Source organism: Aethalodelphis obliquidens, unplaced genomic scaffold (genome assembly GCF_003676395.1).
Source record: "Aethalodelphis obliquidens isolate GAN/ISIS:26980383/991018 unplaced genomic scaffold, ASM367639v1 scaffold89, whole genome shotgun sequence".
NCBI lineage: Eukaryota > Metazoa > Chordata > Mammalia > Artiodactyla > Delphinidae > Aethalodelphis > Aethalodelphis obliquidens.
Genome location: NW_020838033.1, coordinates 2999688 through 3069974, shown reverse-complemented (window position 1 = coordinate 3069974; position 70287 = coordinate 2999688). Strand labels below are relative to the sequence as shown.

General features: G+C 48.4%; 2 protein-coding genes across 6 annotated transcripts; both read left to right on the top strand.

Moving 5' to 3' along the window:
* The first annotated feature begins 12926 nt into the window (after positions 1–12926).
* Positions 12927–38592, top strand: KPNB1 (karyopherin subunit beta 1). The gene is made up of 22 exons (XM_027094303.1): positions 12927–13288; positions 13393–13451; positions 15648–15830; positions 18289–18489; positions 19392–19544; positions 21234–21293; positions 22070–22159; positions 22507–22617; positions 23377–23478; positions 24725–24949; positions 26163–26354; positions 27154–27284; positions 28353–28500; positions 28847–28918; positions 30150–30294; positions 31866–31948; positions 32440–32547; positions 32933–33076; positions 33191–33296; positions 33960–34074; positions 34732–34893; positions 35561–38592. Coding segments are annotated over exons 1-22 (2631 nt in total). The 5' UTR covers positions 12927–13248; the 3' UTR covers positions 35562–38592.
* A 6995-nt stretch (positions 38593–45587) lies between these two features.
* TBKBP1 (TBK1 binding protein 1) lies at positions 45588–63026 on the top strand. 5 transcript variants are annotated; one of them, XM_027094308.1, is made up of 11 exons: positions 45588–45711; positions 47652–47911; positions 48321–48443; positions 48678–48782; positions 49804–49984; positions 50595–50767; positions 50962–51023; positions 53438–53573; positions 59425–59543; positions 59760–60496; positions 61549–63026. In XM_027094308.1, the coding sequence occupies exons 2-11, from the start codon at positions 47687–47689 to the stop codon at positions 61572–61574; spliced, it is 1887 nt and encodes a 628-aa protein (XP_026950109.1). In that variant the 5' UTR covers positions 45588–45711; positions 47652–47686; the 3' UTR covers positions 61575–63026. The 5 variants fall into 5 exon arrangements, with proteins under 5 accessions (XP_026950109.1, XP_026950107.1, XP_026950108.1 ...); XM_027094307.1 differs by lacking the exon at positions 45588–45711 and adding an exon at positions 45856–47249; XM_027094306.1 differs by lacking the exon at positions 45588–45711 and having other exon boundaries at positions 45853–47911; positions 48378–48443.
* The last annotated feature ends 7261 nt before the right edge of the window (positions 63027–70287 follow it).

Genomic DNA, 70287 nt, shown 5'->3' with positions numbered 1-70287 from the left:
TCAAATTCATAGACAGAAAGTAGAATGGTGGTTGCCAGGGGCAGGGGTGAGGGGAAAGTAGAGAGTTGTTCAATGGATATAAAGTTTCAGTTTTGCAAGATGAGTAAGTTCTAGAGATCTGTTACACAACCATGTGACTATACTTAACACTACTGAACTATACACTTAAAAATGGTTGATGGTAATTTTTTTTAACCAGTTTTTTAAAAAGTATTTTAATGTGTCACTGGGTGTCAGGAGACCTGAGTTCTGCTAGAGGCTCCAATGCTGACTTGTGCGACCTTCGGCAAGGCACTCTCTGGAACTCAGGTCGTCGTCTGCAAAATGGGACGGTAGAAGAGAGAATACTGAAAACACCAACCTCAGTATGGGGCAGACGGATGTGACAGTGTGTGTGAGCAACGGAAGGCTCTGCAAGTATTAGATGTGGTCATCAACTCAAACTGTGGTCTCTTGTGGTGACTTAAAATTAGATTAAAAAAAAAAAAAATCGAAGGTCTGTGTCAAGTGCCAGAACCTTACAGACAAGAGCCTGCCCTCAAACTGCTCACTAGTGGAAAAAAACTAGAAAAAAATTTACAATATAATGTGTCACACGTCAGCCTAACATATGCCAGATTCAAATACATAGCACTTAACTTCCCTATTTAATGGGATGAAGGCTGGGTATACACTACATGTTGTTTGGGTAAATCAAAAGTCTCAAATTAGTTAGAACACAAGTTTAAAGCTTGATAATTTTTTCAAGGTGTTTAGTCTAAAAAAGAAAAAAAATGTGTGTGTGTATTGCTTAGACTCATTTTTTACTGATATTTTAATTCAACAATTAACTTAATCTATTAATATATTAATTTACTAATTGAATTTAATTAACTTAACTCCCATTTAAAGAAAAGAAGCCCTGGGTAGTTGGAACAAAGAGCACTCCTGCTGGCTGGAATGCAGTCTACAAAGGAAAGCCCACAAGTGCTGGGGTTGGTGGAGATCAACATCCATACTCTGTTGACACAATTATGCCTCCATAACTATTATCCACAGCCAAGCTAGTCTACTATGATTAAGCTTTGTTTCTTTCTCAGTTTTTTAAAACATTTTTTTCCTGGAGTTAATCATTAATTCAAAACAAAAATTTTTTTTTTTGGCTTAGTTTTCCATGTCCCTATAATGAATTTATTCTCCACCACCACCAGAAGTGTAAATTTTTCCTCTATTCATTCCATCTGATTTCTTGGAGACGTCCCTTCTGTCCTCCTGCCCCAGTCCTGATTACTCTCAAAGGCCTGCAGCCAGGTTATGTCACCCTGGGATTTCCTTTCATCATCATCTTGAAGATTCTCTTCATTTTTCACCTCTGTTGAATATCCTGTTTCCAGGATCACGTCTTCCTGTTTCTTGATTTATTCTTGTTTTGGTGTACCACATCCTCCAGACATTTCCTAAGAAAGGGTACATGGGTAGGAAGTAAAATTTTTTAAGATTTCACGCATCTGAAAACATGCTTACTTTACTGAATTCACAATTTGGCTAATTCATAAAGTTAGAGGTCATAAATAATTCGAAAGCATTCCTCCACCATCTTCCAGCATGGCTGATGGGAAGCATGGTACCATTCTGACGGCTGTTCCTTTGAACGTTAACTTTTTCTCTCAGAATTTTTTAGTAACCTTCCTCTATTTACTCAATGACCTGAAATTTCTGATTTTTTTCCCGTCCATTATGTTGGGCACTCAGTGGGCTTCTCATTCTGGAGATGTAGGCCATTTAGTTTTGACTTGATTTCTTGAATTATTCCTTCAATGCTGCTTTCCCTCCACTTTTCTCTATTTTTCTGTAACTCCTCTTAGTTGAATGTTAATCCTCCTGGGCTACTTCTAGCTGTTAAAAATGTTTTCATGCCAATTTTCCAGGTTATTTTTTGGGGGAGGGTCAGGCTGCGCAGCCTGTGGAATCTTAGTTTCCCAACCAGGGATCGAACCCAGGCCCTTGGCAGTGAAAGTGCAGTCCTAACCACTGGACCGCCAGGGAATTCCCCAGCGTTTTTTTTAAAAACAGGATATTTTCTCAACTTTATCTTCCAACCCTTTGATTGAAGTTATTGGTTATCATATTAAGATCTGTTTTATTCTTTTAATATACATACCCTTCTGTTCTTATTTCTTGGATGTAACATCTCCATATCTAAGAATATTTATCATCCTTTTATAAATTTATTTTTATTTATTTACTTTGGCTGTGCTGGGTCTTCGCTGTGGCACATGGGCTTTTCATTATGGTGTGTGGGCTAAGTTGCGGTATCTGGGATCTTAGTTCCCCGACCAGGGATCGAACCCGGGCCCCCTGCATTGGGAATGTGGAGTCTTAGCCACTGGACCACCAGGGAAGTACCTATCTTTTTTTTTTTTTTTAATATTTATTTTTGGCTGCACCGGGTCTTAGTTGCAGCATGCAAACTCTTAGTTGTGGCATGCATGTGGGATCTAGTTCCCTGACCAGGGATTGAACCCGGGCCCCCTGCATTGGGAATGTGGAGTCTTAGCCACTGGACCACCAGGGAAGTCCCCTATCATTTTAAGTTATACTTTGTTTTGTTCTGGTCTCTGTGCTGTTTCTGTATCCTCTAAGTTCCTTTGTTCTTGTTTGTTTGTTTGGTCTTTGTCTTTCATGTTAGAGATTTTCTTCAACTACCTGGTAATCTCTGACAGTCCATTCATGTTTAAGACTGAAGCACTAAAGTTTTCTGGAAGCTCTGTGTTCTGAGACAGGGCTTTGCAGTTGGGCATTACTATAGTGAGTTGACTTTCACTTGGGACTCTCAGCTCTTAGTGGGTTGAATAGCGTCCCCCCCAAAAGATATATCCACATCCTAATCCCCATAATCTGTGAATGTGACCTTATTTGGAAAAAGGGTCTTTGCAAATGTAACTAAGTTAAGGATTTTGAGATAAGACCACCCTGGATTATCTGGGTGGGCCCCAAACCCAATAACAAGTGTCTATAAGAGATAACACAGAGGAGAGACAGAGAGAAGAGGAGAAAGTTATGTGAAGATGGAGGCAGATTGGAGTGATGCTGCTACATGCCAAGGAACACCTGGAGCCACCAGAAGCTAGAAAAGGCAAAGAAATGCTCCCTAGAGCCTCCAGAGGGGACGCGGCCCTGCTGACATGTTTTCAGACTTGATTGATTTCAGACTTTTGACTTCCAGAACTGAGAGAGAATAAATTTATTTTGTTTTAAGCTACCAAGATTTTGGTAATTTGTTATAACAGCCCTAGGAGACTAATACAGTGTCTATAGGTATTTCTTCTTGAGCTGGTCAGTTTTCCCAAAGGATCCTCCAATCTACTGACTGTAGGGTAATATCCTGGCTAGGAGAATCTTAGGGCCAAGTGTGACAAGGGGGCCAGGTCGCACCATCTGTTATGTAGGCTTGTTTCAGCTATGCTTAGCATCCCAGAGTTCAGATTCTTTCTAGATTAGATTAACCTTTCCTTCTTTTTTTTTTTAAATAAATTTATTTATTTCTGGCTACACTGGGTCTTCATTTATGCACGTGGGCTTTCTCTAGTTGTGGCGAGCAGGGGCTACTCTTTGTTGTGGTGCACGGGCTTCTCATTGCGGTGGCTTCTCTTGTTGTGGAGCACCGGCTCTAGGTATGAGGGCTTCAGTAGTTGTGGCACGCGGCCTCAGTAGTTGTGTTGCATGGGCTTAATTGCTCTGCGGCATGTGGGATCTTCCTGGACCAGGGCTCGAACCTGTGTCCTCTGCATTGGTGGATTCTTAACCACTGCGCCACCAGGGAAGTCCCTTATTAACCTTTCAACAAGGTGTATTAATCGTGTTTTAAAAAACTTTCTGTATTTGACATCTTGGGGCTTTGCTAGCCCTGGACAGACTGGCCCTCCCAACACTAGCCAATTCTTAGAGATAGTAAACCATTCTCCTGCCAGTGCACCTTTTATATATAAACAACCGATCCAAAACCCTTACTCCAACCACCTACTTTATCAGGCTCTCACAATTAGAGTCACTATTCCTCTGCCCTCATCACCCCAGGGCCAGATACCAGACAACTAGAGATAGTCCCTGTGCCCCAATGTCCACTGAAATTATTAAACTAGCCAATCCTAAGCCTGCTTACCCAGCTTCACCTGTTCCTTCCTGTGGAAACCAAAATAAAGGCTGTGGCCAAGTTGTATATCCATACAATGGAATACAACAAAAAGGAATGAACTATTGCTATGTGCAACAATGCTGATGAATCTCAAAAAATAAAAAAAAAACACTGAGCAAAAGAAGCTAGGCACAAAAGAGTATATGCTGCATGATTTATTTATAGAATTCTTTTTTTTTAAAATTTTTTGGCCACGCCAAGCGGCATGTGGGATCTTAGTTCCCTGACCAGGGATCAAACTTGTGCCCCCTGCGTTGGAAGCATGGAGTCTTAACTACTGGACCACCAGGGAAGTCCCTAGAATCCTTTAAAAATGCAAAAGAAAGATGGCAGAAAGCAGACTGTGGTTGTAAGATGGAGGGTTGACTGCAAAGGGGCATAAGCTGTGGTACTGGTAAACTGGTTCTAAAAAAAATTTTTTTTTTTTTTTTTTGTGGTACGCGGGCCTCTCACTGTTGTGGCCTCTCCCGTTGCGGAGCACAGGCTACGGACACGCAGGCTCAGCGGCCATGGCTCACAGGCCTAGCCGCTCCGCGGCATGTGGGATCTTCCCAGACCGGGGCACGAACCCATGTCCCCTGCATCGGCAGGCGGACTCTCAACCACTACGCCACCAGGGAAGCCCCCATACTAATTTTTAACACAACCTGACAGTGAGTTGAACCAATTTAAAATTCTTGAAAGTACATTTTGGGGGGGGGGGGGTGACAAAAATGTTACATAATAATACTTCAATTTTCATTTAAAATTGAACTACGTTGAGAAGTATGCCAATATTTCAGTGGTGGATATAATTTGGGATTACAGGTGATTTCTGCTTAACTCTTCATGCTTTTCAAACTTCTCCAGTGAGAAGCATGTATTACTTTGATAATTAGAAAAAGAACAAAGGAGGAAAATAAAGGAGGATTGAATAAATGAAAGGAGAAAACGGCTGAGTGTGTTTGGTCTGTCTCCAGACTCTGTGACAAACACAGAACCGGGCCGGGGTAAGACTAGACAATCTGCTCCACTTCCTTCACATCTCTTGGAGGCCCTCTTAACTCAGGATCCAGGAAGCTTTTATCTCTATATTCTTGCCTTTTTTCTTCTTCTTCTTCCTTCTCTCTATGTCCCCAGTACTGAGTCCCTTTCTGCTTTGGGGTGGGGGGGATACAATGTTTTAAAAAACCACCTATTGGGACTTCCCTGGCAGTCCGGTGGTTAAGACTCCGCGCTTCCAATGCAGGGGGCAAGGATTCGATCCCGTGTCGGGTAACTAAGATCCCACATACCATGCAGCATGCCCCCGGTACCCCAGCCAAAATAAAATCACCTATTTTCAGATAATGGTTTATAGTGGCTTGGTTGTGCCAGGTGCTGCAGGGCCCTTGCCCTTGAGCTTGCAAATCATTCTCCAGACTTTCTCCCTACCCCTTTCCCTTGATTTTTAAAAACTAATTTTTTAAATATATTTTTTGATCAAAAAAGTAATACTTGTTCGCTGAAGAAAACTTGGAACACACAGAGAAGAATAAAAAATGAATATAGGGCTTCCCTGGTGGCGCAGTGGTTGGGGGTCCGCCTGCCGGTGCGGCGGGTGCGGGTTCGTGCCCCGGTCCAGGGGGATCCCACGTGCCGTGGAGCAGCTGGGCCCGTGAGCCGTGGCCGCTGGGCCTGCGCGTCCGGAGCCTGTGCTCCGCGACAGGACGGGCCGCGGCAGCGAGAGGCCCGCGTACAGCAAAAAAAAAAAAAATAATAATAATATAAAAATCATCTGTAATCCTACCACCCAGAGACAGCCATTATTAACATTTGGTTTATACATTCCCAGTCTTTTCCCTATTCATGAATACACAGGTATAATACATGCTTCCCTTCTTTGAACCAAACAGGACATTTATGTGCAATCTGCAAAACTTTTTGAGGTATACCATACAGTCAGTGCAAAAAATGCATGACTCTTAGGTGTACCTCTTGATGAATTTTCCACATAAATACCTACAATATTTTAACTTATTTTCTGTACTTCACAATCTACTATGAACATCTCCCACACGATTAAATTATCTTCTACAGCATAATTTTTTTTTTTGCAGTACGCGGGCCTCTCACTGCTGTGGCCTCTCCTGCCGTGGAGCACAGGCTCCGGACGTACAGGCTTCAGCGGCCATGGCTCACGGGCCTAGCCGCTCCGCGGCATGTGGGATCTTCCCAAACCCGGGCACGAACCCATGTCCCCTGCATCGGCAGGCGGACTCTCAACCACTGCGCCACCAGGGAAGCCCTACTGCATAATTTTTAATGGCTAACTACAATTATAGTAGTCCATCATACTAATGTATTGTAACTTATTTAACCAATCCATCACTGTTAGGTATTTGGATTGTTTTCAGTTGTTAACCACTGCAGTAGTTTCCTGTCACTACTGTAACAAATTACTACAATCTTAGTGCTTTGAGCAACACAAATTTATTCTCTTACAGTTCTGAAAGAAGTCTAAAATGGGTCAGCAGAACTGTGTTCCTTCTGGAAGCCCTAAGGCAGAATCTGTTCCTTGCCTCTTCCAGCTTCCAGAGGCTGCCAACATTCCCTGGCTCATGGCTCCACATCACTCAGGCTTTTACCTCTTGTCATCACATCTCCTTTTCTGACTCTTATCCTCCTGTCTCCTTCTAAGGACCTTTGTGACTACACTGGATCCACCCAGACAATCCAGGATAATCTCCCCATCGCAAAATCCTTAATTTAACCACAGCTGCAAAGTCCCTTTTGCCAGGTAAAGTAACATATTCTTGGGTTCCAGGGATTAGCACATGGACATCTTTTGGGGAACATTATTCAGACCACCATAGCTATGAACAGTCCACTCTCCCACTTCTTTTTCTACCTCTGCTCTTCCTTCTTTTCTCCCTCTCACTTTTAGTGCCTACTAGTTTGTAACTCCATTTCCAGTTCCAAAATCTTTTCCTTTTCTTTCTCTCTTTATAGAATGTTAAGACATAATTTATCCTTGGGAGCTCAGTGACTGTTTCTGATCTATTGACTTCTAATTTCTTCTTTCCCAAGCACCAGCCTTTCTCCCAAATCCCAATCAAGAATGTACAGTTTCTGGGAATTCCCTGGTGGTCCACTGGTTAGGACCCAGAGCTTCCACTGCCGGGGGCCCGGGTTCAATCCCTGGTCAGGGAACTAAGATCCGTTAAGCTGGACGGCCCAGCCAAAAAAAAAAAAAAAAAAAGTACAGTTTCCCTTGATTGTCCCCTTATGACATGAAAGACTAAACGTTTCTAAAACTGGCACACGACCCCTCCCCTAACCTCTACCCCACCTTCCTGCACCAACTCAGCTCCTACACATGATCTTGTTTTTAAAATGATTACTCTCAAAAATACTCAAGGCTGGAGACCTAGGACTCACCTTTCATTCTTCTATCTCCTTTGTCTCTAATCAGCCAATAAATCCAATCAATTATTTTGTGACTTAGCATTCCTCTAATATTCACCTAATATCTTGGCTGTTGCTAGAGTGTGTAATCAGAGGATTTTCTCCCCATCCAAACCATACTGGTTGTATGGGGGTGGATTATCCTCTCCTCCAGGAAGCCCTCTTTGACTGCCCCTTCCTGGGATACCATCTCCCCCTTCTAGAGAAAAAACCCATAATTAAGTGTCCACTATGTGCTCAGCTTTTCAACCATCTTAAAATTTAATCTTTAAAGTATGGTTTTAATGTTTACAAATGAGGAAACTGAGAAGCTAAGTAACTTATGCAAAGTAACAGAGCTAGTAGATGGCAGAACTTGAACCCCAGCCTGACCAACTACAATGCCAAGCTTTTTGCCTCTATTCCACATGACCTCCCTGGAGTTAATGCCCATGGTTTAAAACTTGCCTGTTCATTAAAATCACCTGGCAGAGGGACTTCCCTGGCGGTCCAGTGGTTAAGACTTCACCTTCCAGTGCAGGGGGTGTGGGTTTGATCCCTGGTCGGAGAGCTAAGATCCCACGTGCCTTGTGACCAAAAACCCAAAACATAAAACAGAAGCAATATTGTAACAAATTCAATAAAGACTTTAAAAATGGTCCACATCAAAAAAAAAAAAAAACAAACCCTTAAATAAATAAATAAATAAAATCACCTGGGGGACTGATTCTGAAGCCCCACACCAGAGCTACTAAGATTCTCTGAAGGTGGAGCCCAAAAATCTATTTTTAAAAATTTCTATACTCATCATATGACATATTTTATTATTTATTACTAATTAGTATGCTTAAAATACATGCTTTATTCCACCAACTAGGGGAGGAAGTACTGTCCTATTCATCTTTGTGACCCATCCAGTGCCTTTATAGAACAGGCACTCAAAAATATCTGTTGGTTATTTAAATGCTAAATAAACTATGAGGTATACTGTGAGCTACACTGTAGTAAGAGTTCAGACGATAACAACAATAATAACAGCTAGCACTTACTGAATCCCCATCATATGCCAGGCCCTCACTGTTCTAAGAAATTTACATGTATTAACTTCTTAGGACTTTGCAATAATCCTACAAGGCAAGATCAGGACACAATTTGCAGGGCCCCTTGTTCAAAAATTATTAAGAATTTCAACATGGTGACAGCAGAGCATTAAACCAAGTGAGGGGCCAGCATTTCTAAGCACCTGTGTGACTGTATAGGTCTCACACCTATAAGCCAACCCTGGCTAAAACTATTATCTCCATTTTACAGATGAGGAAACTGAGACACAAAGATATCAAATAAGCATTCCCAGTATCACACTGTTAGTAAGAGAAGATATAAATGTGCACTACCTTAGTTGTAGAAGGCTTCATTGCAAACTCTATATTTACAAAGTTCTCCAGTCCTTCAAGGTTCAGCTCAAAACCCCCTTGTCTACTAAGTACTCTCACAAGTCAGGAAAAAAATCTCTCCTCCTCCTCTGATATTTTAGCTCCATGACAGCATTTGGTTTGAAACTTTCTTATGGACTTTATCACATCCCCATGTTATACCTGACATAACCTGGGAGGTGGGGGGTACATCTAATAAATTCATGTAGTTGAATGAATGAACAAAGAAACAAACTTGTGCATGACCTGAAGACTGGGAGAGATGAGGAGGGAACCTAGGCAGGGGACAGGCCTAGGATAGTGCTGAGCACTTATGCAGGATGAAATTATATGACCGGCTTGATTGGACCAATGGTACACATGGGCCCTAGTGTGGATAACACTGGAAAAGACGGTGAAGTTAAGTTTTACAAAGCTAGACCATCACTTCTCACGGGACATAAGGACGAGTTGCATGTACCCCTCTGAGGTCAGCCAGCTTTGCTCAGGAGGAAAAGGCATCAGGTCATAGAGTGATTGCTTCTCCTCTCGCAGCCAGTCTCCTCACACATAAGCACCATGGGTTAGTGGGGGGACTGAGCTGGAGAATGCCATCTGATCTCATCCATTCACCAATTCATTGTTTAACAGATACTGGTGAACAACTCCTGTCATAAGACACTTGCACCGAGCACTTTCCCAACTCCCATTCATGCTCAGATCACCCAATGGTATGGCAGAGATTCTCCCATTTCACAAGACTAAGACGTTAAGTAACTTGCTCAGGATCAGACAGCAAGAAGTGGCAGAGTAAGACTGAAATCCACTTTCTCTCTTTAATTTCAGAATTTGTTCATTGGACATGAATATTCCTGTTATAGAGAATAGCATATCAAAACCCATGGACTCCATACACAGCTCAAGAAATACAACCTGAAGCCCCTGTGTACCTCTCCACATTCACTAAACCACATGGCCTCCAATTCCTCCTACTTGGGAAACACTGCAAATGGCATCACCATCCAGAAATCTAGCAGGCACCAGTGACACCTCCCTCTCCTTCCAATCAATTACCAAGTTCAATACCTATCTCTATTTCCACTATTCCTTGTACCTTTCTCCTTTCTACAAGTATCAGCTCATATCTGGATTATTGCAATGGCCTCCTAACTGGTTTCCTTGCATCTGCTCCTCTCTTTCCAGTCTTAATCTTCACATTGCAACCAAAGACCTTTTTAAAACCTTTGAGTAGCTGCCCTCTGGTCTTAGGATATAGACAAAAGCATTGGCATGTGAGGCTCTCACATGGTCTTTCCCTTACTCAACACTCTAGCTTTGTCTCAATCCCTTGTTCCCTGTATTTTGGGTGTGCCGGCTTTCTTGCAGTTTCTTATAATCTCTGAGCTCCCTCCCACCACAGGGCCTTTGCACATGTTTGTTCTTCCCTTCTCCACCTGAATTAACTCTTCCTTTCTTAAGTACGCTTTCCCTGAGCCTCCTGGCTGGGTCATTCTTTGGTATCTCTCACTTTTACAACTTTACATCTGTTTGTGAGATTAATTGATTAAAGTCTTTCTTCCCTAATAGGCCAAGGGCCAAGAACCACTCGCTTCGTACAAAATACATGCTAAATAGATAATAGCCAATGTATATACAACATATACAAGATGCCAGGCAGTGTTAGCTCTTAACATGTATCAACTCACTAAGACCTCCTAAAAGTTGTGTATGAGGCAGGTACAATTATTAGCCCCACTTTACATAAAGCAAAGAAAATCACACAAGCTTAGAAGTGACAGAGTTGGGTTATGAACTCAGGCAGTCAGTTTCTGGAATCTGAGTGCTAAGCACTCACATTATCGCGCCCAGTAGCATCTGCTGAATGCATGACAGTGTTGGCTGTTTTTGATAGGGACTACAAAGCACCTATCTTAGCTCAACTAAAAAATCATTTCAGTTGGCTGTGGTAAGGACCTTATGTTTGACTGGAACTTTGCTGCAAAACATTTATCTTCCCAGCATTTTATTCCAGCTACTTTAAAAATCCATTTCCCCTCACTGGTAGTATCATGACTGATGTTGAGCTGATAAAAGGACAGGAGAAACTTGGCTTGGAGTGAAACAGAACTGCGGATCATTTGTAGTATGGGTAATACTCATAAAGACAATACAAAGATTTTGATGAACGTCATCCCAATCTTCATTGATTCCTAATAAAGTTACACACACAGGGCAGTTCTTCATCAGCTGATAGATGAAGCAAAAGGCTGAGATTAAAAGGACTGCTAAGCCACAGGAAATCAAATAGTCACAGGATGGGTAAGGAACGGTGTCCCCACACTTCCAGCTTTAGAACTCCAGATATTTCTGGCAGAGAAAGATCTCGTCTTCCTTTAAGGAATAAAGGTAGCTGGCCAACCTTTCCTAATTCTTTTTTTGTGTGTGCGCTGCGTGGCTTATGGAATATCAGTTCCCCAGCCAGGGGTTGAACCCAGGCCACGGCAGTGAAAGCACGGAATCCTAACCACTAGACCACCAGGAAACTTCCTAACTCTTGGTTGGAACTTCTCAACAAGGACAGAGTTGCTCTTAGGTTTTCCCAGTATGGCTAGAGTAGAGCAATTTTTCCACAAGCTGAAGCTATATGGCAAAGAGCTCTGTAAGCTAGCTGCATCCAATTAACCCTAGATCAATATGGTGAAAATGTAACAATTCTGGAAATTCTTCACCTGGAGCCCCTGTACCAATGTAAGGGGAAGTCAAGAAACTGTACGCACATTTTCTTTATGTTCATTTTGCTAAGAAAATCTTTCATTAGTTTCTTTGAGGGCTTACAACTAAAAAGGCTAAGAACCACGATTCTTTATGCCTGTACACACATTCTTTCTGGTTCACGGTTGCGCCTTTATAAAAGTGCCACGTTCGCAAGATGAAACATTTCTATTCTTTCAAGTACCTAATAGCTATGAATGGGAGTGTAAGAGAAATCCAACTGTCCAAACCACATAAGTTAGACCTTATAACAGCACAGGCCTCAAATTATAAATAGGTCTAAAGTAACTGTATTAGCATTCACCTCCTTGGAGGAGATGCGTGTAAGGCCAAGAGCAGTCAGGAGCGCTTGAGTCCAGTCCCAGTAAGGCCACTAACCGGCTGAGTAACCTTGGACAAGGTGCATACCCTCTCTCGGCTTCAGTTTCCACATCTGCAAATTGGAAGTTGAACCGCATGGTCTTCAAGGTCCTTCCCAGCCGAAAACCTGGTACCAAGTAGGCCTAGCCATTAAAGCAGCTTCCTGTCGGCGCGGGGCAGGGTTTTAACGGTCCCCCCCTCCCCCGCTCGAGCCCGCGAAACCCTCTTCAACACGCCCCTCGGAGTGACTGCGCTTTCCCAACCGCAGCCCGGACACGGCTCCGCCCCTTCCCGGGGGCGTCCCGTCGTGCACTGCGCCGGGCTTCTAAAGCGGTGGGGCACCTCCCGCCTTTCCGAGGCCCCGACCCCAAACTCCTCTCCCCAGTTTTTTAGGGTGCCCTATCCTATCAACGTCTAGTATCCCAGCCAATCAAGCAGGCCCGGAGTCTTACCTTCTGTCCACCCTCCTCCCAGCGCTCAGACGGCCTCAGCTCACGGCCTTTACCAGGCCAATCCAATCAGCGGCAGGCTCTGGCCGGCCTCACCCCAATCTCCCGCCCCTCGGCCAATCCGCGCCCCCATCCCGCTGCCCGCCCAGCCAACCCCGGGCCTTGAAACCAGCGAGCGAATGGGCGCAGGGCGGCCCTTCAACGCTGACCGCCGGGCCAATTGGGGATTCCGCGTGGCCACAGCGGCAGCCAATCGACATGTAGCGCGGTGCCGCCGCGGAGAGGTCCGGCCCGAATATCCCTCCGCCTTCCTCCCTCCCCCTCTCTCCCTCCCTGCGAGCCGCCGTTAACTCACAGCCTCCCTTCCCTTCTTTCTCCCTCCGCCACCCGAGCACCAGCCGCGCTCTGAGCTGCCCCCGGGGTCCCTCCCCCGCCGTCAGAGGAGCAGCTGCCGCCGCCGCCAGTAGCAAATTAGGAGGGAGGAAAGACGGAAAGGAGGAAGGAAGGGGAGCTGGAGCGACTACCAAGAGGGAGCCGGTGAATGGGCTTGTGGTGACCCCCGCCCCCCACCCCACCCTCCCTACCCACCCGACCCCCAACCCCCATCCCCAGTTAGAGCCGCCGCCCGAGAGGCCGGGCCGTCGTCCTAAGAGGAGTCGCCGCCACCGCCTCCGCCATGGAGCTTATCACCATCCTCGAGAAGACCGTGTCTCCCGGTAGGACGCGGGGGCCGGGGGTCGAACTGAGGTGATTGGGTGGGGGGAGGGGAAGCCCTGGCCCCTCTGACCCTGTCCCCTTTCCCACTTTCCTTCCCCCCCAGATCGGCTGGAACTGGAAGCGGCGCAGAAGTTCCTGGAGCGTGCGGCCGTGGAGAACCTGGTGCGTGCCACCCCGCCGTCCCCCATCCCGCCGTCTCCCCATCCCCTGCATGCGGGCCTTCCCGCCCTCCCGGAGGCCCAGGCCTCGGGAACCCACCCCGCCCCATCCCGTCCCCCTCCCCCCCCCGTCCAACCTAACCCCGCCATCGGGAAGCCGGTGGGTGTGTCCCGCCCCGGGCCCGGCATCTGGCCAATGGCGCGGCGCGCCGGGGTGACTGCCACCCAATCGGCGTGCAGCCTGAGGGCGGCGGTGCAGCAGGAGGGAGAAAGAGGGAGGGAGAGGAGGTTAGGTTGCGCGGCGCTGCGTGTTCAGCAAGGGTGGGGGTGGGGGAGCCGGGCCTAGGGGCCATGTGGAAGCTACGAACCCTGCCGCCCGCCTTATTCGTACCGGGGCCGGCTTCTCCTTCCTGTCCCGTGGCCCCTGTGATTGTTCGCCTACTTCCCAGAGCTCTACCGTTTCCAGTCTCCCTTGGTCTGTGCTCATGGCCAGGCCTGCACCCGAATGCATCTTAACCCATTTCCGGCAGTGTTTCTCCCTTTTTTGACTGGGTATTTCTCACCCGGGTTTTTGTATTTCCCCCCCGCGTACCCCCGAATCAGTAGAGACTAAATCTGCACCCAGATAACAGGCTGAGGCTCATCCTTGAGATCGGGCCTGTTTCCAGAGGAAAGTTCCTCGTTTTTCATATTTTCAAATTTAAAGGATACAGAACAAATGAATGTTAAGTCCCGTAGAGACTGGATCTCTGTATAAAATTGTGAGATGTATTGGTTGAAACAACCTATGTGTCAGTAATGTTCCTCTTTGGATTCCCTCCTGTTGGGGGGATGGGGAGCAGAGAGAAGGGTGAATGATACTAGACATCTTTTAAAGGTAATAGTTCACTGTAACCAGATGTGTTCTTTTGTGTTACTTAGGCAAAATAACGCAAGAAAAAAAAGTGACAAGGTGTATTTTTATTTTATACAAACTGCCTTTGAATGGTTTTTGGGTTTTTTGTGTTTTGTGGAGTTTTCGTGTTTTTTGTGGGTTTTTTTGCCTTTCCATGTGTTAGTTTTTACTACTAATTTTTTTATCCTTAATTTTCCATAGAAAAGATTTTTATCCACTAGTATAGACTGATAATATTTCCATTTGGTATATATTCCTCTTTTCTTCTTTTGCTAAATTTGCAAGGAGCCTTTTCTCTTATTCCTAACATTTTATCTTATTCCCAACATTCCTAACATTCTTTAGTGGTATATAATTAATAAAACCTTTAAGAATTATTTCCCACTGTGGTTGGAGGACTTGTTAGTGGTAAACTATCTGCTTTTAGTTTTTCCTGTTAGCTTTTCCATTGGAGAGAGCTTCTTGCAGGGAAGACTAGTGTGTGTTAAAATTTTTAAACCAAATTTTTAAACCAAATTGGGGACCTGAGCAGTACAAAAGATTGAGTATACTTTTCAAGAATCTACAGTAATGTTTAAACAACTCAAGAATAGGAACAACTCAAGGAATTGTTAATAACACACTTTTAGTGTGTTAACTCTTGCCTATTAAACATGAAGTCATTTTCCTTGACATTTTTATCTTTTCAGTTGCCCCCTATTTCTAAATATTTGTTATCACTTTTCCCTTATATATCTTTTTTCACTGTTATTTTGCTGAAACACTGAAAACTAAACTAGAGAACACTAGTCTCCTAAGTCTATGTTTTACATTTAGAAGTACTTCCCTCTCTTATAACCTGCTTCCATGAGATCAAAAGCCACCCTGGGTGTCATTCTTTTTGGACCAAGATTTTTTTTAATCTAAATTTTAAAAGTAACAATTTTACTTTCTACCCTGTCATAACATATTCATTTAACAAATACAAATTACTGAGTACCGGGTTTTGTTCTAGGTATGAAGAAGAATCTTCTACCAGATTGTCAAGCTTACTTTAATTCTGGGGGATCTGATGTGAAGATTTGGGCACTCTTAGTTGATGTTGATAGGAAAACCTGTAACTCCTTGTTAAATGCTGAGTCTGTGTGAGAAGATGGATGACTTCCTCATGTACCAAATAACATTTTTATAGGAATCTTGAAGTAGATATTTTGGCATTTTCTGAAATATTATATGTCCTAAAAATTTTAGGTTTTCCCCTGTTTTTTGGTGCTATTCTCAATTGGTAAAATTCCTAAGAGGTATTATTCCTTCACATCTTAACAGCCCACTTTCCTTGTGGAACTGTCCAGAGTGCTGGCAAATCCAGGAAACAGTCAGGTTGCCAGAGTTGCAGCTGGTCTACAAATCAAGAATTCTTTGACATCTAAAGACCCAGATATCAAGACACAGTACCAGCAGAGGTGGCTTGCTATTGATGCTAATGCTCGACGGGAAGTCAAAAATTATGTAAGTAGCTTTCATCTCCTTTTGGTCACACTAGCCTGGGGAGTGTCAGTTCTTTGGTCATCTACATGGGAAGGAGCTGACAGTGCAATAGATGTCTGGGATCTAAACTTAACTTGAAGGTAAAAAATGTATTTGATACAAGTCTTCTTTCTCAAACTGTCTTTATCCAAGTGATTTAGAGCTTAGTTAACTAACACTTAGCTCTTGCTGAACTTCTGCTGTAGATAGTTCCATTGTTTGGTGATTTAGGCATGGCACTGTGTGGAGTCAGAAGGGGAATTAAATGATCTCCTGGGCTTTCAAGCCCAAAGAGTTTGTGAAATAAGATTATGACATTAATCATGATTTTATCTACTTAGCAAATAATGAGAAACTTCTAGAGACATCTGGCTTTTTGTCAAGGTGTTTAAAAAGTGAGCTGATGGATTTTTAGTTTTTATTTATTTTTTTGAGGAAAATTGAATGTCACTTGTTACGCTGCGTTATGGAGTTCTTGTGATTTGCTTGGTGAATTAGAAATCCATAATTCTTGCTACAGCAAAGAACTCAGAATATGTGGACGTATATGCTTTTTTTTTTTTTAATTGGGTTCTTTAGTGGCCTGTGTTACATGGATAAGGCACAGAGAGTAGTAAGTCAAACATCTGTGCAGTCATCAGTTGGTCCTTGGTATTTGAGGAGAAACCAGTGGGGGGATTTCTGCGTCTGTACTTGTGCTAGTCGTGGTTCTGCACATCAGTCTTCTGTTTCCTGGTTCTGGGTGTCAGCATTAGGTAAATTAGTGCTCTTTACGGCAGTAACTTCTCTTTCTAATTATGTACCTCCTTCCCTCTTCACTCTTGCATGGAGGAACTCATGACAGGAAACTAGGTTACAAAAGCCAACTTATTTTGAATCTTCTTTGGAATATGTAGAGCTATTTCTGTCCACATTGGGTTTCCTTATATAATAACATTTTAATCCTTCTTTCAGTAATTTGATATAAATGAAGTTTATTCCATTAATCACTGGAAATCTTTTGTTGTTGTTTGTTTGTTTTTGTATTTTGGCCTCGCTGTGTGGCATGCGGCATCTTAGTTCCCCACCCAGGGATTGAACCCATGCCCCTGCAGTGGAAGGGTGGAGTCTTAACCACTGGACCACCAGGGAAGTCCCATAATCACTGGAAATCTTGGTACTTAACTGTATTCATTCAATTTCTCGTTTTCCTCAAATTACACAATAGTAAATGAGAGAAGACATGATTGGAACTGTAGTTGACTTTGGAGGGGGGCACATCAATCTTAACACCAAATTTAAAATTTTTGAGTAAGAATTTGTATAGACATTATTGAGCTTTCATGCATGAAAAAAATAGCAGTTATCTTGGGTTTTTTTCCCTTTCATAGCACATCTGGTAATACTTTTTCAGTGCTGGTGGTTATTTTTTAAAATGTGGGTCTGGACACAGTTGAGAGCTAATTTCTTACTCCTCTTATTTCTGATAATTGACTATTATCATTAGGGTCACCCCTAGTTTTAAAAAAATAACTTTCAGTAGTCAGGATTTAGACATTTGTAGTCTCTAAATCACCTCAAGTAATATTAATTAATGGTCTTCTAGAAGCAATTTAAAGGAGAAAAGCTAAAAATAGAATGGGATTCACGTATGTACTAGGAGATGGTGCAATACGGTATAAAGGCACCCTGGATTTCTTAGTCAGACTTGGATTAATACCTGTTCAACCCCTGCCCTTTTGGACAATTCATCTCATCCCTGCTCCCTGCCCCCTTCCCCATAACAGTCTTTCTTAAAGTCCAGTCTAGCTCTGGTAGCCCTAGGGAGCAAAACCTTCATTTAGAATCAATCAGAACTGTTATTGGGTAGAGCTGTTGGGAGTGGGCAGGGCTGATGATATACCGTATAAGGGGGAAGGATGGGGATTTCATTATTATTAGCTACAAAGCAGGATACTAAGTGACCTGACCTAGTCAGCAGAGCTGGCCTGGATATCTGGCAGCTACTCTTTGTCCTGCGTTCATGCCAGGAACAGTTAACTGTTTGCCTTTTGAGTGGACTGGTGATTCTTAGTGAGTTCATTGACAGAATTAGCTGATCGTGGTAATGATTAACCTAGGGTCAGTTGTGGCTTCATTCTTTATCTGTACCTATGCCTTTGCTACTTTCTCACCTTGTGTTGAACACTGAGGTGAGGTATCTGGCTTTGGAGATTCCATTTGGAAGTAAGAGATAATTGGTTTCATTTCTAGCCTCTGGGGCAGTGTTGATTGTGCTGCTGTTGGTATTGAGGCTGGCTGTTTTCCCAACAGGTGGCCTATACTGTATATGCCTTTTCCTACTTTTCTGTATTATAGAAAATTCAGAGACTGATGTAAGAGGTATGCTGGTAGGCAAAATATATTTAAGTAGTATTAAAATTGATATCTTTTGTCTTTTTGTGTGTGTACCTGCGTACAGGTTTTGCAGACTTTGGGCACAGAAACTTACCGGCCTAGTTCTGCCTCGCAGTGTGTGGCTGGTATTGCTTGTGCAGAGATCCCAGTGAACCAATGGCCAGAACTCATTCCTCAGCTGGTGGCCAATGTCACAAACCCCAACAGCACAGAGCACATGAAAGAGTCGACATTGGAAGCTATTGGTTACATTTGCCAAGATATAGTAAGTGCTGTATCTAACTTATATACCTCTGATTCCATCTGGTTGTAACATGCATGGTATTAGAATTATTCTTTGTCATCATGAAGAAAACCAAGCTATTGCAGAGTGTTTTGAAAGTAGGGCTGCTTTATTTGTTATTTTAGACTTCTATATTTAGATAGTTAATTTATCCTCATATTGCTAAGCATGCCCTAAAGGAAAGAGACTTAAGGTTTACAAACTCAAGATGGAAATCCCTGTATGGAGGGGCATAGATATTCTCTCCTCTCCTTGATCTGATCGCTTTTTGAAGATCCTCAATGTACCAAGGATGCTGTGTTACTTTTTCAGTTACTATTTTACAGAAACAGTTTGCCAGCTTTTGCTGTAGTGGTTTAACCACTGGAGCCACAACACAGTATGTTAAATGCAGCCCTCCTAGGACTGTTGTTGCTGCTGAGGTTACTACTCTTGGTGTCTGTTTTGATATACAGATTTGATGAAGCAAAGAAGTCCACAGCACTTGACCTGGACTTAGACTCCATAGATGTGCCCAGGTGTTGATCCTTGGTCCTCAGATGTTCTGAAGCTTTACTTCAGTTGGTACAGATGGCCTGGGAAAAAACACCAGACTGCCATCTCCATTTGCACAGAAGGGGAAAAAAAAAGCCAGCATTACTTCATGCCCAGAGTCATTATGCTAAGAAGCAGAGATGAAGTTGATGAGTTTAACTTGTTTCAGTTCAATTTTGGACTACCAGACCCTGGGATATTTTGCAGGTGGTTTGTCCCTAAATGGAAATGTGTGGGAAAAGATCAGGAAAGTCTCATGATACTCTCTCAAATAGATTTTACAGTTGAAAGGACTGCTGATTAGTCATGAGCTCAATTATTATATTCACTGCACTTCTCTGCTGTTTCAGGACCCAGAGCAGCTACAGGATAAATCCAATGAGATTCTGACTGCCATAATCCAGGGGATGAGGAAAGAAGAGCCTAGTAATAATGTGAAGCTAGCGGCTACTAATGCACTCCTGAACTCACTGGAGTTCACCAAAGCAAACTTTGACAAAGAGGTAAGTGTCTCTTGATTAAAAGGTGTAGGTTCAGAGGGTGAGGCGTGAGAGTTAAATGAAAGTTTTGTTTTGTTTTAAGTTTATGACTTAGAAGGTACCATCTTCTTTAGAAGCATTTATTTCCCATCTAGTTAAGATTTGTGTTGTGTGAAACGACCATGGAGTAGGTGTTTGCCATTTCTCATCAGGCTTTTGGGAATAATGTGATCTAAAATGTTTCTAGGTTTAGGTTTTCCCTTTTGCAGTCCAAAGTGTGAGTATGCTTTGGGATTTTTTTTAAAATATGCAAATTGGGCTGTTTCATACTTCCTTAGGAAAGTGCTTTTGAAAATTAATAAATAAAGTTTATTTTGCCTGAAAGTATTTCCCCCTATTATTTATTTGTTGTTGTGTTAAAATGTACAATAAAATGAAGTTTGCCATCTTAACCATTTTTAAGTGTAAAGCTCAGTAGTGTTAAGTATATGCACATTATTTTGCAGCCAATCTCCAGAACTTTTTCATCTTGCAAAACTGAAATTATATTAACTCGCCATTTTCCCCTTTACAATCCCTGGCAACCACCTTTATACTTTCTGATTCTATGAGTTTGTTTATTCTAGACAGTTTATGTTAGTAGAATCATGCAGTATTTGAATTGTCTTTTTGTGACTGGCTTATTTCACTTAGCATAATGTCTTGGGTTCATGCATGTTATAGCATTGTCAGAATTCTCTTTTTAAGGCTGAATAATAATTCCATTATATTCGTTGGTTGATGGGCATTTGTTTTGCTTCCTTCCACCTTGTGACTGTTGTTAATAGTGTTGCTGTATACGTGGGTGTACAAATATATCTTTGAGAAGTCGTTTTCAGTTCTTTTGGATATATACCCAGAAGTCGATTGCTGGGTGAAAGCAATCGACTGAAAGTCTGAAAGCATTTTTGCACGTTTGTTGATGCTTTAGTTGGGCTTTTTGCCTTTTCTTGGCCTTAGAGTGGACAGAGTAGGGAGGTCTAAGAAACGAAAGCAAACTGCAATTCTAATTGCTTGGAAAATGTAGTTCATTAGTCTTCTCCTGTATCTTACCACATTTGATCTGGGTTTGTTTGAATTCCCTTAAATTTTATTTTATTTTTTTTTTAATTTTTAAAAAATATTTATTTATTTATTTGGTTGCATCGGGTCTTAGTTGCGGCATGTGGGATATTACTTGCGGCATGTGGGATATTACTTGCGGCATGCGTGATCTAGTTCCCTGACCAGGGATTGAAGCTGGGCCCCCTGCATTGGGAGCACGGAGTCCTAGCCACTGGACCACCAGGGAAGTCCCTCTCTTAAATTTTAAATACAAGGAAGGGGGTTTTCCTAATTGTAGGGGGGTTTTTTGTTTTGTTTTAGCCATCTTTATTTCAATCCTGTGACCTACATTTTCCTGTCTGCTTCCTTCCTCAAGTCTTGTTAGTGAAGGTCATTTGGGGGATTAAAAGATTCAGGACCTCCTTAGAGGGCAGGTCATATAGTAGACACTGGGGGCAAACTCTGTAGAGCCTTCATAGTCCCATTACTGTGTCGGGAAAACCTGCTTGATTGGTCCAGGGTTGTGTGGGTCCCTGAGGGAGTGAGAGTTTTCTTTGAAGGGATAGTCTAGTAATCTTCATATATGTGGTTTATACTCTTCTCATTTTCTTTATTTTTATTCTTTTGCAGTCCGAAAGGCACTTTATTATGCAGGTGGTCTGTGAAGCCACACAGTGTCCAGATACAAGGGTAAGTGAGAGGTCATGTGAAAAATTTGTCTTCTGTCTTTCCTAGGAAATGCTAACTCTAGCATAGTAGTTTGAAATGTTGGAATCTGGTGACTTCAGAAATAGGTTTGACTAATACTGTTATTAAATAAGAATTTTTCTTCACTGAATTGGAGAAGAGGGAAGAATAGTCCTTGGAAAGCTAACATGATGGAAGTTGTCACCTTCTTAAAAAAGATTTAAGGGAGAAATGGTTTTTGATCAGCCTTGCTGGGTTTTTTTTTTTTTTCCGCCACGCGGGCCTCTCACTGTTGTGGCCTCTCCCACTGCGGAGCACAGGCTCCGGACGCGCAGGCTCAGCAGCCATGGCTCACGGACCCAGCCGCTCCGCGGCATGTGGGATCTTCCCAGACTGGGGCACGAACCCACGTCCCCTGCGTCGGCAGGCGGACTCTCAACCACTGCGCCACCAGGGAAGCCCAGCCTTGCTATTTAATTGCTGTAGGTTGTTCAAGTGATTGTTTTCCATTGTAGCCGTTGAAACAGCTTTCCTATTGCAGTAACCTAAACCTTGACCCTTGAAGCCGGTGGGAGTAACATCCAGTCTGAGGGCGTTAGTGAGTTTAGTCCTGCCAGGGGTTCCACAGATATCTTTAAAGTAAAAAAGAAGGAAAAGAAATACACTTCAATTGACACTATAGATTATTAACCCATTTGAGTGAAGTGGTTATTTCCCTTTGTCAGATTGCATTGTTATTAAACTAAATAGTAAACTGTTTAATCTGATGTTTGCAAAAGGTACGAGTGGCTGCCTTACAGAATCTGGTGAAGATAATGTCCTTATATTATCAGTACATGGAGACATATATGGGTCCTGCTCTTTTTGCAGTAAGTATTTTTATTTTATGTAGTTGAGCATAGAGCTGATTGCAAAAGTCCATTATTCTTAGTTGATGTTTCGTCAGTTCTGTAATTATTTAATGTTGTGAAATCAAGGAAATTCCCTGAGTCTGCGTATTAGATTTAAGTTCATCAGCAGTGTGCCAAGAAAACTTGTGCTACCTTTGTACTAATGAGAAGAGTATATTTTAAAAATCTCTTTTTCCTACCTTTCATTTCAGACCTAGCTTTCATAAATATACATCTTTGAAACTTGAGTATCTGTGATTATAGGAGGGGTCGAACTTGAACCAGCACTTATTTGGGACCTGGGGTGTTGTGTTTTCTCTCTTAAGATCACAATTGAAGCAATGAAAAGTGATATTGATGAGGTGGCCCTACAAGGGATAGAATTCTGGTCCAATGTCTGTGATGAGGAAATGGACTTGGCCATTGAAGCTTCAGAGGTGAGCCTGGGAGAGTCCATGTGGTGGGAGAGCTGTCATTCTGACTGGGCTTTGGGACTTAACCTCTTTTGTGGATATTATTTTTCCTCTGGGAGAGCTTTATTATGACCGGGCTTAGAGGGTATCTCCATTTGTAGAGATTTGGGGTTTTCTGCTAGCCAAAGGCCCTCATGAGGGAGACAGATCAGGAATGAAGCATCTCCTGTTTTTACCAGTCAGGATTTGTTGAAAATACTAGTACTGTGAACACAAGGGGGCAGCAGGAAGTCTCATTTTAACCAGGTGACATCTGATGCTGAATTATTTTCTTTTGGAAGGCCTAATGCAAGCATGGGATGTATAATTGATAGCTTACTAACTCTGGTGAAGGAATTAGATACGGAGAAAGGGGTTAATTCTGCACTCGCAAATTCGAATTCAAGCTTTGTTTCCAACCTTGATTGTCTTTATGTCCCACAAAAAGCACAATCTTTGGCATCTTTATGTAAGCTTCATACATCTCTTCATCCAGAGGTCACTTAGTGAATAAAGAATATAATTCTTAAGGTTGCCTTGGTCCTTTAAGGTAGATTATATGTATGGCCTAAAAGAATCTCATTGAAGTAGCCCAAAAATGAGCGCCTCCAAAGAGCACACACACTGCATGTTACCATGTGCTCCATGTATTTCTGTACAGACCCGTGGGCAGCTCTCACTGTATGCCTTTAGTATCATAGCTTGTTTGCTGCTGTCCAGAATTTGCTTTATGTTTCTCCTCAGGCAGCAGAACAAGGACGGCCCCCTGAGCACACCAGCAAGTTTTATGCCAAGGGAGCACTACAATACCTGGTTCCAATCCTCACACAGACACTAACTAAACAGGTGAGTTACCTTCCAAATCTAGCCAGGTGAGCTGTGAAGCCTTGTTAACGGTTGGTTTGCTGTGGAACAGTTGCCACGAAGGAACTCAGCAACTCTTGAACTAGTTGATGTTCTGTTATAGATGCCTCGGGAAGAGCTGAGCTGGATCAGTAAGATCCTCTAGGCTCTGAGTAGTTTTTGATCAGCCTGACAAAATAACTGTAGCAAGACTTCATGAGGGATGTGGGTTTAATGAGTAAGTAGAGAAATTATCTTATAAGAAGTGTATCTTGGTTGCCATTGTTCCCTTTCAGCTTCATGCATCACAGTTTTTCTTGGTATGGTGTTTGGAAAGATTCTTTCTGTCACCTCATCTCTTCTGGTGCATGTGAAATATTATCAAAGAGCTGGAAGTGCTTTGAGGAAACAACGCTGTAACTTTGAGCACTGCAAAATTTCTTCGTACACAGGAATGTAATTTGTTTTTAGGGAAGTACATGACTCTTAATAGAGCGATCTTGAAAGATAAATAGAGATACACTTAGTTTGAAATGGACTCGGTGTTCCCTTAAATTTTCATCTCATCTTTTAGTTTTACAGTTGTTGTTTTTCTATCTTTGACCTTAGTATTTTCACTTTTGTATATTTTTGTTGTGCTTTTCTCATTTTGGGAACAAATCATTCTTTAGGTATATAATTTTCTGAAGTTGCATAAGCAGCCTACCTTAAATTACTCTGGTGTGAACAGCCACAATAAGAAGGATATACCTTGAATTCTAGTTTCAAGGGAGATCTGAATGGAATCTTTTTTAACTTTTTACTGAAATAATAATTACTAGCACACCAGAACCACACTCCCCACCCCCATCCCCCCAGTGTCTTCTTCCTGGTCATTAACTCCTCCCTCACCTTTCACTGCATAGATTTTGACTGATTTTGAACTTTATATAACTAGAATCAAGTAGCATATATTCTTTTGTCCTGCTTTTTACTTTATGTGTTCAAGATTCATCCTTATTGCATGTAGTTGGAGTTTGTTCATCTCATTGTATAGTGCTAAGAAGTATCTTCCCTCTATCTACATCTTGTTTAACAAAGGCTGTGCTGTGATGAATCTTTGTGGAAGGGATAAAGATATGAAGGTTTTATATTTTATTTACTTCCCCAAAACTTAAGTTGTAATGATATTTGAGAGTAGTCAGAGGATCTTTTGAGTTAAAGTGATTCTTTGAACAAAAACTTAATTAATGCCACATTCTTTCACTAGGATGAAAATGATGATGACGACGACTGGAACCCCTGCAAAGCAGCTGGGGTGTGCCTCATGCTCCTGGCCACCTGCTGTGAAGATGACATTGTCCCGCATGTCCTCCCCTTCATCAAGGAACACATCAAGAACCCTGATTGGCGGTACCGGGATGCAGCAGTGATGGCTTTCGGCTGTATCTTGGAAGGACCAGAGCCCAATCAGCTCAAACCACTAGTTATACAGGTGAAGCTGAGGGAGTTTGTGGGTGGAAAGTGGGATATTTATTGTTTATTTAAACTTTTTGCTTGAAGATTTGCCTTTGTTTTTTTTATTTTTTTGCGGTACGCCGGCCTCTCACTGTTGTGGCCTCTCCCATTGCGGAGCACAGGCTCCGGACGCGCAAGCTCAGCGGCCATGGCTCATGGGCCCAGCTGCTCCGCGGCACATGGGATCTTCTCGGACCGGGGCATGAACCCGTGTCCCCTGCATCGGCAGGCAGACTCCCAACCACTGCGCCACCAGGGAAGCCCTTGCCTTTATTTTAAAAACAAAGCTGTAAATAGTTATCTACAAAGATTACTTGTGGATAGCTATTCGCTGTCAATGAGGCATAAAATATATTTCTTTTTTTATTACAAAAATCATATGACTTGAAAAATGCAGAAAAGGCCAAAAAGAAAAAGCTACCTTTAATCCCATTGCCCAGTGATAACAGTGTGCATGTATGTGCAACAGGATGGAGATTTTACTGTACAAATAGTTTTAAAACTTGTTTTTTCACTAAATGCTATATCATAAACAATTCTCCATATTTTTTTAAAATTTATTTTTGGCTGCATTGGGTCTTCGTTGCTACACGTGGGCTTTCTCTAGTTGTGGTGAGCAGGGGCTACTCTTCGTTGTGGTGCGCGGGCTTCTCATTGCCGTGGCTTCTCCTGTTGTAGTGCATGGGATCTAGGCACGCAGGCTTCAGTAGTTGTGGCGCACGGGCTTAGTTGCTCCGCGATATGTGGGATCTTCCCAGACCAGGGACTGAACCCGTGTCCCCTACATTGGAAGGCGGATTCTCAACCACTGCACCACCAGGGAAGCCCAAGAGTACATTTTAATTGAGCTTAGCGTATATAGACCTCAACCGTTCAGGAATAGCTAAATGCCATCACAGCTTCATCCTGGGATCTCTGCCTGAGTAATTCAATAAAGATTGCTGCAAGTATTCATACCAAACTCTTAATAAAACTGTGTATTGGGATTTGGTGAAGAGAGGAGGACTTTTTCACTTTTCCAGTTACTTTTATTATATTGTTGGATATTTGATAAGCATGTCTTATAAAATGACAAAACCATCTTGATACTTTGAGTTAAATTCCAAACATCAGTATTTCCTCTTCTGAGGTATCAGTCAGCATGAACTTTAATCTTTGTTTTGCTTTGCCGATAACTGTTGTATTTTCAGGCTATGCCCACCTTAATAGAATTAATGAAAGACCCCAGTGTAGTTGTTCGAGACACAACTGCATGGACTGTGGGCAGAATCTGTGAACTGCTTCCCGAAGCTGCCATCAATGATGTCTACTTGACTCCCCTGCTGCAGTGTCTGATTGAGGGCCTCAGTGCTGAACCCAGAGTGGCTTCAAATGTGTGCTGGGTGAGGGATTTTCTTCCTGGTGAGATAAGGAGGTTGGCCAAGCCATTGGCAAGGAAGTAGGAGGTGTGGGAGAGAAATGGGTCCACCTCACTAGAAGGCTTTTTCTGAATAGCATCTCCTTTCTAATTTCTTCAATTAAAATGTGGGGGAGATGTGAGCTGCATGACCCAGTGGGAACTGTTGTCTCATGGTGACTGGTTCCCGAGCCATTTAGAAGAGTCATGTTAAGCCAGCGGGAAAACTATCTGGACTTGGGTTTTTTTCTTCAGTTGCTTGGGGACAAGAAATTTTGATTAAGGTAGAGAGTTGCTGGCCATGAAAAGTAACCATTGCTGAGAAGGGGGTATGAGGGAAGGAAGGTAGGCAGCTCAGTGTTGAGTCAGTATAGGCTGAATGTAGTTTGTTAGGGACCTTTGGGGTTTGGGGGAGGAAGGTAAAATAAGGAAGGAGTGGGACAAAGAGGCTTTCTGTGAATGGAAAGAGAAGAAATGAAGTGGCAGGCATTCGTGGTAGGTGAAAATACTCTGCTGCTTAGAGAGTTGTATGTAGATTATTAGGCAGCAGAAACAAAATATAAAGAAACATACGTACATACATACGTTTATTTAATTTTAAGGGTAGCTGTACATGTTAAGTTGTCTTGAGATGACCTGGATAGGAAGAATTGAGGATTCACTGCCATTGGTTTATTCTTAGATCAGTTGGAAAGGAACTCTGCCCAAGGTATCTTAAGGGAAAATGAGGTAATCCTGGAGTGGGATTCTTTTGAAGTTTAATTAATATTTACTCTGGGTTTAAGGCTTTCTCCAGTCTGGCTGAAGCTGCTTATGAAGCTGCAGATGTAGCTGATGATCAGGAAGAACCAGCTACCTATTGCTTATCTTCTTCTTTTGAACTCATAGTTCAGAAGCTCTTGGAGACCACAGACAGGTAACTGATACTACACAGAAATGAGTGAAATGAGTGGTGTCTTTGCATCCAACTCCTTTTGCCTCTTGTGTAGGGACTGTTTAACCTAATCATAGAAACATTGCAATAGGAGAAATTAAAAGAATCCTGTTCTAGATTGTTTAAATAAGAGTGAGGAAAGAAATGTAGACTTTCGACTACCTTAGAATTGTACGGTTTATAACTAAGGTCAGAAAATAATCTCATTTCTCTACAGGTAGAGAGTAGTTGACCTAGAGAGGTGCCTTCATTTTGCAGTGTCTACAGTTAATAGGAGTATTTGATTATGGTATAAGAGAAATAGTAGCTCTCATTATGAATTTAGTTGCCATACCAGATTACTAAACACCATTTATGATATTGGGTGAGGAACTTGGCATTAAATACAGTTGTTTTATAAATGACCTTTGGAAATGTAGTTTGAAGGGGTTATAAGTTGGGGACAACCTTTAATTATTGTGATTTTGTGTAAGCTGTACCTAAAGCCATGCTCAAAAGAAACCATTAGGAAGAGGGCTGGATATCAGTTCTTCATGCTTAACTAGTTCATTTCTTCATCTCGCAGATGAATGAAGACAATTGATATATCTTTTTTTTTTTTTTTTTTTCCTGACCACACCACGTGGCTTGTGGGATCTTAGTTCCCCGACCAGGGGTTGAACCCCAGGTCCTTGGCAGTGAGAGTACGGAGTCCTAACTGCTGGACCGCCAGGGAATTCCCAAGTTGTCTTTTTCATAGCTACTTGTACAGCCTCTTCAATTATCCACATGGGTTCTTCAGCATTTTTAACTATTTTTCCTACAATTTTAGCCCATTTCCAAAAGGGCCATTCTAAAGTTTAAACAGGTCTGGAAACCATATTGAACGTAGTCATTGGCTCAGAGATTGAAAATTTGGTTCCAGGCTGTATTGTGTTTGCCAAACTCAGATCAAGTCTGCAACCATATCGGTTTCTGGGTTATTTTCAGTGAGAGAGTTTCTATATTATAATGACTTCTCTGTCCTTTCTCCGTTAAGGCTTTACGATTTTTGCTGTCTGTTCCTTACAGACCTGATGGACACCAGAACAACCTGAGGAGTTCTGCGTATGAATCTCTGATGGAAATTGTGAAAAACAGTGCCAAGGATTGTTACCCTGCAGTTCAGAAAACGACTCTAGTCATCATGGAACGACTACAGCAGGTGCTCCAGATGGAGGTGAGACTGAGGGCGTTCCTGGTTCCTGGTGGGAAGGGTGTGGTACTTAACACAGAGCTCTAGTTTTAAGGCTGTTCTCTTTTTTTCAGTGCTTAAGCATATATGTTCTCAGAAAGATATAAGGCGTATACAAAAATTGTTGCAACTTAAAATTGTATTGCTTGCTACAGTTTATTCATACATGTGTAACACCATGTACGTATATAAGCTTATTTACTTTCCTGCATTAGCACCAGTAAAGATTATTTAGTGGTCCTGGCAAACCCAGCAAAAATGGAAGCATTGAGGGAGTTTAAAGCCCTTTCAGAAGGTGTTTATTCAGAACATGATCTTCTTTTTCTTGTAGTCGCATATCCAGAGCACATCGGATAGGATCCAGTTCAATGACCTTCAGTCTTTACTCTGCGCAACTCTTCAGGTATGATGGTGCCTTATCACTTAATAGCTCCAGGGAAGAGAATCATATCTCAGGATGACAAGTTCATGTACACACAGAACTCTGAAGATGATGTTATAGATGATGGTGGTCAGAAGCTCTTCTCAAAAGGCCTTAGTCTGATTGATTAGGAGAGTAATTTCCAATTTTCCTTTCTTGTCTGTCCGTAAAAATGCGGTTTGTCTTTTGTACAGTGTAGGGAAGGAAACTACTCCATTTGTGATGGTCCTCCCAGCTGTGCAGCTATTTTGTATTAGCAACTTTTAGTCTGGTTTTCATTGGGTTGTCCAAGTGTAGCCCAGTCAGATTTGGTTCCCAGCTATGGTTCACTGAGCTAAAAATACAGCCTTGTGTTTTTACCATCTTCTTTTGAAACAATTGCTGTTGGAAACTTTATTATAATTTATAGTATTTGGTGTTCACAGTAGACTTTTTCTGAGGAGAGACTGGGAAAATTAAACTGTTAACTCCTTGCTCGTGACTGGAGTCATGGCGTGGCTGAGGAGCTATTCCCTTTTTTATCCAAGAACAGGAAAACCTTGGAACTTGTCTAGTGCTTAGGTGGGTACTAGGTTTTAGAATTGAGTGATGCTGACTAGGTCATCTTACCTATGACTCCGTTCTCTTTTTTACTCCAAACTTTATTTTTTAAAACATGACTGTTAAGAGGTCTTTCCTGATCCAGTAACATTAGTTGAAACAAATTAAAGGGTAGGGAGGGAGGTTTGACGAATATTGAATTGGGAAAAGTCAGATGGGTTTCAGTTTATCAAGATAGTTTCTTGACCATCATTTGTAAATGGGTTAGGCTATAGAAAGGGTTGCTCTTTTGTTTTATGAGTAAGAACTCTAATATGACGTGTCCTTATTCAAAGCTGAAATAATTTAACTGCCATTCCAGTACAACTGGATTATGGAGGCTGCTGACAAGGATTTGTCAGACTTAAATAAAACACAGAGGAGATGACTTTTTGCACTATGGAAGATCATCTTGTATTTGTTCTGAATTGGGAAATAGATGAGATATTTAAATGTATGTTTCATTGTAGATGATTTGCACTGTCAAAACTTCTGAGCATAAAAAGCCTCCCCCCCCCCCCCAAAAAAAAAAAAAAAGAATTCTAGGGACTTAATTGATTTAAAAAAAAAAAGTATGGTGTTCTGATTGAAGGGTTTGGAATCAACAGATTCTGAACTCTTATTCATTTCACAGAATGTTCTCCGGAAAGTGCAACATCAAGATGCTTTGCAGATCTCTGATGTGGTCATGGCTTCCCTGTTAAGGATGTTCCAAAGCACAGCTGGGTCTGGGGGAGTGCAAGAGGATGCCCTAATGGCAGTTAGCACACTGGTGGAAGGTCAGTGAGCCAAAATTGGGCAGGGAATGTCTTTAGAATGCAAGAGTATCAATGGCCATGAAGAATTTTTGACTGCAAAAAAGCATAGTCCCGTCTTCTCACTTATTGGGGTATTGAGTCAGTTCAGAGCTGGATTGAACATAAGTGTAAATTTGTGTATAACTGCCTTGCCACTCTCCTTGAAGTGAATGGGGAGCCAATTTGCAACTCAGATTGGCAACCTTTCTGGGGGTGGAGGGAACTGTTACCTACCTCAAATTCATCAGGTTCTTCTTTCCCCTAAAGTCTACTTGCTTTATTGAGGTTTGGCTCCTGTAAAGCATGGAGGAAGTAAAGGTTTCTATTTTCTTTCCTGGCACTTGGTGCCTTCTGGTTTGGGTTGTAATGCTTTGGATTCAGGTTGACGCAATATGGTGCCTGGTATGGAATGGAATGAAACATCGAGTTCTAGGAATTAATTGATTTTCTGGGTGTTACATGTCTAACTATGCAGAATTGCTTTGGGGAAGCCATATCTGACTTAAGGCTCCTTGAAAGGCCATTAAAAGCACATTAAAGCGCACTTCAGAAACCTGGAATGCTTCTTCAGTGGTGGTTTGTAAGGGGTATTTTTTTTTTAAGAATTATTTATTTATTTATTTATTTTATTGGCTGCGTTGGGTCTTCGTTGATGCACGTGGGCCCCTCCCCAGCTGCGGCAAGCGGGGGCCAGTCCTCGCTGCGGCGTGGGCTTCCCACTGCAATGGCCTCTCCTGCTTCAGAGCACGGGCTCTGCAGTGAGGCGCGTAGGCCCAGCAGCTGTGGCTCACGGGCCCAGCCACTTCACGGCATGTGGGATCCTCCCGGACCAGGGCCCAAACCCATGTCCCCCGCACTGGCAGGCAGATTCCCAGCCACTGCGCCACCAGGGAAGCCCTGTAAGGTGTATTATTAAGGCAGACCCATTTCTAGCATAAGGAGCCTATGTGCAACTGGTCTGGCAACATGTGATTACCCTGGCAGGGCACAGAAGTTGATTTTGGTTCCTGGAGTGGCTGATTTGGATATGAAACCCAGACAGCTTTTCTTGACTGGCTTATTAAGTCAGTCCTTGATGGAATTGGCTAGAGACCAAGCTGGCTTCCAGGAGTTCCCTGGTGGTCTCAGGTTCAATCCCTGGTTGGAACTGAGATCCCACAAGCTGCCCGGCGAGGCCAAAAAAATAGCTGGCTTCCAAAGAGGACATGTTATAATCAGATGAAGAGATGGACAAGAGGCAATATCACTAGCTCAGGCAATTCATAATTAACCTTGGCATTCCTCGGGGGCCATACCACTTGGTGGTTTCAGCCAGAGGGAAATCCCACTCTTTGGAGATTTGGCGTTATCTCCAGGGTATAAGAGTTGGGCCCTTTTAGCAGTTATGAATTTGGCTTGTCCAAGGCAGCCCTAAGTCTTTGTGATAGAATCTGTAATTAACTCACATTCTACCTAACTTTCGACTGGAGTGTATACATTTTGGGAGAGCTAGGATGGTTATTTTTGTTCTCTTCTGTGATATCCTGTGGTGCTAATAGTTTGTTTCTTTACAGTGTTGGGTGGTGAATTCTTAAAGTACATGGAGGCCTTTAAACCCTTCCTGGGCATTGGATTGAAAAATTATGCTGAGTACCAGGTAAGCTGTGCTTTTCACAATAATACATTTATATTCTCATTTATACTTGGTAGTCATTGTAGTACAAAAGTCTGGATCCTGTAGCCCAGGTAGTATTTCCCTGTGTATCACCCCAAGGGTTGAGCTACTTTGTTGCCCTGAGTGTCTGAACTAGAAATAGTCAGTGAAGGACAGGATATTAGACACATCAGAGTAGCACCCTACGAAGGAGTTTTGTTTTGTTTTGTTTTCAGTAAACCATCTGCCTCTGCCACCACCATCCCTGGTGAATATTGTCTTTTCTGTCCTTTCTTAATGATAGATTAGATAGTCCTAGTTCTCTTCCTGCCATATTGGTTGTTAAAAAATGAACTAATGTGAGAGAGGAAGGGTCTTTTCTTCTTTGACTCTAGGTTCAAGTGATAAAGGACCAGTAGCTAGGTAAAAAATCATGCCTTACCCCTGCAGGCAGGCTTTTCTGGTCTAGAGGTCATTTTCTTGATTCTTGGCAGGTTTGTTTGGCGGCTGTGGGCTTAGTGGGAGACTTATGCCGTGCCCTGCAATCCAACATCTTACCTTTCTGTGATGAGGTGATGCAGCTCTTACTGGAGAACTTGGGGGTGAGTGTCTATACACACAATCTAATTTACCATTGGTTAGAAAGATAGTTAAACATCAAGATCCGTGACAGGGAATGTATATGTCCCAGAATGTTGGCTGTGGGCTTATGAAGGGAATTGTTCATTTTCGCAAGATGATTCTAACCTAAGAATGTGAAGTTAATTAAAGGAACGCATGGTCAGTGCATGGAACTTGAGTGGGGCAGGTGGGGACCAGTAAAGTACAAAGGAAAAGTAAATATATAATCTCTCTATCTAGAGGTAAGCATTGCTAATTTTTGTGTATGTTCCTTAAGGTCTATACCAAACATATCAGTAGTTGGTTATTTTAAAAAGCTTTTTGAATCTTTGGACAGAACTAAATTTTTTTTTTTCTCCTTGTCAGAATGAAAATGTCCACAGGTCTGTGAAGCCACAGATTCTGTCAGTGTTTGGTGATATTGCCCTTGCTATTGGTGGAGAGTTTAAAAAATATCTAGAGGTTGTATTGAATACTCTTCAGCAGGCCTCCCAAGCCCAGGTGGACAAGGTAAGTTTAAAGCTATCTTTAAGTCCAGCCCTGACTGGAGGAGCAGGACTTTTGGCAAATATTACAACTAAAGGCCATCGATATGATGGAGATTCTGTTCTTTTTCTCTTACAGTCAGACTATGACATGGTGGATTATCTGAATGAGCTAAGGGAAGGCTGCTTGGAAGCCTATACTGGAATTGTCCAGGGATTGAAGGGAGACCAGGAGAACGTACACCGTTGAGTATACAACCCAGTTGACTTAGTCCAGTGTGCACTTAGCCAAATGGGCTGTGTGTTCATTGCGTAGTTTACTTGTAAACTAACACCTGTTGCTTAAAAGAAGAGGAGAAGGAGGAACAGTGCTCTAATGAAGGGAGTAGCTTTGAGGGAGGATACAGACTCTTCTGATCCCTGCTTCTTCAGCTACCTTGCTTCACATTTCTTGAGCATTGCAAGGGATGGGATCCAGCAAGGCTGTTGCTACTGTTTGCATATGTGCCAACACTGAGTGGGACTTCCCTAACCCCCACCATGCATCTGAATTGAAGGATTGGGGGCATTAGATTTCCTCTATCAACGGATGTTTTTGTTATTGATTGGGGAAATATTTGTACTTCACTCCTTTGATATTACAGGCTTAGAGGAAAGGTCCCATTTGTGTTTCTACAGATATATATATCTGCTTATAAGAATAGGAGTATCTGCCTCTTCTGTTGACTTGAAGAATGACATCTTAATCTGAGGAAGAACAATTTGGTATAACTGTATGCAACTAGTTCTCCAGCCCAAAACCTGCGTGATGGGAGTAGAGTATTTGGGAATTTTGAAACAGGGTGTAAACAGGGTATATAGTCCTGCCAAATGTGGGACAACCTCATCAGACCTCTTTTCTTTTATAGCGGATGTGATGCTGGTACAACCCAGAGTAGAATTTATTCTGTCTTTCATTGACCACATTGCTGGAGATGAGGATCATACAGACGGAGTAGTGGCTTGTGCTGCTGGACTGATCGGGTAGGTTATACCCTGCTTCTGATAGCTGAATAGAATGTGTCCGGAAAATGAGAAGACGTGTAGTGAAGAATATTGAGAGTAGCCTGGATGGCAATTACCCACCTTTTTGGTACAGAGGGGATTTCTTTCTTTAATAGAACCCATCATGTCCTGTTTTGAGTTCTCAGATAATAATTCATTCCAGAATTTAGCTCTAATCTCATTTCAGACCCTCCAGATTTCTAATTTCTCCCCACCAAACTCTTATGAAGTGAGCTCTCAGAGATTATAGAAGCAGCATCAGATCTATGTCCATCCCCTATTCTGATGTTGGTCAACAAATTGCCTCTGTTTAGCCTCCTCTACTGAGGGTTTCTGAGGTATCATTAGAAGAAAGAACATTGGTTTTGAGCAGCTCAAAGACCTGGAGTCTAGTTCTCATTTTACCATGAATTAGCTGTGGAACCTTGGGTAAGTTATTCTACTTTTTTAGACCTCATTTTTTTAATCTGTTGAGGGCAGGTGTTAGACTTACTTATCTTTAAATTTTCTTCCAGCTTTAAAAAGTAGGTAAATACCAAGAAACCCATAGCTAGCTTAGCACTGGTTCGGAAGGTTCTAAACAAGATCTTGTTGTAGGGCCAGGAGCCCATTTTCAGGTGTGTTTACTTTGCACAGGGACTTGTGTACAGCATTTGGGAAGGATGTACTGAAATTAGTAGAAGCTAGGCCAATGATCCATGAACTGTTAACTGAAGGACGGAGATCGAAGACTAACAAAGCAAAAACCCTTGCTACATGGGCAACAAAAGAACTGAGGAAACTGAAGAACCAAGCTTGGTAAGAGCTTGTCTCCTCTGCCCTCTTTCTTCTTCTTTCTTGGGGAGGAGGTACATTTTCTTTAGACTGTTCTGACAAGGGCTTTCTTTAGGTGTTTTGTACTCTTTCCATATAGTGCTTCTGAGCCAGGCCTTTGTTCCTCAGCCTTGTACTAGTGGAAGGGTCAGGCAGCCAATCTTTCCTTGAGCCACGTTTTTGGTTCCTCATGGTGATAAAGAACAGAAATTACATAACTAGAATTCACTGAAGTCCCCAAATCATTTTGGACCTTAATAAAGTCATCGATAATGGCATTTTCCCAAAATTCTCTTTCTACTCTGTATTTCTTTCCTCATGTTCTTTTATTTCTTTACTGCAGTGCTTTGAGACATTGCTTTCTTTTACAGAAGATATCCAAAGTCGGAGTTGTCTGACCTCTGCTTTGAAATGTAGTTTTAATTTATTTTCCTCTCACTTAGTGAGTTATCTTACACCACAGATCTCAGTAAAATTGGCTATTTTGAGTTTTATCTTTTCAGTTTCCTACCCTTCATAAGTGCTAATGATTGAAAAGTTGACAAATTCCATTCAGGTCTATAAGCACTTAATTGTAGGAATCAGAGAGGTGTTTGGCTCTACTGGCTATATGGGATTTCAAAAATTGACCTTTTTTCCAATCTGTTTTTAGATCTGTTACCATTGGGATGATAACCTGAGACCCCCACTGGAAATCTCCAATCTTTTGAAAAACCCGGAAGTGAGGAGTGTGCACGGATGCTGAATGTTTGGGAATGAGAGGATGAGTGAGTGAGGCTTGAAAACACACCACACTGAAAATCCTGCCACAGCAGCAGCTGCAGCCATCAACAGCAGCGCTGCTGGTGAGCTAAGTAATCACTGACTTCGTAGAAAACCATAATGTCGGCCATCTTGGAAAAGAGAAAAATGGTGGATTTACTTTAAAAAAAAAAGAAAGCTCTCTCTTCCCAGGAGAGGCTAGAACTAGCTTTTCTGTCTTTTGGCCGGTGCCGAGTGGAATGACTAGTTTGGGGGAGAGGAGGAGGGACTGGGTTCAGCTGTGGTGCTTTGTTGTAAAAGGCATCCTGGCCTTTGCTACTGATGAGAAAGATGGAGCCTGGGTCTCAAGCCCACCTTTGGTGTACCTTTGCCACGTGGTACTGGTACTGTATGCGTGCTGGCTGAAAGGAGGGTGAGGGATTCTTTACAGTCTGAGAATGAGTGTGTGTGAGTGAGGCGGTATCCACATTCTCAACTTCAAGTCATTGCAGTTTCTTTTTCCCAGAAAAAAAGAGGTTAGGATGTTGCATTTCATGAAACTAACTGAAGTTCTGTCTACTGATGCAGCACAAGAGATATAAGACGAAAAAAAAGGAAAGACGCTCTTAGGTTTTGTTTTTTGGGTTTTTTTCTTTTTTTTTTTTTTTTTTTTAATTCTAGGGAAAACACTGACGAATGGTCAGAGCTCCCACCCTGATCTTTTCATCAAGGCGCCTTTCCTAATAATATGGTTCAACTGTGAATGTAGAAGTGGGGTGGGGGGGAACTCTGGAGTTAGAGGATATAGAAAAAATAAAAATACAGTTGTTACAAATAAAGAATGCAGACTTCGAAAACAAAAGAAAGCCACAACCCAACAAACCAAAATTTAAATGCTCATAATTGGCAGCACAAAAGAAAAGTTCTCTCCTGACATGTATCTTGGCAGTCTGAACGCCCCCAGAAAATTGTGCCAAAGAGTTTAGAAAATAAACATACCATAAAAGTAAACACAAACAGCAAATTTCAGGTAACTATTTTGGATTGCAAACAAGGATAAATTTAATGTTTAAACAATCTGATAAAATAACCATTTGGAAACTGCTTGGCCTTCTGTTCTCTTTTATTTGATTGATTATAATGCGGTATTGGTCTCTTGCTGCACTTCAAAACCAAGTAATCAAAACAAAGGAATATATATGTGTGTATATATATATACACATATATATATATGCTAGAACTCTTGTGATGAAAATGGCACTTGAAAAAGGTTATATTTTTCCACTGAAGTTGAAGATTAATAAAATGGTGTCAAAACATTCCCCTGGTCACACGCTGTAATATTTTTTTTAAAGTGTGATGTGCTATGATGATAAATCAGACTTAATTATTTTCCCTTTTACAAGGAAACAGGGCACCCTGAATTTTGGTTTTAGACTTTTTCAGCAATAAGGAGGGATGTTGGTAAGCTTTGATCCCCTTTTGGTTCTGCAGTTATTAGGAGTTTTTGCTGGCATTTTGAACATGCTGCTTTCAAAAGCACCAAGAAAGATTTTTAAATTGCTTCCAGGTATTTGGAGGATTAAAAAGACCTTAATTTCCCACTTTCATTTCCATTCTAGCAAAAAATATGGGCTTACATGTTTCTCTTTGCCAACTCCCTGTTCAAGCCTTCCATTCATAAGCGGGATTGGCTCAGTTTTGCCCATCCATACGGCAGCATCTCTAATAGCTCTTGTACAGGGTATCAGATATTGTGCCTTTTGGTGCCAGGTTCAAAGTCAAGTGCCGATCTATGAACCAGTGTACAAAAAAAAAATCCAGGTGTTTGAAGGAAAGACACTCCATTGTGAATAAAGAGCTCACACCAGCTCCTGAGCCCTCTGAAGAGACCTGGCCCTATAATGCCTTGTTTAAATTTTAGTTGTTCTTGAGGGAAAGGGTGATATACTAACCATTCCTGATAAGGGTTGGTCAGGGCTTAGGGAGGGGGCAGGAATATTGGGGAGAAAAAAAAATCTGATCATTCCTCAGTGCTACCCATTTCTGTCCTGTGTGGGCTGCTTAGCTAGACAGCAGGAGAATAAAGTACACTGAGAACCATAATGAAAACAAAACCCGTGTGTTTTGTCATGTTTTGTTCCAGGGAAGCAGTTGACAAGTGCTGTTATTAATGCTTTCTCCCAGATCCACTCAGTGATGGAGAGGAGGAAAATGGGCTGGTTGGACTGTGGTCTTGGTGCCTCGCAGTTACTCTGCACTGGTTATGCATTTATTACCCTCTTTTCTAGTTACCTTTGGCTAGTGGGTCTTCCCACTAGGTATTTGTCCTTAATTGTACCACCTAAGGCAAATGGATGCAAAATGCATTCTGCCCACTCACTGTCTGGGCCTTCCCCACTCTAGTCTTGGCACATTCCTTCAAGAATGTAGTTACCGTCTGGTAAGATGGCAGTGCAAATGTGAAGAAAATAGGCATCGGACTAGGCTTTGGTTTGCCACAAGTGGCAGCTGCCTATATCAATTACAATTACATTTATTAATTTTGCTTTTCATTTTCCCAGTTCCTCTTAGCTCCCCTGTTGAAATGTTGAGATTTTGGCTGTCAGAGGCAACTGCAACATTGCCTTACGGACTTGTGGAGGAGGGGAACTGCTCAGTGTAGTGTTTTCATTTTCAGAACCAAGTAATCTAGTCACTCATATATAAGAAATGTGTCAGTCCAACTTTAAGAAAAACATCCAAATCCAAGCTCCATCATCAGATTTTGACAGCATCTTGGATTTTGAAACAACCAGTCTGTAATTGGCATTCAGAATGCCCTTGGCATGCCAGTCTGTGATGGCAGTAAAGACCTGTTAAAACACTTGAGCCCAACTTTATTAACCAAAACTGATAACACCACCTTTATCTTCTAAATAAAGTCCGCTTTATTTTTATTTTTCAACATTTTGCCGCTTCATTTTTGGTTCCAGACGGTGTCACCTCCTTGGAGGTGAAATGAGTTGTTTGAAAGAAGCTGGTGCGTGTGGTGATAGATGTGTGAGTTGGGGAGAGGAAGGACACATCTGTCTTAAAAATTAGCTCTACGTAGTACAATGGGATATGAATGAAAGTTTTCTACAAATGAGGTAGTGAAAAATGACTACGTGGAGGAGGTTTCCTGTCCAGAGAGATCTGAAGCTGCTGGAGATTGTCCTCTGTCTTGTGCATATTTTGCAGGCTAATGATCTCGTCTATTTAATGGCTTATCCAAAGGTTGGATTTTTACTTAGTTTGCAGCGTGTATTTAATTTCTGCTTCCACTTTTCCCCCCCTAGAGACTTGTAGAGGATAGAACACTGACTTGAGATTAAGAAACTGGGTCCTTTCCTTCACCCTGCTGTTTATTAGTGCAGCGAGATGCCTGCAGGCTACTTTATGAAAAAATGCACTTTCTTAGTTTATGTTGGGCAAGTAAAATGAGGGCAGACCTTCATTTTCCTACCTTAGCCTCCATGTGGCCTTTCACCATTTCTAATTGCACACCCCTGCAGTAAGGAATTTTTGATCATGCGTACCCCCATGTGTTGATAAATTATATACCTGTACTACTGTACCCATATATTGTGTAACAAGGCACAAAAATAGATAATTAAAAAGCAATTATATGAAAAATAAATATAAATAGGAGTTCTAATATTTTCTTTCTGTACCCAGATTTGGAGATTACTGGGTTATAGAGGGTAACTTGTAATTCTTGACTAGACTGCGTTAAATATTTCTCCATTGAAGGTATGCTTAGAGGAAAGAATGGTATTGGTTCATTATCAAATGGTAAGGAAGAACTGCTTCTCCTAAGAATTTTTCTTCCAGCAGCCCTCCAGGTCATTCCCCGTTCCCATATACCCGCCTCCTCAACAAACACTGAAAAAGTACATACAGTACAAGGCTACAGTTCCACCTGGCCTCATCAAGGATTCCAGCTTGACCTGTCTGATGTGAAAAAACAGTAAACACTGAAAAGATTTTATGTTTATTATATCTTAATTCCCACAGCAACCTTAACAGAGTTCTGTATAGGGGAATATATAGGAATGAGGAGCAGAAAGATTAATTTATCAGACCAAGGTCACATGGAGCTCGAATTCAAACCCAGTTCTGTCATACCAAAACCCAAGCTTTCCTCAACATTTGTCCTGGACAGATGCTGTCGGTATCTTAGTAATACAAAACAAGGATCCATGCTGTACATATTTATGCTGTGCCATGCATTTCCTTCACAACACTGTCTAAAGGTATATTTGTTGCTTATTTATTGCCAGTTTTCCCAACTATAATGAAAGCTTCCAAATTTGGTGACCTTGACTGTCTTTCCCCAGCTTAGAGCAGTGCCTGACATACAGTAGACCCTCGGTAAGTATTTGTTGAACTAATGACATGTCAGTACAGTTCAGGGAGTTTCTGAAATGGCATCACTTAGCCTTTGAGGGGCAGAACATCCAGAAACCTGGGAATGGCAGAGCCTCAAGACACTTGGGCACCTAACTCTTACCCTCGTTTGCTGGATGACTTCAGGCTAGCCTCTTAACCTTGGGTTAACTGGAGGAATGGGAATAGGATTAATCAATAATTAGACGTACAGTGTTGATTTTATGCATTACCAGATGCCAGGCTTGTAATAAGCATCTTATATAGGATAATGAAAGTAACCCTCATCAACCCTTTAACAAGAGCACCATTTTAGTCCCAGTTGACAGATGAGGGAGGAGAAGCACAGAAGGGGCAAGAATCTTGCCAAAATCACGTGGGCTAGCCAAGCAGTCCCGACTCCATAGGCTGTGCTTGTCCTGCTGGGCTGCTGCATACTGTGTGCTATGCAAGGTTAGAGGATGAGCAGATGAGCCTCCAGGTAACAAGCAGGGAGAGCCCTGGATGAAGGGGCTTTGGAATTAAATGGCAAAGTCATTTTGCGGTAATTCTATAGTGACGTCCATTGTTAACCTTTGTCAACTATCAGACTCAATTCAAGGATTGGTGGGAGGTGGCATACTTCCCTACAGCCAACTTTCCTCCCAACTGGGATTTGAATCATCTCCCTGCACTTCTGCTTCATCTTCCCTCTGAGCTAGAAGCTTTTGGGAACCAGGGCTGGGGGGCAGGGTGGATGTTGGTGCCTAGTGGCCCAAAAGGCCACAGGCTGCTGAGTAAGCTCCATGTCTGAATTACCCCTGCGCTGTCAGCCGACCCTGAGCAGTGCAGTGCGGGTAGGAGGCCTGAACTGTTTCATCTCACAGGTGCTCCTAAGCCATAAGTTCCTGAGCTTAGCTGTGTGTGTGAAACATACCTTCTTGTTTGAAAGCAAAGTACGTCTCGGCTTTGGTGCCCAGCCTGAGCTCTGGATGCAGAGGGGCAGCCTATCACCATCCTGAGGAAAAGAATTAAGACATGGCTTTGGGGCTTCCCTGGTGGCGCAGTGGTTAAGAATCCACCTGCCAATGCAGGGGACACTGGTTCAAGCCCTGACCCGGGAAGATCCCACATGCCTCGGAGCAACTAAGCCCATGCGCCCCAACTACTGAGCCTGCGCTCTAGAATCCATGTGCCACAACTAGTGAGCTCGCGAGCCACAACTACTGAAGCCCACACGACTAGAGCCGGTGCTCCACAGCAAGAGAAGCCACCGCAATAAGAAGCCCGCACACTGCAATGAAGAGTAGGCCCCTGCTCACGCAACTAGAGAAAGCCCGCACACAGCAATGAATGAAGACCCAACGAAGCCAAAAATAAATTTATTTAAAAAAAAATTCAATACAGGCATACCTACCTCAGAGATACTGCAGGTTCCGTTGCAGACCACCACAATAAAGTGAATATCTCGATAAAGTGAGTCATGCCAATATTTTGGTTTCCCCTGTGCATAGAAAAAGTTATATTTAGGGACTTCCCTGGCAGTCCAGTGGTTAAGACTCCGCGCTTCCAACGCAGGGGCCGCAAGTTCAATCCCTGGTCAGGAAACTAAGATCCTACATGCCTCGTGGCGTGGCCAAATAGATATTTACTATAGTCTATTAAGTGTGCAAAAGCAGTATGTGTGAAAAAACAATGTACATACCTTAATTTAAAAATAATGCTGTTGGGGGACTTCCCTCGTGGTCCAGTGGCTAAGACTCTGCACTCCCAATGCAGGGGGCCCAGATTCGATCCCTGGTCAGGGAACTAGATCCCACATGCTGCAACTAAGAGTTTGCATGCCACAGCTAAAGATTCCGTGTGCCACAACTAAGACCCAGAGCAACCAAATAAATATTTTAAAAAATAATAATAATGCTGTTGGAAAAATGGTCCCAATAGACTTGCACAATGTAGGGTTGCCACAAAATTGCCATTTGTAAAAAACCTAGGGGTGAGACAGGAATAAAGACACAGACCTACTAGAGCATAGACTTGAGGATATGGGGAGGGGGAGGGGTAAGCTGTGACAAAGTGAGAGAGTGGCATGGACATATATACACTACTAAACGTAAAATAGATAGCTAGTGGGAAGCAGCCGCATAGCACAGGGAGATCAGCTCGGTGGTTTGTGACCACCTAGAGGGGTGGGATAGGGAGGGTGGGAGGGAGGGAGACGCAAGAGGGAAGAGATGGGAACATATGTATATGTATAACTGATTCACTTTGTTATACAGCAGGAACTAACACACCATTGTAAAGCAATTATACTCCAATAAAGATGTTAAAAAACAAAACAAAACCCATGCAGTATCTGAGAAGTACAATAAAGTGAAGCACAATAAAACAAGATGCCTGTAGACTAATTTTTAGTTGTTTGGGAGAGAGCAGAAATGAACACAGTCGCGGAGAATATGAAGCACAAATAGTTATAAACTTTCCACCCAAACCTTGCAAATTTGATTGGAGGATGTGCATTACCTCCACAGAAATTGGAGGATCTGGGGAAGGAATGAGACTTTCCACCACTGCCCAAACCTCTGATTTGATGGAAGACTAGCAGCTACAGTTGGAATCCCAGGATGGTTCCGCAGCAAACCCTAATTTTCTAGGATCTAGAACTGAAGGGCTAAGGTGGCAACCGGATCCTGCATTGTCACATGTGTCTAATCAATTTTTCTGCCAGCCTGATTCTATCTGAGTCATCTGCGTTTTATTTTGATTCAATTTTTGCCAGCTGCTAACGCCACCTCTTCCTACTCTTTTCAGGCAAGAATGGGACAGGAAGGTTAAAGTGTTTCTCCAAAGCAAGGGTCCTGGGAGTGGGAAACAGTCTCCCCCTGATGGTTTCCAAGGAGGAAACATGCAGGGGTGACTTGGCTCCTGCTTCTGCACTGTCTCTCCTACCAGTAACTACTGGAGACAGGTCCTCTCACAGCACCTGTGAATGCCATTTACAAATGTCGCACAACTCGAGCCTGACCAGTTGTCCACCACATTCCCTCTTCTCCTCTCACTTCCCTCTACCACCCTTCCCCTTTCACCAGGACCCTGGGTTTTACCTTTTTCTGTCTCTATCATGATGAGCCCTGATAATATCATGGGTTCTTAGAAGGAATTCAGACCAATCTCCAGTTTTCTCAGATGAAGAAACAGGCCTACAGAGGTGAGAGTAACTCATCCAAAGTTACACAACTTCATTCACTTATTCATTCAACCAGGAACACTCCTTCCTACCCCTTAAGATTTAGCTTAAACATTACCTCATCAGGGAGAACTTCTCTACTTTATCTAAAGCAGATACCCCCCTCCAATTCTTCCCTATTGTTGCCCCTTGTGTCTTTTTACTTTTTATCACAATTTATAATGTTTCATTTATTAATCTTTCTTTTTTTGTCTGACTCCTCTACGAGAACATAAGCTCCAAGAGGGCAGGAGATACATGTTTGTCCTTCAGAGACATGCTCATCACTGTATTCTCAGCATCCAGCACATAATAGGTGTTCAAGAAATCTTTGTTGAATAAGTAAGTGTATAGTGAGCAGATACTATCTGGGCACCTAGGGCTATGAAGACAGATGGGATACAGTTTCTGTTCTCGGAACTGTCTGTCCAATATGAGCAACAGAACCAGAAAACAGGGAGAATGCAATGAGATCAGGTCTAGATTCCAGGGAGGTATTTTGGGGGCACCTGAACCAGGCATAATCTCTGTTGGGCTTTTGCTACCAACTGCTTAGAATCCCAGATAAACCACTGGGCTGTGCCCGGCTGGGTGACTCAGGCCTGTACCCTGAGCAGCCCAGCAGCATCAGGACCTGACAACTCATCCTGTAGAGTGTGTGCTTAGACGGTACCTGGACCCATTACCCTTTTCAGTGAGGGAAGGCTTGCCAGTCAGTTTCAGGCCAGTTGATGGCCAAATCCACACTCATTGAGGCCTCAGAGACAGCCCCACTACCTTTAAGCCCAGCCTCCAATCTTTTGCCTGGTCTTCTAAGTTTTAGAAGAGAACCTGTGCAGCCTTAAGGGAGATGACACCTGTGGGTAGCCTTTATATCTAAAGGGCAGGTGGGTTGTCCCACATGGCTCAGAGAAAGCTAGTGTTCTGGACCGTAAAAGGCTAGCAGGAGCAACTGGAAGGGAACCCAGCAGGAGGAGGAGGAGGAAGGGAGCCAGTGAGAATCCCTTTGTTTGAAAATAAAGAGTACACAGCCCCCGCTGGCTCTCCTAGGAGGAGGAGCTCACCCTCCAGCCCAATCTTCTCCCTACAGTGGGACAAAATGGGAACTGCTGCTGCTGCTTCTCAAAGCTCACAGCAAGCAAGAAACCTTTTCTCCTGCCCCTTCCAGATTCACCACCCACCTCCTCCAGGAGCCAAAAAGATAGGCTCAGGTTCCCAGCAGCCTGAACCCTCTCTCCAGATGGGAGGCTTCAAGCTAAATTCTGAGCCTACCAAAAGCCCCCTCCTTAGCCTACACTCTCTTTCCAGGGTTGGCTTGTTAGGGGTGAGCCAGAGTCCTCCAGAGTTTCCCTTGATCATTCCCTACCTGCAACAAGGTTGACCATGCCTCTGCCCATGGTTTTTTAATCCATCAGGGAATAACCAAAATGACTTATTAACACCCCCCTAAGGATTCACAGAGCACCTTTAGTTCTGGTCCCCATTCGTCTCCTACAGTTGCCCAGGTCAGGAATTAACTCCAATTTAATTCAGAGAGGTTAAGTAACTTGCCCAAGGTCACACAGTGGGAAAGTGGCAAAAACTTGTGACTCCTGCCCAGCAGTTTGGCCGGTGCTCAAATAATCTTTGTGGAAGGGTGAAATCTGTTGTTTGTTCACTTCGCTGGCCTGTGGGTGCGTCTGTGTGTTGGGGGGAGGGGGCTGTGTGTGGGAGAGGAAAGCTGTCCCCCTTCCTAATGAACTTTGATCTTCTTAGCTCACTCTCAATTCCAAAGAAGTTACTGATTTAACTCTAATCTCTCCGACTGGACCCTAAGGTCATTGTATTCATTATCATTGCAATGCCCCCTCTCCCAAGAGCTATGAAGAGTAGGTCTAATATTTTCCTTCTCAAAAGATCAAAGACCAAAACAATCCAAATAAAGAACCTCACTTTCCCCGAAACATACAGCCCCAAAGCAAATTCCAAAGCACCTCCTGAGCCCCGGCGCCGTCCGCAAACTCCCCCACACACGCCGCCAAGCCACAGTGCGATGGGAGGCGTCTGGGAGGGGGCGCGGAGCATGGGCCGCGCAGCAGGGAGCTGGTGGGCGCCGGGCGCGCTGCCAGGCGGGGCCGCACGCCGGGGGCCGGCCGCCCCTTGCCACGTGGTGGTGGCCGCGGCGGGGTCCGGGGCGCCTTCCCAGCCGGAGAAACCCGGAGCAGCCGGGGGGAGGAGGAGGAGGAAGAGGAGGAGGCGGCGGCGGCGGCGGCAGCGGCGGCGGCGGAGGAGGAGGAGCGGGGCGGGAGCGACGGAGGGGGTTGGGGGGAGGGGGTGGGGGGTGGGGAGAGACCCGGCGGCGACAGGGCGAGAGCAGAGCGCGGTGCCAGGGGGGTGGGGGCACCGGTCTGGGGAGGGAGCAGGCGGAGGGGGTAAGCTGCGATTACCAGCAGGAACCCGCAGCAGCTGTGAGTCCCGGCTGGGCTGGGCGGGGGGAGGGGAACGGCGTCCAGGGCCGGCCCCTGTGGGTCGCGGGGTGGACCGGAGGAGGGGGCGGGAGGTTGGCCCGCAGCTGGCCCAGGGTGGCGGGGAGGGAAGGGTCCGGCGTCGGCAGTACGCATTCCCCCTTTCCCCCTCCTCCGCCGCTCCTCAGGCCGCACCGCATCCGGAGCCCCTTCCCCGGCCCGGCGACGGAGGACTGGGGCCCCGGGGCTCGGCCGGCTGTGGGGGAGGGGGCTGCCTGGTCTCGGCCCCTGAGAGGGGAGGGGCGACAGTTTCTGTCCGCCGAGCTAAAGGGGTTTAAAGGGCGGCTCTTAAAGGGACCGCAGAAGGGGCCCGGGGCCGAGGAGGCACCCCCTCCCCATCCGCCTGCTGTCGCTCTCGCGCGGGGTCGCTGGGCCGAGGGGGGGGATGCAGAGGAATCGAACACTGGTCGCGGCCGCCAAGGGTCCAGAGCCCTGGCTAGTGGAGTTGGGCCCGAGGTGGCCGGCCAGCCGGGGGTCTGGGCGGGTGTGGTGAGCGCGGACAGCGGAGTTTGGGGAGAGGGGATGGGCCTGGGGAGGAGAGGGTTAAAGGTGGGGCCAGCCGTACAAATACGCGCGCACACACTCCTTACTCAGACCCGGTCACACGCGTTTCCCTGGCACTTAAGGCGGGGCAGTGTTGGGGCCTGGGCCTGGGCCCTCTTCACCCCAGGCTCCTGCTGCCCGATTTTGGGATGTCGCGGACCCCACTGCCTCAACTCACACCTCGGGAGCCCCCTCTCCTACGGGCACACACGCTCTGGCGCGCGCGCACACACCTCGGACATTCCCATAGTGCCTCACGTGACACACGGCCCCGAACGTGCCCACCCTTCACACACGCTCACGCACGCGTGCACACACAAACACACACGGCCTCCTGGCCACTTCCCCACTCCCTCCGACCCCCGCCCCCGCCCGCCCGCAGCCCCGCTAAGGCACTCATTGACTGTGATACACCTACACTCATTCACAGACACACACATTCCCCCCACACATGCCAAACACAGACACACATTCATAAACAGGGCCAGGAAGAGTACACACGCACCCCCTCGCCTACTCTTTCGGGAGCCCTGAGTCATTCCTGCCCCCTCTCAGGGCTCCCCATTTCCCTCTGTGCAGGCACACAGGCCAGGCTTCAGAATTCTCTGTCAGCCCTCTCCACCTGCGCCGGGCTCTCTCCCAGAGCCCCCTTCCCCACTGTGTACCCTCAGACACTCAGCCGATGACCTCCTGTGGGTCCCAGGTCAGGGGTGTGGAGGGCCTGGAGGGTTGCCACAGCCGCCTGGCCTGGTGTGAGTGGGGGAAGCACTTCCTTTTCCTGAACTCTGGGATCCTAGAGGAGGAAGCCGGGGAGTTGGGCGGGGGCCCAGCAGAGGATGTTCTGACAGTGGTGGGGCTGACCCTCCCAGAAGCACTGGGCCTTCCTTAGGGAGGAGCCAGGGGTGCCAGAGGCCTGGCATGAGGAGCTTGGAAGAAAGGTATTTGGGGAAGTGAAGCCTGGGGTGGAGAAGGGGCTGAGGAGTGAGTCAAGGCAGTCCCCATCTGGGCCCTGTGTGCTGGGAAGGCAGCCCTCTCCTGTCCACAGTTCTCCCTGGGTTCCGGAAGGAGCCCTTCCCTGCTGCTGGCCTCGCTTACTTGTCCCTATTTGTCACTGCTCCACCCCCCCCACCCCCACCCCCGCCACCTCCGTCTGGTCCTAGCTCCTTCCCCCAAAGGCAGCAGAGAAGAGAAGATGGGTCTGGGAGGGGGCTGTGAGACACGGGGGCAGGACCAGGCTGCATCCCAGCTGGCCGCAGGGCTCCTCAGGCCAGGACAAGGGGTATTAGGGACAAGCTCTGGGCCACCCTCTCCACCGTTGCTCGTTGCTCCTGCTCTCCCAGGAGGCCCAGGGCAGGCTGTGGCCCAGGCCCTTGCCATGGAGTCCATGTTTGAGGATGACATCAGCATCCTGACCCAGGAGGCCCTGGGGCCCAGTGAGGTGTGGCTGGATGCCCCTGGAGACCCCTCGCTGGGGGGGGACATGTGCTCCGCCTCCCACTTTGCCCTGATCACGGCCTACGGAGACATCAAAGAGCGGCTGGGGGGCCTGGAGAGGGAGAATGCCACCCTCCGCCGCCGCCTCAAAGTCTACGAGATTAAGGTCAGAACCTGGAGATGACGGGGGTCTGGCTGTGTGTATGACAGGGGAGGGGGCTGCTGGGTGGCAGGAACTGGGGATCCGGCAGAGATTCCAGGGATCCAGAAGAGGGGTCAGGGTACAGACTCTTGGGAACTTGAGGATCCCTCACGAGGGATGTGGCTGCTCTGGACGGATGGGAACTCTGGAGACCCCAGCACCAATCAGGAAAGGATCAGGAGGGATCCGCTTTGGAATGCTGGACCTTGGATCTAAAAAAGATCTGGTTGGTGGGAGACGCCTACAGGGCCATGGGAATCAGGATGTACAGATCCCACTGGAGTGGGGAGGGAGAGGCGAGGATTCTGACGCAGGTTGTGGGATGGGGACACAGCAAGGCTGAAGCTCTTCTGAGGGCCTGCCCCACCCGCAGTACCCACTGATCAATGACTTTGGAGAGGAGCACGGCTTCTCTTTGTATGAAATCAAGGATGGCTCCCTGCTGGAGGTGGAGAAAGTCAGCCTGCAGCAACGGCTCAACCAGTTCCAGGACGAGGTGAGCCCTCCCTGAGCTCTTTGCTCCAGTCCATTTCTGATAACCTCCCCAGCCTCTGACCTTCCATCTCCTTGATCAGAGATGGCCATGGACCTCCCTAGAACCAGCTGCAGCTCCTCCTACCCCTCCACTGGGTGCTGGGAGTGGGGGTGGGAGGCACAGGGTGCTGCTCTGCCCCCAAGTCAAGATGGGCCTGACTCTGGCTGCACTCCACCCCCTCCGGGCCCCGTCCAGTTGCAGAAGAATAAGGAGCAGGAAGAACAGCTCGGGGAGATGATCCAGGCTTACGAGAAGCTCTGCGTGGAGAAGAGTGACCTGGAGACGGAGCTGGGGGAGATGGTGAGGTCCAGGGAGCCCGGGTGCTTGAGGGTGTGACCTTGGCTGTGTGCTTGTGGAATGCACCCCACCGTGTTTGTGTCTGTCTGTGAGTGAGTGCCCGTTTGGCCTGGTGAGTGGGGTTGTGTGTATCATACAGGTTGTGAGTGACTCTGTACATCCTGGCCATGCAGTGACAGGAGGTGACTGTGAGTAGCCCTGTAGAACACTGTGAATCTGTGTGTATGTTTGGTGCTCACGCTGCGTCGACCCTGCACCTATAGCACTGAGCTGGAAGGCTGTGTGGGTGAGGGCAGAGGTGACTGAAAGTGTTCGTGGCTGCTGGGATGGGCCTTGGCCTGTGTGTGATTCTGAGTCAGGGTATAGCCATGCGTGTGAGCAGGTGGGCAGGTGTTGGAATCCGGAGGCATGGTCTCTTGCTGACTCCTAGCTGTGAGCTGGGTCAAGTCACTTAGCCTCTGTCCTGCCTGTGAAAAGTGGGGCAAATAATAACAACGTTGCTGAGCTGTTGGGCATTTGTGTAAAAAATGCTTTGACTTAACAATCACAAACTCTTAATGGCACTTAACTGTGCCAGGCATCGTTCTTATCTCTTTAGATATATTTACTCATTCTAATCCTCGTAACAAACTTCCTTAAGAGGTAGGTGTGGTTAGCTCCGTGTTATAGGTGAGGTAGGTGAAGCCCAGAGTGGTTAAGTGACATATGAAAATGGAAATTATTATGCTCCTGAGGGTGTGGTGGTGTCTGGACAGGAGGCTGAGTGTGTCTGCATGTTAGTGACAAGGAAGAGGCATTAACTCTGACCTTGCAAGGGGCAGTAGCCAGAAACACCTGCATTGCAGTTGCTGGGAGAGGAGACTCATGGCCACTTGGAGAGTGGAGTTGGGATATGTGACCTGGGGTCTCTGCTTAGTTTAGGGGGGTGATGGATACCCAGACATGGAGAAGTTCTGGGTTTGGGCGGCCCACAGGTGTGCCCTGACCTGATGCAGATCCTCACCCCTTTGTTTCCCCCCCATAGCGGGCTCTGGTGGAGACCCACCTGCGGCAGATCTGTGGTTTGGAGCAGCAGCTGCGGCAGCAACAAGGCCTCCGGGATGCAGCCTTCCCCAGCCTGAGCCCCCCGCCTGCCCCTGCCCCGCCCTGTGCTGATCTGGACCTGCACTACTTGGCACTAAGAGGCGGATCTGGCTTGAGTCACGGTGAGATCTCAGCCACCCTGCTTTCCATACTCTGAAGTTCCCAAGCCAGCCCCCCATTTCAACACTATTGGACACCTCCAGTGTTTCAGACTGATAGTCAGCACCCCGTTACAATGTCTTAAACTTCTCCCATAATCACCTCATCCCTCCTTACCAACTGTCCCCTCACCTCATCAACTATTACCCCAGTTTCTCCCACTGGCATCCCCCGCCCTTAACTCCTTCATTCCCAGGCTCTCCCATGCAATTCCTGTATGTGCCAGCAGAGGGCGGCCCCACCCAGAGTCCCCTCTTGCCTGTCTTCCGTTGTGATTAGGAGAGGCCCCTGAGGATGCTTTCAGACTTGAGTCTGGCTGGGGAAACCGTTCCAGAGCCCGTCTTATTTCTCCCCTGGCCACCAGAAAGATTAGAAAAAGCAGCTCAGCCCACTGTTCCCCTCTGCCCTCAGTAGAGGTCTCTCTCTCATCCTGGGATATCTACCCTCTGGATGTCTCTCTTGGATCCTTCACGCTGCAGTTCTCACCTGTTTCACTTTGTATTGATCTGGGAGTGGGTGGAGGGTGTCCAGCAGCTGGTTCCAGCCTGACATTGTCCTTTCCTCTACCGGCAGGCTGGCCAGGCCCCACGCCGAGTGTGAGTGAGCTGGAGCGGCGGCAGCTAGAAGAGGCTCTGGAGGCTGCCCAGGGAGAGGCCCGGGGGGCTCAGCTTCGGGAGGAGCAGCTCCAGGCTGAGTGTGAGCGGCTGCAGGGGGAGCTGAAGCAGCTGCAGGAGACCCGGGCCCAGGTAAAAAGGGGGGGGCGCTGACCTGGGGTCCCTGCTCTGGTACCTGCAGAGCTCCTTGAAGGTCTGGGGGCTGCTGGAAACGACTTTAGAGATCTGGGACTTCCTCACTGAGTACAGACCAGCCCTGGGAATGGTAAAGAAGGGAAGTTCAGGCAAGGTGAGGTTGGGGTCTGACTGCTCGATCTTTCCCTTAGGATCTGGCCTCCAACCAGTCAGAGCGCGACATGGCGTGGGTGAAAAGAGTTGGGGATGATCAGTAAGTCACTCTGTAATCCTCCTCCTCTTAACCTCTGTACCCCCGGGGACGGCATTTTCCAGGTTCCCCCTTTGATTCTCTCCTCCCCCTGCACATTGTTTGGGGGACCTCTCTTCCACGCTGTCGGGTTGCTTGTGTGGCTCTGCGCCCTTCACAGGAAGAAGGCGAGCTTCTGGAGGTGCTCAGGTTCTGGGAGGTACCCTTTGCTTTCCTCTGGCACCCAGGCCTGTGTCTTCTTGAGGTGTCAGGTGTTGAGAGAGACTTTCTCAGAAGCTTTGCTGCTATGTTCAGTGTCCCCTGGTGAGTTTGGGGGCCTCTCTGGAGCCCATTTTCTATCCCAGTAACAAGGCCCAGCCGCTTGGGTTAACCCTCTCCTCCCTGACAAGGAGGAAGGAGATGGTCTCTTTTAGGATTTGTGGTGCCTCGTCTCCTATCTCAGGAGAGAGAAAGCTGAGGCTTAGGAGAGGATGGCCTTCCTTGAGTTCATACAGCAGCATGCAGGGAATTAGAACGTATTATGCTGGGGTGTCCCTTGGGGATCCTGCCATTAAAGAGAGGCAGCAGTAGGTGGGGAGGGAGCTATGTCAGGTTGAAGCCTAGTAGTGGGGCCTCTGGGGCAGCATTGAGCAGCCAGGGAGAGGGTGAGCGCAGCCTGGCAGCAGTGAGCCTGGTGCCTTTCACATCCGCACCCGAACTCGTCCTCTCCCACTTTCTGAGAAATAGAGCACAAACCTCCTTCCGCCTAAGCCTTCTCCCCTAAGATGAGACGTGTGGCACAGACTCCCTACTTTCATCAGAGGGGAAGACTGAGGCCCAGCAAGGGCAGGAGCTAACCCTCTACCACACCACACACCCAGCCCCAGGACCCCCGGTCCTCCTCCCAGCAGGCTCCCTCCTCACCTTCCTCCTGGCTTCTGGCCGGTTGGGGGTACCTCTCACCTCCCTCTGCACCCTGGGGTGAGGGCCTGGGTGGGGCTGTGATAGCTGGGGAGTGAGAACCCAGTGTGTGGGACTGATGGGCGGGACCCCTCAGCTGTTAGGGGCCTCTGCAGAGAGGGTCCACCCTAGCTTGTGGCTGGGGCTCAGGGTCCATCCTAGCCTGTGTACCCAGACCCGGAAAGCACACACACACACACACACACACACACACACACACACACACACACGTTCTAGAATCATAGCTTGCCCCTAAAGTCACACCGTGGGGCCCTTTATGGCTCACTGAATCCAACTCCCTCTTAGAAGACCAGCAGTGAAGCCTCCCTCAATTGGTTGAACCCAGAGAGAGGATTTTTTTGGCTGGAGTCCGAACAGCCAGGTTTCGAATCTCAGGGACCCCTCTTGGGATGCCGAGTGGCTTAGCTTTGTCCACTTCACCTAATCTGGCCCCAGGTTTCCCTCATGGCCTCAGAGGTCCGTCGTTGCTGGGAGAAGTGGCAGAAGGTGATGTGGGGGAGGCAGAGAAGGGGGGGTGGGTCCCAAGGAGCCACGTGAGCGAGTGAGTAGAAGAGAACCCCGCCCGCAGATGCTTTTGGAGGTCATATCGTCTATGCCACTAATTCTGGCCCGGACAGCCGCTTTTCCTTCGCACCCCAAGGCACCCCCACCCGCCCCTTTGGCCAGAGGGAGCTGGGCTCTGCTCCGGGGCTGCTCCTACCTGAGGTGACCTCCAGCTCCTCCCCTCGGTCTCCATGGCTTGGGCTCTGCATCAGGGCCTCCTGGACGTCTAGCCGTAGAGCCGGCTGGGCCCTGCCTGCCCAGCTTCACACTTCCTTTCAGGCCAAGCATCTCTGGATAGCCTCAGCTTGGCAAGAGTTAATTCTCAGAGGAAGTCCTCACTCCCCCGGTAGTTTTATTTTCTTATAAACTCAGCTCCTTTTGGTAATAAGCCGCTTCCCGAGTGCTCCCTCCCCATCCTCCCACCTGAGGAGGCCTCAGTCATCTACTCCAGCTCTTTTCCCCCCACCAGCCCCTCATTTTCTTTCTACTTCTGCCTAAGCCTCCAGGCTAGTGGGAATTTTATATGTGGACCTTCCTGGGAGAGGATTGCAGGGGTGGGTTATCCAGATGGAGGTGTGAAGGCTAAAGAGGGAGCCACAGAGCTTCCTGAGTCCAGCCGAGTCCTCTGTGGGAACCCTGTGTACCCCCGAGAGGTGCTCCCCCGTCTCTGTGTGGATGCCTCCAGGTGGCCAGTTTCACCGTGGGAGTCCTGGCTGTTCACACGCCCTCACTTGTACTGCCACCACCTCTATTAATTCCCCTCAGTGAGTCCCCCAGGTGCTGAGGGGGCAGTCCTGGGACGCAGCCCCAGCCCCAAGGCTTCCAGTCCCTCCCATCCCAGCCCCTGGCTCACAGGTCCAGGTCATCAATGTTCCTCTGAAAATGGGCGCCCAGACCGGACTGCCACCCTCCAGGTCTGACCTCCGGTCAAGATTTCCCTGCTGTTCGGTCAGCCCAGCATCTGGTGGTCGGTGCCCAGGGGGACAAATTGCCCCAGAGGAAGAGCCGCTGAGGGTGACTCGCAGGCCAAAGGCAATAATGAAGGAGGAGGTAGAAGTGGAGACCACCTGCTCCTGAGGATGTGCAGGGAGCTGAGGACCCCAGGAGGGTCCCAGCCAAGTGAGAGGTGCAGAACCCATGGCCTCCTTCCCTCTGGGCCCCACTCGGGGTCACAGGTCCTGAGTGCGGCCTTCCCGAGGGTGTGGCCAGCGCTGAGGGTGGAAGGGAGATTGTGGAGAGGGGGCTCCTTGAGGGGGCTCTGTCAGGGGAATGAGGGCCAGTGAGGGAGGGGGTTCATCCATGAGGGGAGCACCCTGTGAGAAGATGGGGATTCAGTATGAGTGATGGGGGGGACTAGAGGCCTTTCTCCCCAACGTGGGGGGCTCAGTGTTGTAGCCTGGGCGCTTTTCCGCCCACCCCCCACCCCTCTCTCCACCCACAAGCCTCTGCGTGGGCTGCGGTTAGTGGTGGGGGAGAAGTGTGAACTCGGAGAGAGAGGATGGAAACTCTGCACGGAGGTCAAGGGCAGAGTTGTGGGGGGGAGTCAGGACGGAAGTCGGAGACCCCCGTGTACCCTGAGCTTAGTCTCATGCCCCAGAACCAGCGGGCCCAGGGCCTCCCCCTTCACGCTTCTCACCCTCCCTACTTCCTTTCTTTCAAATTTCCTTCAGCCTGGGTACCCGGCCCACAGGAATTAAGCCCTGAGCACTTGCAGCCTCGGGGCTCCCCAAGGGTGGGGAGGGGTTCTGAAGTAGGGGCCCACCACGCCCACCTAATTGTGGTCTGAGGGGTTGGTGGGCTTTGAACTGTCTCTGACCCTTTCCCTGCCAGGGAGGCAGAGAGCAGCTCTTACCCACGCTCTCTCCCTCGATGGGGAACTCCACGTCCTCCCCTCATTCAAACCAAACTCACTGAGCTGGTATCTCTAGAAAAGGATCAAAACTGGTTTCCCCCTTTCTCCACCCGTCTCCTAGGTGCTTCCCTGAGTCTTCATCCACAGCAGACACTCTGCGAGGCAGTTTACCTACAAAATCTCATTTGTTTCTCACCAAAATGTGACAGTATTGTCCCCTTTTACAGCTGAGCAAACCAAGGTTACAAAGAAGTAATCAGAGAAGTTGAGTGCAAATTCCAAACAGGTCCTGAGCAGATGGGGTGACGGTACCTTGTGGTGTTTTTTTCTGGTTCACATTCTTATCCAAGTAGGAGGCCCTTATATGAGGGGCAGCCAGATGATTTGTTGACTAAACCTGATCATTTTTAAAAGTGAAAGGGGGCCCTATTAATAATTATGCCAGGTGACTCCTGTGAACCAGGACAGCCCTGGGCAAACTGGGATGTGTGGGCCCCCCCAACCGAAATGGGGACCCTCGTTCCTAGCCCTGCTGTGAGCCTCTCGGTTTGGTTGTATCTGAGGAGGCTTTCTAGACACAGAGAACATCTGGCTGAGCTGGAAGCATGGCAGGGGCTGCCATGAAGAGCTGGGCTCTGTGGACCGCAAGTCATAGCTGGCCGAGGAGAGTGAAGGGGCTCAAGGCGCCTGAAAGGAAGTGGTGGAGCGCTGGGTTGTTGCATGCGACTTCCTCCTCCCCCGGCCCGCAACCTCAAGTCCCTCCACGGCCCGGTGCCTGTGGTCCCCTCCCTGAGGGTCGGGCCGGGTGGGAAGACTAATGCTGGGTGTGCCTGTGGGTGGTGGAAAGTTGGGTCCCTCAACTCCCCCGCGGGGGTGAGGTGGCTGGGGGCAGCAGGGGGCAGCTATGGGCAAGGATGGAGGGGGTGGGGATGCTGGATTTCTGTTTTCCTGCTGATTCTGTCAGCCAGGGATTCTGACCACACGACCAGCTCTGATCCTTACCCCGGTCGTATCCCTAATACTGATCCCATCCCTCCCTGTAACCCTATCCCTCATCCTGCCCCCAGCTCCATCTACAATCCTGACTGAAAATGAACTAATCTGACCCTGACCCCAGCCTTAATCCTGACCTTGAGCCCATCCATCCCTAGTTCTAATCCCATGACCCAGTGCTGGTCTGAATTTCGACCCTGCCGCATCTGCGTCTGCATCCAAATCCGCATCCTCACAGAGGCTGCAGCGCAGCACAGGGCACCCAAGTGAACCTCCCTGGGGAAGACACTGCACTCGGACGTGTCTCCCAGCTGGTTTGGGGCAGAAAGAGGCCTTTTACAGAGGCAGACGCTTAGGTCTCTAACCTTTCTCATCTCAGTTGCTTTGTCAATAACAGTGAAGATGATTGTTTCCAGATGAATTTTTGAGCTCCCTCAATTATTCGTGGAAAGAATGAATGAAAGGATAAGTCAACAAAGGGTGGAAAGGTTTGCAGTGGTGGGAGCCCTCTTTCCTGCCAACGCTGCCATTTGCACTGTGGCTCTTCTGAAGGTGCCAGCGCAGCAGGCTGAGGTGCCAAGAGCCTGTTTGCATCCCTGCTCTGTGCCACCACTGCTCTGTGACCTTGACCTGGCCTCTTAATATAAACTCTGTCCTTCCACTTCCACACGTGTCTAGCGCCTTCCTCTCCCCTCCCAGGGCAGGGCTGGTGATGCTCAGGGCTCCCAGGCCACTTTGCAGGTCCCCAGCCTCTTCTCCTCCTCATCTTTCCCTCTGCTGCCTTCCTACCTCTCCTTTCCCCCATTCCCTGATCCTTTTGGAAGGCAGTAGATAGCTTAGTGGTCAGTAGCCTCGACTTTGGAGTCCAGGAGACGGGAGCTCCCATTCCAGCAACTCCACTATTACTGGGCTTTATGGCTTTGGTCAAGTGACTTAACCTCTGTAAGCTTCAGTTTTCTCATCTGTTCAGATGGAGATAATAAGAGTGGTCACACTGTAGGGTTGTTGTGAAGATTAAATTCTTAGCACAATGCCTGGCCCATAAGGGCTCATACAGATTATTTATGACTCTTTTCTCCCTGAGTCCTTCCCAAGTTCTGAGAGACTCAGACAGGATTTTCCCGCATAATTTAAGCAATGAAGAAGCACCCAAATGCAGCCATCTGCTGCCGTTCACCTGACCCATCCTTCCCAGACAGCTGTGATGGTGGAAAATAGCACTCAGGTGTGGGCCAGGAAGCCAGGAAGTGGAACGTGTATTCAGGTGCACGTGTGCGACTCTTGGTTGTGTTGTGAAGTGAGATTTTTTTCCACTGAATTGGCAGTGTTTTCTAATGGGAGTCATTCGGGTTGTTAGAGCATTTAGCAGCCTGGGCCTGAACATCTTGAGGTGGGAAGAGACAGAGACGCCCGATGAAGGGGGAGGTCCCACAGGGCTATGGGGCATCAGGAGGTCAGGTCCCCCCACCTTGCCCGGGGTCTCAGAGGTCGTTGCAAGGGCTGCCTGGAGCTCCAGGAGGACACAGGGTCAGAGCTGGAAGAGGGGCTGGGCATTTTGTGCCAGGGCCTTCTCCGTTCCATTTCCTCTTGCCCTGTTTTGCTGCGAGGAGGGTGCCAGGAGCTGGGCAGTGGAAACTGGGGTAGCTCCTGATATGGGGAAGAAGGCAAGCGGGGAGAGATGGAGCTTGGCAACTGAGTGTGGCAGGTGAGATCGCTAAGGCAGGGTGTGAAGGCGACAGCCTGTACCTGTCACCTGAGATACAGCAGTGAAGGCGGACAGGGAGAGAAACTGTGGTTGCTCGGTCAGAGAGGATGTTCCATCAGTGCCCTGCCCAGGGCTCCCTCCTGCCCCCACCACTGAGGGGCTAGCACAGTCCTCCAAAAGCCCCCAGTCTGAGTGGGAGAGACGCAGCTCCTGCCCTCAGATTCCCTCGGTTTGAAGAGGGGAGCCTCCTGCTGGGAAGTCCCCAATTTAATGTGGGACACAGACTGGCCTCCCAGTCTGATGAAGGCAATGCCATTTCTCCCCACAGACCCATGCTGAAGAAGAGCGTGGGGGAACATAGGACACACGACGGCTGAGATGTGGTGGGATAGAGGCTGCAGCACCTTGGCCAGGGCTCCCAAAAGGACTCCCTCCTCTCTGCTCCTGTCCATCCCTGTCCACCATCAGACTGGTAGAGGGCACTCTCCCGCCTTTAGAAGTGGGCTTGTCCCCCAGGATCCCAGCCTGTTGGCAAGAATTTGGCTTTGGTCCAAATGGGTTAAAAATAGCTTTGTTGTGGGAGGGGCTCCCCCTTCCACCCAGCTCTGCCCCAGGATTGGCACGAGAGAGCCCGCCAGTGAGTAGAGAGCAAGGGAGTTCAGTCATCATCTACCCTCTGCACCTCGGCTTTTCCTGCCCTCTGAAGCCCTAACCTCATGACTTCCCCTCCTTTTCTCCGGGGTCACACACACACACTCACTCTCTCACCCTGTTCCTCACACCCATCACAGTGGTCTCACACCTCCCTTCATTCCCTCCCATTCACATACATCCTCTCTCACACGTCCATTACCATGGGATGAGGACAGGGCCCTCAGGGTCTGGAGAACTGCCTCCACCCTCCTCTCCTTGCTGCCCAGGGCCCTTCAGCTACTGGGGCAATAGGGTCTCCCCTGTAAGGAAATCCCTCTGGACTGGCCAAGCCTCTGCCTGCCACTTCCCTCCAGCTCCAACTTCCACAAAGTTCCAGAGTCCCTTCTGGATTGAGGAGGCAAGATCTGAGGAAACAAAATCCCCTGCTTCCCAGGATTGGTCCAACCCCAGATCAGAGATGAAAGCAGTGACCCAAGGCCATGGCAGAGCCTCATGTGACATCAAGACAGGCTCCCTTGAGGTGTGCAGGCTGGGGTGGGAGAGAGGGGAGGGGCAGTGTTGAGAATGATAACCTTCAGTGATTCTGGGTCACAGGGACCCAAAGAGAAAGGAAGAGAAAAGGAAGTGGTTGAAGTCTTTGCTAAGTCTGTTCCAGCTCCATGAGGGTGGGTGCCCAGGAGGCCTGAGCATGAAGTGTGAGGAAAAAAAGGGAAGAGAGAAAAATGGATAGAGAGGCTCAATTCAATATTCACTTACTGAACAGCTCCTGGGTACCAGACCCTGGACAAGATGCTGGGAATACGAATACAGTGATATAGACCCCAACTTTGAGGAACTCCCAGTGAAGTTCCAGAACAAGGCAACTTTTGTTAGGTGCTTCATGTGAGTGGCGCCCCCTGGAGGTGTTCAGTGCACAACAGCTCCATGTAAAGGGTTCCCTGATGATCCTGGGAGTTGCAAGGCTGAATCGAGCTCAGAGGCAGCTTTGAGGTGGAAGCAAGAGCAGTGGACCTGGAAATAGGCAGACTTGGGTTCAAGTTTATCAGTTGGCACCTCTGCCAAGCTAGAAGGCCATGTCTTCACTTATGGAATGGGGCTCTTCATAGGCTGTGCAGCAGTGATCCCTGATCTTTCAAAGGTGAGGACTCCTCAGGCAGCCCCTGCCCCCAATACACAGATTGCACTTAAACTATTACCATGAGCTCTTTGAGAAAATTCACAGGGACAAAACCTACTATAAATTCAGTGCAGCTCTTTGGTGAATCTGTGTTTTGTCACCACAGCTTCTGCACAGATTAGAAAAACATTCACACATACCCGTATGAGATGTGTTCAGGCCACAGACAAGGCTCAGTGAATACACAATCTCAGGGATCCCTTGAAATCACTGAGCTCTCTATCCCCAGCCCATAGTCTGGGAACCACTGCCCTAAACCAAGGTAAGGCTCGGGGGAGGGGGAGGGCTCCCTGGAAGAAGTTCCGTTTGAGGTGGCCCTCAAAGCCCAAGAGAATTTCTGCAGCGGGGCTAGGAGGGCCTGGGAGGGGAGGGGAGGGCCAGATGTGGGGCAGAGGCAGTTCTCCACAGCTGTGGCAGTGAACCCATTTCCCTTCTCCTCTCCCCCACTCCCTGCCCTCTGACCTCAGGGTCAGGGCAGGCTGGGGTCAAGCCTTGACCTGGGTGACTGGGTGTCCTTCAGGGTGAATTTGGCGCTGGCTTACACGGAGCTGACAGAGGAGCTGGGCCGGCTTCGGGAGTTGAGTTCCCTGCAGGGGAGGATCTTGAGGACTCTGCTGCAGGAGCAGGCTCGGAGTGGCGGTGAGATGGGGCAGGGGAGGCCTGGAGCTGGACCCGGAAGGAGGGGATAGCTATGGCCACCGTCCTGCGTCCGGGGACCACCCTTCACTTCCTTCCCCCGTGCCCAGGCCTTTTCCACTCCCGTTCGGAGAGTGGATGGGCACTAGTCGCCGGCAAGGCCCTGTTTCCCCAGTTCTGACGTCTTCTCTCCGCACCACTGTCCCCCTTCTCTTCTAGGCCAGAGGCACTCGCCGCTGTCGCAGCGCCACTCCCCGGCCCCCCAGTGTCCCTCGCACTCCCCGCCGGCCCGAGCAGCGCCCCCTTGCCCCCCGTGCCAGTCCCCCGTCCCCCAGCGCCGCTCTCCCGGGCCCCCCTGCCCTTCGCCCCAGCAGCGCCGCTCGCCGGCCTCGCCCTCCTGCCCGTCGCCCGTCCCGCAGCGCCGCTCGCCGGTGCCGCCGCCATGCCAGTCCCCCAGCCCGCAGTGCCGCTCCCCAGGGCCTCCCGCCTGCCCGGCCCCGCAGCCCCGGCCCCCACCACCCCCGCCGCCCGGGGAGAGGACACTGGCCGAGCGAGCCTACGCCAAGCCGCCCAGCCACCACGTGAAGGCCGGCTTCCAGGGCCGGCGCAGCTACTCGGAGATGGCGGAGGGCGCGGGCTACGCGGGCGCCTCCCCGCCCTGGCTGCAGGCCGAGGCGGCCACGCTGCCCAAGCCGCGGGCCTACGGCAGCGAGCTCTACGGCCCCGGCCGGCCCCTCAGCCCACGGCGCGCCTTCGAGGGCATCCGCCTGCGCTTCGAGAAGCAGCCGTCGGAGGAGGAGGAGTGGGCCGTGCCCGCCAGCCCGCCCAGCCCGCCCAGCCCGGAGGCTGGCGCCATCCGCTGCGCCTCGTTCTGCGCTGGCTTCCCCATCCCGGAGTCGCCCGCCGCCACCGCCTACACCCACGCCGAGCACGCGCAGTCCTGGCCGTCCATCAACGTGAGTGGGCACGTGCGCGGGCACGTGCCTCAGACCCGGCGGGGGGTGGGGGGCCGCGGGGTGGGGGCCCGCCGCCCTCTTCACGCCTGATTGATGGGCGGGGCTCCCTTCCTTTGTTACCGCCCCCTTCCCGGGGCGCAGCAACCCCTCTCTCTCCCGTGGCCTTTTGTTGGCATGAATTGGGGCCCGCACCATTAAAACTTGTTCAGTTTCACGGTTAAAGGCCCGGGTCTTTACAGTGACAGTCCTGGCTTTGATTCTGGATTCCACCACTTAGTAGCTTTGGGACCTCCGGCAAGTTACTTATCTTCTTGGCCTTCAGTTTTCTCATCTGCAAAAATGAGGTCAATGATTTATTATCTAATTCCATTAGAGAGTTCTTAAGAGGGAGGCAGTGAGCCCAAAGCACTCTTGCACAGTGCCTGGCTCAGTAGTAAACATCTGCTGTTACTTGGTGATGGAGGCTATGCTGATGCCATGCGTCTTGGTTCCGGACAGGGACAGGCCTGCTCATCCAGTTCTGTGCATCAGGCCTCAGAGCCCCTGCCCCTTTCTGTCTGTCCTAGAAGACAGCCCTATCTCACGGCTGTATCGTTTCACTGAAATAATGAGTTTCCTGGATGTCAGAGCCAACTCTTGCCACCTGAAAGGACCAAAATATATTCCAAAGCCAGACAGAAAATTATTTTGGGGTTGTACATTGTTTAGGATTATCCACTGCTTTGAGTTATCTGAGAGCTGTGTCTTAGTCTGAGGGCATATCTGGGTCTTGGCTTCCCTCATTACCACAGATGCCTTGGGGGGCTGAGCATACCCACCTCCCCATTCACACCTCCTGGGGACACTATGCCCGGGGTCGGGGCAGTGGGTGCTGAACTGGTACAAGGTGGTCAGGGAGGGGGAGGAAGGGGGTGGTACAGGAGAAGAGGTGCCCAGATGCCTTCTGCATGCTGCAGCCATCCCTGCCTCAGGTCCCAGGGAAGGGCAGGTTGGGATATGGGGACCATGAGGGAGGATTGTGGACCATAAATGACTCCCTTCTCTCCCCACAGCTGCTGATGGAGACAGTGGGCTCTGATATCCGCAGCTGCCCCCTCTGCCAACTGGGTTTCCCTGTCGGGTACCCCGATGATGCCCTCATCAAACACATTGACTCTCATCTGGAAAACAGCAAGATCTAGGGTGCCTCCCCCACCCACTGGCTGTTTCTTCACCTTCTCCCATCACCCCCAAACTCTCACTCACTTTGAATGCTGCATGAATCTCGTAGGGGGCCCCTGCCCCTTGCGACCCCCAGATACCTCCACTAGCTATCGAGTCACCGTGTGCACCATCTTCCCTGGTCCAGGCACCACTCAGCCCTGGCTTTTCCCAGGTCAGCTGAGGCTCTCCCCAGCTCCCTGGCTTCTGCTGGGGAGGTGGGGATCAGGGCTGGGGTGGGAAGGGGCATATCCCACCCAGCCTCTCCCTCTGCCTTTCTGTTTTCAAACGGTTGGATCCAAGAAGGTGTCTAGTGCTTGGGCCTGGGGGAGGGGAGGGTATCAAAAGACTCCAGGAGCTCCCCTAGCACCTCCCCAGATGTCCGTCTTTCTCAGGCTGTGCTCTGTCCAGGGAATGCCTCCCTGTGGGGTCTCAGAGCCTCCCCTGCACACTGACGCCAGTTCCTCCATCCCATGGCCAGGTCGGGACTCGCCGTTCCCTGCAGGCCAACCCTGTTCTCCCCCTCTGCCCACCCTGGAGAGGAGAGGGAGGACCCTGGAGGACTGGGAGCATCCAGCCTAAAGAGGCTGCCCTGAGGCGCCATGACCGTCAGGCTAGGGAACTATCTGTGCCAGCCTCCCAGGCCTATGCCCTCCTCCTGGAGCCCCCAGCACCAAGGCACAGATTGTTAAGGCAGATGCTTCCCTCCGCCCTGACCCCACTCAAGCCCCGACACCACAGGTGCCCTGGAGCCCGGGTGTGACTCAGCCTCTGTTAGCTGGGTGGGTGTCATCAGCCCCGCCTCCCAATCCAGAACCTGAGGATGGGCCCAGGGTGCTGTGGAGATCAACTTCAAAAGAGCTAACCCCCTTCCCACACCCCAGAGCCCCACATTCCCTCTGTGAAATCTACCTCAGAGTCGAACCCTCAGAAGGACGGGTAAGCAGGAGGCCAGGGGGTCCCCAGGGCTGAGGTGTGGAGCTTGCTATGGCAAGAGCCTGCCGCCCCACGATGAGTCCGCCCCCCTCCACTGCAAGCCCCTCCCGGGTCCCAGCCCGGTGCGGGCAGTGGACGCCACTGTCAGTGCATGTACCTTTCTGATCCAACTCTTCCAGGTCCCCCACCTCCTCACATCCCTCCCCCCCTCCTCAGTGCAGGGGAGTGAGGGGGTGTGTGGGGCAGGGAAGGGGCTGAGGACTCCAGAGACACATGGCCTTGTACCTTGAGTGTCCCCCTAGGGAGGGGGAATGGGGAAGGGGGACTGGAGAGGGGAGTGGGGCCCCGAGCTCTCTGAACAAGTTGGAAGTCCAAATAAAACTTACCTGTTCCATCTGCGCTTGATCTGTTCCCTCTGTGGCTGTGGTGGGGAGGAAACCCTTGTAGTGGAAGGTCTTGGAAACTGTCTCAGGTAACCACAACCATGGGAGGATGGGCATTGGGCAAGTAGGGGATGCACGGGGCACCCATGTTCCAAGGTGATTCTGGAGATGCAGGCATGTGAGTGGCTACAGGTGACCTGTGACGTGGACTTTATTTGGAACAGGTAGGGAGCAGCAGAGGGTGTCTTTGTGACCAGCCCTGAGCAGATGTCAGGGACTCATGAATTTTCCCTTCCAGCAGGTCTGGCAGGTAGAAGTTCTGTAGCCTGGGGATTCATTTATCAGTAGCAGGATTTTTTCATCAAATGATTTCTTGTGCCGTGAACCAGACTGGCGCCTCAAAGAGGAGGGAACGTTTGGATCTATGTCCTTATGGGTCAGAGAGCAGGGAGGGGCTGGGCTCCAGGCTCAGCAGCTGCCTTGAAAAGTCCCATAGCCTGGGAGGTCAGAGGCAGGTCGTGAACCCATGACTTCTGCCCCAGCTGGGGCTGTGCCCTCTTGCCTGCAGAAAGGGCCTGAGTTACTTATTCATCAACACTGGTTGCCTTTCATTTCCACGTGACCCTTTTGGCCAAGGATTCACTTAAAAACAAAAGGCAGGGGCAGTTGCTCATTGAAGGCCCAAGGCTCAGCTCCAGACCCACGGCTAACATCCCTTTCCATTCAGTGCCAAGGTGCAGACCCCCATGGGGTGATGTCCCAGTCTCCCCTGCTCTTCTGTTGCAGTTGGCAACTATAGCTGGCCTCTAAAAGTTTATCCAACCTGGATTCCATCTGCAGCTGAGTCCTGAGTGCCAGGGAAGGTGAGAACAGACATCCCTATGGGGCATGGTTTCTCACAAGCTCTGGGAAAGAAGCTTCCGGGACCTCTGGCACATGGGTTCCCCTGGTTTTTTCCCACCTCCGTGAATTCCCATGGAGGAAGGTAGCACCCAGGTTTCTGGGTCTGGGTTTGTTTGGCTCTCTGGAAGCATTTGCTAGAAGGGCATTAGTAAATTAGGGATGGTAAAGAGACACAAAGCCAAGAGAAATCCTAGCCATAGATAAAAAGTGCAAAGGATGACCTGGGAGTGAGCTACAGGAGGGGGCGTGACCTGAGTAACCACATCTGGTCCTTGAGCGCGTTTGAGGGGGGAGGGCACCCAGGTATCCTGCAACCTGGACATTTCCCCTGTCACCAGGGTGAGGGGAGCATGGCAACATAGGGTGCAGATTCTGGCAGCTTGTCTCTTTGATTTCTGGGGACCCGGGAAAGGGCTCAGGTGTAAGGTGGGAAGCTGGGTGGAGCTGGGAGGGAAGGGGAGGGAGAAAAAGCTAGTGTTTCCGCAGCCCAGGTCCTCCAGAACCACAGCCTTTAACTTAATGCCTGCCCAGAAGAGAAGACATCAGGGGTGGGGGGGCTGGAGGAGGGGCTGGGGAGCCCAGCCAACACTCATCCTCCTCCTCCCAACCAGGGCTGTGATCAGATGGAAGGACTCTGTGGGAGTGATTCAGGAACACCAGGGCCTGAGAGAGCGTGGGGCAGAGGGGTCTGGATCTCTAAGCTCCTGGAAGGGTGAGGAGGGCGGGAGAACTTGCGCAGGAGCAAAGTGGGGGGAAGATCCTGCTAAGGCTGGAGGAGACACCCAAGAACCCATTCACTGTCATCAGCACAGACCCAGAGCTGGACGACTGGCGGTGTGGGGGGATTCACAGACACCAAGCTGTCCATGAGCTCATCCCCGAGTGCCCGGTGAAAGGCCAACACCCAACATCCCAGCTCCGGCCCCACTGCCCTCTGTCTCTCCTTCAACCACCAGCTACCCCTCAGGCCTCCCTGCCTCATCTCTGATTTCACAGCCAGAGCTACCAGGCCGTGGCGACCCCTGCCCCTCTCCTGGGTCCCCGTAGAGGCTGTGCCAGGCAATCAGCTGAGGAGAGCAAGAGCTCCTTTCAGAAACTGTAGTGGTGATGGTGATGGTGGTGGTGGTGTGTGTGTGTGTGTGTGTGTGTGTGTGTGCGTGCGTGCACGCGCTGGGGGGGAGTGGAGGGGTGGGAAGCTGACAGCTAGCAAACGGGAGGGTGTGTGGGTGAGTCAGCCGTGTTAATGAGAAACACCACACCCCGCTGATTAGGACTAATGAAGATCAGGGAGGGTGGGGTTTCAGTCGGTGATATCTTTATAGGGCCGGGGGAGCAGGACTGCGCCCCCAGTCACATTTCTTCCTTAGCAAGGGCACGAACAGAGCCACTTTGGCTACTTGCAGGAAGAATGGAGGTTAGACACAAGGATGAACCGTCCAGGTCAAGGGAGTCCTACCTGGAAAGGGGTGGAACCAGGAGTCTGGGCAGAGACCACACATGGGGGGAAGTGGTGTGAGATCCTGCAGCACCTGCTCCCATTCCTGCCCTTCCTCTGATTTCTCTATGTTGACACACTCCAGAGACATTCCTGCCACTCGGAGCTGTATCCCGCAGTGGCCTAAGTGCCTTTTGAAATCTAACTGACATCTGAAGAGGACCTGATGGAGGGGGTGCTGTGGAGAAGGCTCCAGGCTGTGTCCCTCCCATCGGCAGCCTGGAGGGGAGGCTCTGGTTTGAGGCATTGACGGTCTATGCAGATGTTCACGACCCAGGGGGGCCTGGCAGGGCTGAGGGCAGAAGGGAGATGCGGTGGGGGAAGGCCTGGGCATCGCCGAAGGCCCTCTTTGTGGCTGCCCTGTCCTCATGGCAGAGACAGAGACCCCCCGAGAACCCGCAGTGTCGCCCACCCTCCATGCCATCTCAGCCAAGGGCAAAGGCACCAGGCGCGCCTCGCAGATGTTCCAGTCTGCTGTGTGTGTGCGGGCCTGCAGGGAGGGAGGGCAGAGGCTGGGAGGGGGGACAGGATGGGTGTAGGCAGCACCTCCAACACCTAATTTGCATTACCGCTGACACCCTTCTGGACCAAGAAAATGGAGCCCGAAATAACAAAGGGGGAGGTGATTCCCTGAGGGGGCCTCTGAGGTTCTCTTTCCTTGCCTCCAAGCTCCCGGTGCTGAGGGCAAGAGGGCAGCCCCACAGCCGGCCCCTGGTTAGGGAAATGCACCTACTGCTGCTCCAGACACCCCATCCCAGCCTCCCACTTCCCTTGGCCCCAGACCCCCCAGCCCTGCCCCTTTCCTTCCTGGGAGCCTATTCCACCCACCCTTCCTTCCTCTGGGAACCCTCTCCTTGGAGCCCCCCTCACACCTTCGCTGACCCCAGCTCTGCCCAGCTGGGGAGTTGTTCTCTCCAGACCCTCCTGCCTCCCCCTTCAGACTAGGCATTTCCCAGGGCAGGGCCCAAACAGCCCCTGCCAACCTGGGAGCTGCTCAAGAGAACATTCTGCATGAGAAATAATCCAAACAATAGCAGGGGAGCTTATGAGTAGATTCTAGAAATGGTGCGAGGTGGACCAGGGTCCGGTGTGAGACCCCAGCCCTAGGGCTACGGGGTGGGAGGGAGAGGGGACTCCCAGCTCCACTGGAAGAGGACTCTGTCCATCAGAGGTATTGCTAGATGTCAGGTCTCTGCCCTGTAAGATCCTTGGAGAAAAGGACCAGGACTGTTCCATTCTGACGTATGTTTCCTCTGCCCCAGGGACTACCGCACCGACCCCCAGCAGCACATTTGGTGCTCAATTTATATGCACTGAATTTACTTCTGTCCCAAAGAGGGCAGGGAATGATGTGGCAGCCGAGGCTGGGAGGCGGGAGGCGGCGAGTGTGATGGGCTGAGGAGAGGGAGATGGGACCCTCTGCCGGAGGGTCCTGGGACCCGGACGAGCCAACGGTGAGGGTGGAGGCAGAGCAGAAGGACCTGGCAGGGAAACCAGGTCGCGCGAGACAGCCGAGAGAGCTGTGAACACGCTGTGGCGAGGAGCGAAGGATGAGCTGAGAACTTCCCCCACTCCCCTCCAGAGATGCTATTTTGGAGGGAGAGAATATATGCAGTGCAGGAGGCAGGGTGGGGGGAGTATGGCAGCTTCCACAGGGTCAGCGGGACCCCCCCTCTGCCTCCACTCTCCCCGGCCAGCCATCTTCACTGGCCCTGAGACCCCGCCCCCGCCCAGCACTTCCCTGCTCATTGGGAAAATCTTGCTCTCTTGAGAGCAGGAGGAGAAAGAGCTTGGAGATTTGCAGCTGGCTTCTTGGCACCCGCCTGAGGGTCCCCTGGGTCCTCAGACCTAGGGAGAAGCTTCTATTTCCATGACTGCCTTGGAATGAAAATGTGGAGGGTACCATGGGGCACAGGGTGAGACAGGCACCGAGTACGGCTCGGGGGGCCTGAGCACTTCTTGTCCCCAGCTCCATACTTAGGCACTCAGCATGGATCCCCCTCTGGCATCAAACAGGGAGGGAATTTGGTGTTAAAAGAGACCAGGGCAGAGGCTGCTTCCAGGGCCAGCTGGGTTCACCCACAGGAGGTCCAGCCCCTCCGGGTGGAAGCCCATCTTGCCCCTTTGGGCCAAGGAGGCTGGACAGAGGTCAGTGTGAAGTAGAGCCTTGCTTGGCATGAAGGGAAATTCCTGTGCCCCAGCTCAACCCTTCTGAGGGGCCCTGACTCATTTTGGGATGAAGGCTCCAATGCCCTGCGGGTTTCTGTGGTAGCTGGGGCAGGGGGCGGGCAGAGTGTGTAGAGAGCACTGGGGACGAGGGGAGACTTTTGTTTTCGTTTTTGGAGCTTGGCTGTTCACTGCCTGAGAGCTCAGCTTCATCTGAAGGAGCAAAGGTTGGCTGAGATGGGAAGAAGGTGCTGGGCACGGCTGCAGTAGAAGGAATGTTAGGTTAGACTTTAGGCAGAACTTCCTGTGAAGACGCTGGGACACATTTCCCAGATGAACCGAGGGATCTGGTTCCCTGCATATTTTCCACAGTGAATCCCTCCCTCTCTCTAAGGCTGGGCGTTTGGGCTGCCATTGAGGCAGTGCAGGCCAGAGGCAGACAGATGAGCGGAATGACCCAGTGCAGGCAGCGGGGGTCGGAAGGGTCCAGGGAGGAAGGATGAGAGTGGGTGCCGGTGTCAGAAGACATATGTCCCCACCCCAGACATGGGTGAGGGATCTGAGTTAGAAGACCACAGGTGAGAAAGCCTGTCTCACCTCATTCCCTCTCCCACTGTCCTAGCGTCATGCTTTTCTTCTTCTGGCCCTTATAGACCAGGGAGGGAAGGAGAGGGAGGAAAGCAGCCACAGTGAACGGGCTCCTTCCCCTGTGCCTGGAGCAAGAGGCCTGCAGGACTTCTTGGCGGGGGAAATGGGGGCACTGGAGCCAAATTCCCTGTGGTAGAGGACCTGGGGGGGTGATCAGCAGAGGGGCAGGGGGAATGCAGGAGCCCGTGTTATTCCGTCCAGGGCCCCCTGCTCCAGAAGGATGCCCAGTCCAGGCTTTCAGCCCACGGTGAGTAAGGGGATGGGGCCAATTGAATGATGATTACATCCCTCCCCCTTCCTGGGGCCTGTGGCCTTGTGGGTGTTGCAGGAGCTGAACTCTCCCATTCCCCAGCCCCCAACAGCAAAAGCAATCTGTGGATGGGAGGTGGGGGAGGATCAGGGGATGGTGTGAAGGAGATAGGTCACCCAGAGAGGCATGGGTGAGGGGCAGGGAAGAGGACAGTGCCCCCTGGTGCTGGCCTTTATGGTGGGCCCAGCACACACAGGAACTTACCTGGGGGATCAGAGGGCCCCTTGCCTGCCCTGGCATCCCACTCCCTCCTGGACTGACAGGTGGTTAAGCCTGAGGACAGAGGAGGGACTGAACAGGACTTGGCACGGGGGTCTCCGAGCTCAGGGAATTTGTGTGTCTCGGGTCTCAGGCGTGGCCCTAGTCCCCCACAGTGAGCACATGTGGGTCTTTTCCCCACGGTGGTCCTCCAGACTCATCCTGTCACACATAGCCCCAGATGCACAAAGCACACACACATCCTTCCAAAGTCCCGGTTGTGAGCATACACACACACACACACACACACACACACACACATACCCTTCCTCGCTTACCAGGCTCCCAGTGACACCCACCTGCAGAGACACACTCCTCCCAACACGCATGGCCCACACGCACAGTCTCAAACAACCAGGAGCAGAGTGCCACACAGTATGTCCCAGGTGCCTCAGGGACATGGGCACACACTGCCATTCATTCGCACATGACCCCACGTGGACCCCAGGAACAGTGCACACCAACACATGCGTGAAGTCCCACGTGCATGTGCTCCTGGCTTTGCAGTTGACCCCGTTATCCAGTGGTGTGCTGGTAATTGTTCAACAACGGGCTCTCCAATTTGAGCTGCCACTAGGACAGCACTGAGCATTGGGAAGAGACACACATAGTCAGCTCTTGCGAGCTGGTGTAAGCCAGCTCTAGCCCACCACTCCACTATCCTTTGTAGAAATCACATGATAAACCTTAACCGCAGAGGGGCAGCCCCCAGGAGGGCTGCCCCTGGGCAGCAGTGACTCATTAAGGCAGCTTTTTCCCCATGGGGGTGCCTCCCCTTCCCTAGCTTCTCCACCCCACACACCCCGCTCCTGTCCAGACCCCACTTCCTGTCCCAGGTATGGAGGGTGACAGACCCAAAGCTACTTCAGGCAGGCTTCCAGGAGGAGGAGGACAAGGAGATGCCGCATGTTCTCAGAAAAATGCAAAACCTCTCTGTGCCCAGCTGCTGATGCTCTGTATCTGCCCCCTTGTGCCTGGCCCACCCCTCGTTTCCTGATTCTTCTCCCTGATCATTAGGACCTGAAGTCTGGTCAACATTAAAAGCTGAGAAGGGGAGAAATTTGCACCTTGTAGGGCAGTGACGGGAGGTGCTCAGAGCCTGTTCTGAGAGTGAGGACCTCTCGTCCTACCCAAGCTCTGAGAATGTTGCATCACTTCTCAGAGATTCTGCTCCTCAATTAGAAAAAAAGGGGAAGGGACTGGACTGGGTTGTTTTAATTTCCCTCTCGGTGCTGACCTTTTGGCATTCTATATTTCTGAGATTCTTCTAAAATCGACTCCCTTATCGCTAATCCGGATCCCTTCTCAGCTCACGAGGGAAGTGAACAGATGTGGTTTGGGGACTGGGGGCAGTGAGTGCCGTAGCCGAAGGAGCTGGAGGCTAGGCCTGGGCGTCTGGATCTGGGGCCTGACAGCCCGTTTTCATCTAGAGGATCTTCCAGCAGCCTCTGTTCTCTTCGCTGTGGCTCCTGAATTATTCCTGCCACACACA

Bases quoted from the DNA above. Each gene is read 5' to 3' on its own strand.
- TBKBP1 (XM_027094304.1), top strand. From the start codon at position 47,504: ATGGGTCTGGGAGGGGGCTGTGAGACACGGGGGCAGGACCAGGCTGCA. The intron at 53,574-59,424 runs GTAGAAGTGGAG...GGTGTCCTTCAG, and splicing joins AGGCAATAATGAAGGAGGAG to GGTGAATTTGGCGCTGGCTT. The intron at 59,544-59,759 runs GTGAGATGGGGC...CTTCTCTTCTAG, and splicing joins GGAGCAGGCTCGGAGTGGCG to GCCAGAGGCACTCGCCGCTG.
- KPNB1 (XM_027094303.1), top strand. From the start codon at position 13,249: ATGGAGCTTATCACCATCCTCGAGAAGACCGTGTCTCCCG. The intron at 24,950-26,162 runs GTGAAGCTGAGG...TTGTATTTTCAG, and splicing joins TCAAACCACTAGTTATACAG to GCTATGCCCACCTTAATAGA. The intron at 28,919-30,149 runs GTATGATGGTGC...TTCATTTCACAG, and splicing joins TACTCTGCGCAACTCTTCAG to AATGTTCTCCGGAAAGTGCA.